We start from the raw sequence: 72,089 nt of genomic DNA, 5'->3' as shown, positions 1-72,089 counted from the left end.
GTTTGTAAAATGATGAGATTAGTAAGGAGAAAAGTTGCTAAGTGAATTAAATTAAAAGACATTTTAGCTATCCTCAAGGCACATCACTGGGTCCAGAAAACAAAGCAACACAGAAAAGGAACACTGATTTCAATCAGCAGCTGATCGCTTGAGCACTCAGAGCCAAAGCCCTGTAGTTTTAAGGTTGGGAACTGCCCTAACTACACATCATTTGAAAGGTGGAATCTAATTTTGGCGGGGTTTGGATATAACATTCACCTAATGTTCTTACCACTCCTGTCTCTAAGGGTTTCCTAATCATATCATTGTCCACTACCCTCACTTCAAAGTATCTTTACTGCCTCTCCTTCTCCAGACTATTATTGTTGTGTTATCACAGTACTTGGGAACCCCAGATATGGGCCAGGACCCCATTGTGCCAGGCATTGTACCAAAGCAGAACAAAAAGATGGCCCTAGTCCCTGCTCCAAAGAGCTGGCTTGGGAACAACACCCCTGATTTAAAGAGTCAATAGGACTTTATGGAGCTTCTCAACAAGCATTGAGCCAGATCCTCATCTGCTGTAAATGGGCATACCTTCATTGACTTCAGTGCAATTCACTCTTTACACACATCCCCTTTAGGGACAACTATATTTCTCTGTATTTATTTCTCACTCAGTATCTGTTAAGATTTGCATGCAAAAGAGAACGTAATTCTGCATTGCTCTGCCTATTGCATAGACACTCCCCCTAGCGCAAAGTGGATGTAAAAGTGTTACCATTCTGGGTTGTTCTGGTGTCAATGGCTGGACAAGGGTCAGGGCAGTGGTGAATTGAGCTCAGAAACTTGAATCAATAAAAGTTTCCCTGCTTCAGATGCATATATCCCAGCTGAAGTTATCACAATCTATTTACTACAGTAAATACTATAGTTAATTGCTATGGTGATTATGATGTCACAAGTGTAGGATCATGACATTATAAGGAGAATAAGCAGCTGGGGCAGATGAAACACTTATAAGAGAAAGAATCCTGTTTTCATGCAAAGGCTGAACAAAAATTAAAAAGGGAAGAAATGCAAGACAAATACATGCTGAGTTGGCAGAATTGTTTCTGTTTCTCACAGTTTTTTCCACCAGGAGTCAACAAGTCTTTAAAGAAGAACTTTCGCATTTTAATATATAAATACAGCTATCTACGTTAATATGTCTTGAGGCTTTAAATGTCCTGTCCGCTTCTGAAAATCTGGGCCTATGCATTGGGGGCCTAACATTTGAGGCACCTAAAATTAGGACCTGCTTTTGAAAATTTGATCTCTAATCTCTCCATGGCTCCTATGATACATGGGGAGTAGCTCCCTTTGATGGACACCCAGCCAGCCAGTTAGCTGTAAAATCCCTCTTTGTCTGTTCTTGTACCCGTAAAGGGTTAACAAGCCCACTGGTAAAAGAAAAGGAGTGGACACCTGATCAAAAGAGCCAATGGGAAGGGAGAACTTTTTAAAATTGGGAAAGAAACTTTCCCTTTGTCTGTTGTTCTCTGGGCTGCAGGGACTGAGCAGCAATGCTGTAAGCATCTTAAGCCAGGTATAATTATAGATTACCCATTCACACCTTGAACCTACTTTACAGGTAAAGCAAGCAGAGAACAGACCGAGAGGGATTTTACAGCTAACTGGCTGGCTGGGTGTCCATCAAAAGGAACTCCTCCCCCCCCCCCCCCGCTTCATGTATCACAGCTCCATTTCCACATCTGTAAAATGGCCACAACCTCTAGCTGCCTGGCCGTTGGGTGTCAGATTTATCACACTGGTTGGGTTGCCCACAGTTCCTTATTACAATGGATGTCTCTCTCTCTCTTTTTTTTCATCTCTGTACAACAATATTGGGAGTTGCTGAGGGATGCAAAAAGCAGCAAGAAATACCTTTGGTGAATGTAGGTGGGTGCTGCTTATTATTCTTAATAATGACTTTGAAATACAATGTTGGCAGCCCTACATGTGGGTAGAGAGCTTTGAAATTCTCAAGCACTACATAACAGCTGGTTTTCATGGTAAACAGCTCTATGGCACCACCTGCTGACACGAGCACTGCAGACTGTACAATGGTCTATTCATGATTTTGGCTGTGTTCGGTTACGTTTTAAAATGAGATTATATTTAGAATTATTCCTGTCTCTTCACATCATGGAAGAGAGGGATTGCATGCGCTGTCACAGGGCTTAGCGGGCGGCTTGCGGACCAACTGTTTATTGCAGCACACCTGCCTGAACAGAACCTGGATGGATCCATTGATATGCTCAGCTCATGGTAATGTTCAGATGAGCAATTGTTACAAAAATTTCAAGCAGCTTAGAACAGTCCTTTTATGGGTGTATTTACTTAAGAGCAGAGTTCTAAAAGAGGAACAGAGACAGATAACCAAAGGCCCTGTCCATGCCCTTGGGAACAGGCAGGATGGGGCTGCTGCAGCTGTGCTAGATCACAGGCCCACGGGACAATATTTACCAGCCCAGACATGCACTTCTATCCTGGAGGGCTCATTTATTAACATGGGCTTATCATGATTGTTTGACAACAAGATAGTTCATCCTCTTCCTGACCTTGCATTAATAGAACAGGCTGACCCCACTCATGATGAACAAGCTCTTCCCTTACATCCAGAGAGGCCAGGTACACCTGGAAAATGAGATCCTTCAGGGTAGCAGAACATAGCTGGCATATCTGGGAAACAAGAATGGCTGGACTTACCCAGGCAAGTCTGGGAAAGGCCCCGGATGATACATCTGGATAAAGGTACTTGTTAGCTTTGGGAAGGCTTTGTAACTGTGTGCTGAGGGGTGTATGGCTATTCTCCTTTTACCTGGTCTGGCAGTAAAGAGGGTTACAGTCTCTGGGATATAATCTCAAGTGTGAATGATATACCAGGTGCAGTCCTGTCCATTTAAAGGCCCTCCTCGTACTGGAACTCCATGTTGTTTAGTGGCACACACCCATCCTCAAGGCAGGAAATCTCTTACAGGGAAAGAGGGCTCTTATATGGCCAGAAATGTACCACTGCTAACTTTCAGTGTGGCCTGACCTACCCATGCACTTTCTTGTGGAATGTCAGTCAAATGAATCACTTTGTTTGAAAACTGCTGCTGTGCTTTCCAGCATCCACCAAAGGGTTAAGCCCCTTCCCCAAGCATTACAAACCATACCAAGAAAAGGGGTGTGGAAGGAGAAGTGTGACTAGCAGTTTGTGGGTGTGGGGGGAGTAATTTGAATTGAACGGCGCAGGAGATGCACGGGGAGAAGTGCAACATCTATGCATGGGTAGCGGTGATGAACTATGTCAAATAAAACAGGAGTACTTGCGGCACCTTAGAGACTAACAAATTTATTAGAGCATCAGCTTTTGTGGGCTACAGCCCACTTCATCGGATGCATTGAATGGAACATATAGTAAGAAGATATATACACACAGACACACATATACAGACTCAAGTCAAATAAAGCTGTGATTAACTTGAACTGAAGAAGGGTGACATGCAGCCTCTTGAATGGATGTAGATTTTATTTTTGCCATGTCTCATGAGAGAGAGAGAGAGAGAGAGAGAGCCCCACTGGTGAGAGCCAGCAGCCCAGTGCAGGAACCATCTGCCTGCTGGTACCTGCTCTCACTTGCCTGTGTGTAGGAGCTCTCCGGAGGACCCAGTGCTGGAAAGGCTGTCTGCTGGATAGATTTTCTGCATATCAGAAGAATAATGGTATTGCCTACATTCCTCTTTCTCTGTCGTAGGAACATAGGAATAGGACCGTTGATCTGATCATTGCTCCATCTCCTCCACTGACGGATACTGAGGGTAACCAGTACCAGTCACTGCAGAGGAAACTCTAAACTTTCCATAATGGACAGTTCTGCATTAACAAATCTAAGGACTTGTCTGTTGGACATGGAGTTGTTCCTGATTAAGCTCTGTTCGGACACTTTCATTCTGGAACAGTGACCCTGTGACATTGCTAGATGTAGCTGCAAGGCAAGAATTCTGGGAAGCCACAATGGCCCAAATAAGATAGACTGCAGAAAGCACAAGCTGGAGGGCGTCCCATCCTTTGCCTCTTCTTGTGTGGCTAACATCACTATCCTTCTGCTAATGGACAACCAGATTAAAAATGTGCATAATGATTCTGTAGCAGATCGCTGAATCACCGGTGTGGTGCCTCCTGCTGGTCTCCTGGGAAGTACCTTAATTACAGTCTCAGAGCAACCTCTGCTGTCCAGTGTCTCACCTGCCTCAGGCCCCTGTGTCCCTCCCAGACCCCAGCGCCCCTTTCCTCAGGGTTCTGCCCCCAGCAATACTCCCCCACTCTGGGTTTCCCCTCCCAGGGGTACCACAACCCACTACATCCACCTTGCCTCAGTGGCTACTGCCAGTGATCATCTAGCCCCTTTCTCAAGGGGCAGACTGCAGTCTGTAATGGTTACTTCTCACTGGCAAAGGGGTTGGACCAGCTGCCTCAGCCTATTCCCGGGCTACACCTCTGCAGCCTCAGTACCTCTTTAGGCCTTAAATAAGTTGCCAGGCTAGAGCTCCCCAGCTCCTCTTGCCTTTCCCCAGCACTGCTCTGCATCAGGTACCCTCTATTTCCAGGCAGCTAGGCCCTTCTCCCTCCAAGGCTGGAGAGAGACTCTGACCCAGCTCCTCCCCTAGCCCTTATTATCAGGGCTGCTGTGGCCTGATTGAGTGTGGCCCCAGCTGCGGCCGCTTCCCCAGTCAGCCTACCTTTTCTCCCAGGAACAGGGTAACTGCCCCGCTACAGATTCCTTCTCTCATCTCCCCAACCTGGTCAAACTAAATCTGAGAGTGGACTGTCTACCCCCAAGGCTGAGCATCTCATCTGTCCCATGTTGTATAGCCATCCAGCCGGGAGCCTTCATTGGATTGCAGTGTCTGAAACAGCTGGATCTGTCTGAGAACAGTTTAGCACCCATTCCACTTCTACCCCCAACCCTGCAGTATCTGAACTTGTTACGCAACAGTATTCTCAGGCTGGAACCCAAGGTGTTTACTAATCTGCTTAGCCTCAGAATGCTCAGCATGGATGAATTGCTACTACAAAAATCCCTATGGCACATCGGTGGCTGTTCCTGAAGGAGTCCTGTCCCACCTGGGATAACCTGACCCTGCTCTCTCTCACCTATAACAACCTGACCAGCGTGCCACAGAACACAGAAGAACATAAATTGTTGGGCAAAAGTCAACATTGTTTCTGTAAAGGGAAATCATGTTTTACTAATCTATTAGAGTTCATTGAAGGGGACAACGAACATGTGGACAAGGGGGATCCAGTGGACATAGTGTACTTAGATTTCCAGAAGGTCTTTGACAAGGTCCCTCACCAAAGGCTCTTATGTAAATTAAGTTGTCATGGGATAAGAGGGAAGATCCTTTCATGGATTGAGAACTGGTTAAAAGACAGGGAACAAAGGGTAGGAATAAATGGTAAATTTTCAGAATGGAGAGGGGTAATTAGTGGTGTTCCCGAAGGGTCAGTCCTAGGATCAATCCTATTTAACTTATTCATAAATGATCTGGAGAAAGGGGTAAACAGTGAGGTGGCAAAGTTTGCAGACGATACTAAACTTAAGATAGTTAAGACCAAAGCAGACTGTGAAGAACTTCAAAAAGATCTCACAAAACTAAGTGATTGGGCAACAAAATGGCAAATGAAATTTAATGTGGGTAAATGTAAAGTAATGCACATTGGAAAAAATAACCCCAACTATACATACAATACGGTGGGGGCTAATTTAGCTACAACTAATCAGGAGAAAGATCTTGAAGTCATCATGGATTGTTCTCTGAAGACGTCCATGCAATGTGCAGCGGCAGTTAAAAAAGCAAACGGGATGTTAGGAATCATTAAAAAAGGGATAGAGAATAAGATGGAGAATATCTTATTGCCCTTATATAAATCCATGGTACGCCCACATCTTGAATACTACGTACAGATGTGGGCTCCTCATCTCAAAAAAGATATACTGGCATTAGAAAAGGTTCAGAGAAGGGCAACTAAAATGATTAGGGGTTTGGAATGGGCCCATATGAGGAGAGATTAAAGAGGCTAGGACTTTTCAGCTTGGAAAAGAGGAGACTAAGGGGGGATATGATAGAGGTATATAAAGTCATGAGTGGTGTGGAGAAAGTGAATAAGGAAAAGTTATTTACTTGTTCCCATAACATAAGAACTAGAGGCCACCAAATGAAATTAATGGGCAACAGGTTTAAAACAAATAAAAGGAAGTTCTTCTTCACACAGAGCACAGTCAACCTGTGGAACTCCTTGCCTGAGGAGGTTGTGAAGGTTAGGACTATAACAGGGTTTAAAAGAGAACTAGATAAATTCATGGAGGTTAAATCCATTAATGGCTATTAGCCTGGATGGGTAAGGAATGGTGTCCCTAGCCTCTGTTTGTCAGAGGGTGGAGATGGATGGCAGGCGAGAGACCACTTGATCATCACCTGTTAGGTTCACTCCCTCTAGCATTGGCCACTGTTGGTAGACAGGATACTGGGGTGGATGGACCTTTGGTCTGACCCAGTATGTCCATTCTTATGTTCTCATCTACAAAGCCCTGGAGATATGTTGTGGTCTGCAGCCGGGTACAGGCTACAGTAATGGGGAGTCTGGCTCTATTCCCAGTTCTGAGGGAGATTGTGGTTCTAGAGCATGGTAGGTGTATTTTGTTTGTTATCATTTGTACTGCAGTTGCACCTAGCAGCCCTAGTCATGGAGCAGCACCCCACCATGCCAGACGCTGTACAAACCTAGAATGAAAAGACTTCAGAAAACATACAATTTAAGGGTATGTCTACACTGCAATCATCAAGCAAATCTAACTTCAGTGTGGGCTAGTCCCACAAATATTTACTCAGATGAGTTTGTACAGCCCGTGCTGAGGTGTATACTGCTGCAGCTTTTCACTGCTACTAAATTAAAGATAGCTCAGGTATGTCTATTCCAACTGCAATCATTGCAGTGTAGACATACCTCAAGACAAGAAATGTAGTCACATGTGTAGTAGAAACGTGGAAATGAACTAAAAATATAAATAAATTAAAGTTACTTAACGATACTATATAAGATTTCAATACTGCTATGAAATGTTTTCTGCAGGCTTTCTGTTCACATTGAAAGTAAATGGGTTGAAAAATGTTTTTTGGGAGTAGAGCAAAAGTTGCAATTTTTTTATTTTGATGGCAGGTCTGATACAACTAGAACAATACAACCAGAGCTGGGAGGGAAAGAGTTTTTCTGTTCCACAATTATTATTTTTTTGAGATTTTGAAATATTTTCCTGTCTCAAATCAGGATGAAAAACTGAAATCTCAATTTCCATCATCATAAACAACAACAACAACAACAACAACAAAAAAAGGGTGGGGATGAGGATGGGTAGGTGATTCAGGTCAATCAAAATGGTTCATTGTGATCATTTCAAAAATTGACTTTGACCAGTTAATTTGTTTTACTCTTATTAGCTTAATTTTTTTCAAAAGTTGTTTCAAACTGGAATTTTCTGTTTAGAAAATGTCCCATTTCAACAATTTTGAAATCTTGTTTTTTTCCCTCAAAATGTTGAGTTAAGAAATTTCAGTGCTGACCCTTTCCCATGAAGCATTCTGGTTTTGCCAAATTAGCATTTTTCAACAACACACAAAAAAAATTATATTTTCCTGACCAGCTTTAAATAGAGCACAAAGTCATTTTGAGATGTTTAAAAGACGATGTTCGCTTGTTTGTGAGACCAGATAAATACTTAGAACCAGGCTTGGCAGAATTAGTGTCAGAGTTTAAGATCAGAAGGGATCACCGGATCATCCAGTCTGACCTCCCCTGTATACTACATACCATCAACACCTGCACACTAAATCCAATAACTGACATTGGATCAAACTATTACAATGCATAGGAGGCTAGACCATTATGTGCAGATTTTTGTCTGTCTCTGTCATTTTAATGGATAATATTGAGGTTTATTTTTCAGAATTTTATTTTAATCAATTTAAATTTTCACATTTGCAGGACATTGCGCGGGGGAGGGGTGTTAGACAATAAACATTTAAGGAGAGTAGAAGTTGAGATTACAAAATGTAAAGCTTTATAACCATTAAAACACACATTGCCCACATCACATATCAAAACATACACAGTAAATATTTTTAAATCAATTTGTAATAAGTTCCCAAGCAGCATTTTTCATACTTTGCTTACTGGAAAATCTTGATTATTGATGGAAATATTTTGTCAGTTTATGTGTGTAAGATTAAATCGGCATTTACTGACATTCACCTTGACGAGTCTTTAACCAACAGAATCTCCAATCAATCCCTCTGTCCAAAACTCTCCTCAGAAAAAAAAAAAAGGAGGACCTGTGGCACCTTAGTGACTAACAAATTTATTTGAGCATAGGCTTTCATGAGCTACAGCTCACTTCATCGGATGCATTCAGTGGAAAATACAGTGGGAAGATTTATATACATAGAGGACATGAAACAATGGTTGTACCCGTACACACTGTAACAAGAGTGATCACTTAAGGTGAGATATTACCAGCAGGAGAGCCGGGGGGGGGGGGGGTTTGGAGTGATAATCAAGGTGGGCCATTTCCAGCAGTTGACAAGAACGTCTGAGGAACAGTGTGTGTGTGTGTGGGGGGGGGGATAAACATGGGGAAATAGTTTTACTTTGTGTAATGACCCATCCACTCCCAGTCTCTATTCAAGCCTAAGTTAATTGTATCCAGTTTGCAAATTAATTCCAGTTCAGCAGTCTCTAGTTGGAGTCTGTTTTTGAAGTTTTTTTGTTGAAGAATTGCAACTTTTAGGTCTGTAATCGAGTGACCAGAGAGATTGAAGTGTTCTCCGAATGGTTTTTGAATGTTATAATTCTTGATGTCTGATTTGTGTCCATTTATTCTTTTACGTAGAGACTGTCCAGTTTGACCAATGTACATGGCAGAGGGGCATTGCAGGCACATGATGGCATATATCACATTGGTAGATGCGCAGGTGAATGAGCCTCTGGTAGTGTGGCTGATGTGATTAGGCCCTATGATGGTGTCCCCTGAATAAATATGTGGACGCAGTTGGCAACAGGCTTTGTTGCAAGGATGGGTTCCTGGGTTATTGGCTCTGTTGTGTGGTGTGTGGTTGCTGGTGAGTATTTGCTTCAGATTGGGGGGCTGTCTGTAAGCAAGGACTGGCCTGTCTCCCAAGATCTGTGAGAGTGAGGGGTCGTCCTTCAGGATAGGTTGTAGATCCTTGATGATGCTTAGGAGAGGTTTTAGTTGGGGGCTGAAGATAATGGCTTTCTCCTCAGAAAGAAACTCTAGACAAGCTTTCACGAGGACTGCAATGGACAGCAGCAAAATTTTCAGCAGCTGGGGCAGAAATTGAGGACCAGGTCCTATGTAGATTTACAGCAGCAGAACTCTAGGAAATCAACTTGGCATGAAGTCTGCAAAAGCACCAATGCACGAGACCCATTTCTCACCGAATTCTGGGGGCTTCACACAATCGGACTATACCAATACTTGCATCATTTCCTTTACTGGCCATCTATAAAAATTAACCTTCTTCCCCAAGAGCTCACTCATGAAAGGGGGCATAATATAACAAGCATAAGGGATTGCCATTTGACAAACAATAGATTTCCCCGCCTGAAACACACAGACAAAGCCTATAGAGAACAAATAGTGAAATCAGGGATAAGCAGCAAACGTTCTATATAATAGAACGTGCCAAATAGTTAATAGGGTAATGCTCATTACTTTATTGTTTTGTACTAAGCTTATTTTTCACGGTCGAAGAATTCACACAAATCTATGTAGTGGTGTGGGGACTGAGCATGGGAAATGAATGGATTGGTCCTTGGTGATTGATAGGGTTTTTCTCTAAGTGTCCCCCCCCCCCCGCTGTGTACAAGAAGAGCTAACGTGTCAGCCTACCATACCTAGTCCAGGTTTTCTCCTTGAAGGCTGCACAGTTCTAAGTGGAGATGGAGGCTGAGCATGGGATTGGGCTCGAGGCCAGCTGCTCAGTCCCTTTTTGCTCAAACTGATCCTATTACTTCTCATTATCCCCCCTCAAACTCCCATATATAATTCCCTTCCTTCTTTGACATTTCCTTCCTTTCCCTCCTGGGTCTCTACTCTGATTTCCTAACCAACTAGGTCTCCCATCTCTCAGGCTGCCTTCTTCCCAGCCCAAAGGAGGAGCAGGTGTCCAGTTTTCTGTGGGGTGGGTCCTGGTGTCTTCCTCCCAACTCTGGTGGCTGCTGCTCCTCCTTGCTGATGGCTGCCTGCAGACTCAGGCAGATATCTCTGCATCAGCTTTCACACTTCTCTTTGCAACCAGGAGGGCTAGAAACATAATTTTTCCCAATGGAAGCTGAGATTTTGATGTCACCACAGGACTGGCATATGAGACTTGAGGCCTGCAGCCCTTGTACCGAAGCCTCAATCTTTACATTACCAGCCCGCCACATTCAAATCCGAGTCAGGCCGCCAAAAGTAATGAGATGGGCTTGAAAATCATGAGATTTTGAACATCTAATAAATGGTGAGGAGCTTTTTATTCATCTCCTGGGTCTTGAGCCTTCAGTGGGTCACGTCTGCCAGCTTTTTTCTGCAACCAAAGGGCTACCAACTTACTTTGAAATGAAAGCAGACTCTCACATAATTGCATGACTTCATGACCTGGGGCTTTGAGGAAAAAATAAAGCAAACCCCAAGAGCATGAGACTCCCAAGAACATCACAAGCGCTGCCAGCACTGTAATCTAGCCTTGCCCACCTCTCTCCCTGCGTCTGGACCAGAGTTTCTCTCATCTCTCCTCCTGGGGGAGTTGTTCCCTTTGGACCGCCTTTCTCACTGCTTGTGGAAAAGCTTTCTAGTGCTTTCCCCGTCCTCCTCCATAGCACTCCCACTCAGCCTTCCGTCATCCTAATGGCCCCTCACAGCCCTTCCCCCTCCAGCACCATAACCCCCACAATCTTTCCCCCTCACAGCTCTTCAGCCCCTGCCCACGCCCCACTGACCTTCACCCTCCCTTTCCCTCTCCCTCTTCCAGACCTTCAGCTCCTCCCTACACCCCACCACCCTTCACCTTCCCTCCAGACACCCCTACACTCCACCACCATTCACCCTCTTTTTCCCTCTCCCCCTCACAGCCGCTCCAGCAGCTCACAGCCCTTCCATCCCTTTGAGGCTTGGGTGGGGGGCCTCTTTCTGACCCTGCAAGCTTGAGTTTCAGGGGCAAACTATCCCTCTGAGGACTAGAGTCTCTGTGGGATCCCTAATCTTGCAGAGGTGGGAGGTGGATGCTTTGTTGGAGATTTCATGGGGAGGAATCTGTGCTCTAGTGAGAATTGGCCGTGGCAGCGGTTGTAATGCAGCCCTGTCCTTTTAGGTGGTGCACAGGTGGGGATAAGTGCACGGGGACTGCAAAGGCCTGCACTGAGGTGAGCAGCCCCTGGGGACAGATTCCTTTGTGTATCCCTAATGGTATGAGGAGAGCAAACTTCCTCCTCACTCGCCAGCACCTGCCAGTGTGCCCCATTGACTACAGCCCAGCACCACTGGGATCAGCTAAGGGTCTGCCCACCCCCCACCCCATGGGAGAGCACTGTCCTCTTCTTCGAGGGAAGATGTACCTACCAATATAAAGGGGTCTTACTGCACTATAGCTTATTCCTCTTTAGATCAATAGAGGTAGGTCAATAGACAAGGCCGTAGAGTAATATCAGCAGAAAAGAGCACAAGTAAAGTCCCTGAGACAGTGCCCAAGGTTTGTAACATCAGCTGTCTTGATCTCACTCTGCGGGGAGTGTGCTGCCTGCCTCCCAAAACATCCTGGGGTGGGTGCTCTTCCCCAGGAGGTGGTCAAGTCACAGAGAGGATCCACCTGGGCAGGCCTGTCGAGAGAAATTTGGGGCCCCAGTACATGTTCGTTCCCACCCCCCCATTTCACTTTATTTACATAGACTTTGAGGGCTCACCCCCACACAGAGCTTGGGACCCTGATACAATTGTCTCCTTTCCCCTCCCTCTCTTCAGCTCTGCCCTGGCTGGAATTTGGGGGAGGGATGGAGCTTCTCCTGTCATCGTCAGACAGTCACTCGCGAAGAAATAGCAAAACGAACCTGGTGTGTTCCCCCAGCAAGCAAGGAACCTATTCTCTGAATGGCCCAGTGAAATACGGACACAGCTGCGAGAACCCTGTGTCCTGGCCCTTTAAATCTGCAGCAGGAAGTCAGGCAAGAGAAGGGCTGGGAAAGGTTCTAGGCAGAAGTTTTGCATTGAAGGAGAGCCAGATAAGGTAGCTTCCCTTATTGTAACAAAGTTCTTTGTTCAGTATGAGAAGAAAGCCATGCCCTTTTTGATGGCTTTCCACTGTCACCTGCCTAGAGCCCTCAGCTGTCCCTGTTTACTGGGACAGTGCTGGTTTGGAGGGACTGTTCTCCCTGGAGGAGCTGGGAGACTGAGGAAGGAGGAGCACTGATGGGCCAGCAGCAGCACTGATACCAGCTGCAACCAGGTAGGGGAACAGCATGTTTTGAGGGTGATGGGGACTCATTTGGAGGAGAGGGCAGCATGATTTTGGGAGAACAGGGGCATTGAAATAGTGAGTGGGCTGCATAGGAAAAAACTGATTCAACTCCCTTGGACACACTGGCACCCTGTCCAATGGTCCTGGCTTTTCACCTGAGAAATATGGTCCCAACAGCTATAAGGGATGTTATAAAAATGCAAGAGACTTTTATTTATATAAAAGTAGTGCAGCTGGAAATCAAGAGAGGAAAATGGCCACCAGATGGCTCCCTCACCTAGGAATAGGAAGGGACAGCACCAAAAAGAGAACTATTCTGCTGCCTAGTGAGTCCTTAAACTGATTTACAGTCAAAATAAGCACCTGCGGTGACTGCAGTTTTAGAAATCAGCAGTATTCCTTTACTGCAGGTGTGGCGCTCTAGCTGGCTGCCCTCTTATGAATTGCATCTTGCTATGTTTAATCGGTGAGCTTTAAAATGTCAAAGAGAATAAGTGTCTGCAGAGCTAAATGATGACCAAGGCTATTGTGAGTTTCAAATTTTAAAGATGAGTGTTTTTATTGAGTTACCCAAGACAACTTAATGAACCTGAAAAGTTTCTTAATGTGTGAAAAACACCAATTTCCTACTTGCTGTGGTAAATATAAAAAGCGGCAGAGTATTTGATTGAACGATCTTTGGGACGGCAACATGCAGGAGCAAGTTCATCCCAAAGAGTTGATTTTTTTTAAATCTGGAAGTTACAATAGCCTGAAAACAGGAGGAATAGAAATGGCACCTCTGCTAATAGGAGGCTTTGTTTTAAAACCGATTTGTGTGACAGTGTCACCTAGAGGCCATAACCACTATCAGGGTCCCATTGTACTGGGCCTTGGGCAGACACTGCCCTGAAGAGCTTACCATTGTAGTAGACAAGACAGACAAAGGAAGTGTTGGTATCCTCATTTTACAGATGGGAAGCAGAGGCATAGAAGGATTAAGTGACTTGTCTGAGATCACACGAGACATATATGTCAGAACCTGGGATTGAACCCACTCTATTAACCACAAGACCATCCTTCCTTTCGTGTAGTAAAATGTTGTTTTCTTTAAACATGAGATCATGTCCTATTTGCAATTTAATTTTAAAAGTCTTGTTGCCATTCCATCATCTAAAAAGCATGATTACGGCTCCCACTCCACACTGGGATCAAATACAGGTTTGGGGTTTTTTTAATACTGGTGGCTATATGGGACTTTTTGGAAATGTTGGTTCTCTGACTGACTCCCCTGCAAGCCATGTTTTATACACCCTCTGGGTCAGTGGGACACTAGAATCAGCCCCTCAATATTGTATACTAGACTTAAGCTCATAATGCTTAGCACAGTTCATCCACAGCTGGCAAAGCACTTTGCAAGTAACGGGCAGTCACTGCCCCAAGGTGCTGGTGCTCGGTATCACTCGTTACTTTAAATGACTTACCCAAGGCCATGCTGAGTCACTGGTGAAAGTGGGGATCTAACCCGTTTCTCCTGCCTCTCACTCATGCTCTCTCCATTGGACTACACTGCCTGCCTTGGGTGGGCCACGTAATCTGCCCACCCTCCTCTCAAAAACATCTGTACAACACCATGTAGGTCAAATCCTTTTACACACATGCAACCCCATTGATTTCATTAGAGTTCCAATGCTGTAACTAGAGGCAGAATACAACCTATTGAGTTCAGGGGGAGTTCTGTGGGACCTGCTGAGGACAGAATACAGCCCTGCCCTCTATGGCTGCAGTAAATATGTATGGGGCCAAATCTTGCTTGTCCGACTTACATAAAACTCTCCTAGTCTTCAGTAGGTGTGTATGGAGCTCGAGGAATGCAGGCTCAGGACAAGAGGTTTGCAGCTCTATCTCACACATGCCTCAAGTGAAGGGTGAGGCACCAGGCCCAATTTTTTTTTCTGCCTTCTGAGAAGGTTGGGTGCTCCTGCTATTTGTGGGTAAGTGGAGGAGTCTGGAAGGAGGCCCAGATCAGCTGGAGATTTCTAGAAGTCTCTTATTCCAGCTGCCATTGCAGCCTCCTCTCTCCTTCTGCAAAGCATTAACCAGATGCAGAGGAGAAGCTGAGAGCCTGCAACACCACTTGAAGACAGTGCCAAGCACAATGGAATTGTTGAAGTTCATCTCTTGCTGGTTATCATAAGACCTGGGCTCATGTGGTCAATGTGTAACTAGGGTATCGCCTCCTTCCCTCTAGGTTGCTCATCTAATTACATTATTTTAACTCCTGTTCATGTTGCTGGCCTCTGTGGCTCAGAAGTTAAAATAACTGGTGAAAAGGATAGAGAACATTTATCAGACTGCACATAAAAACCTTGCAGCCTCCAACCCTTACATGGAGAACCGGCCCTTGGATTGTTGTTTTGAAATACTGATGGCTTTGCACAGTGCAAACAGCCGGACTCCACTTCAGTGATGAAGGTGCTGCTGGTGAGCTGAACGTGTATGACTGGAGGTGGGGATAGGTGGAATTACCCCAAAGACTCTTCAGTCTCTGAAGGTTCATCGTATATAGAGGGGTGTGATCATGGGGGCGGGACATTGTTCCACAGGCTCATTCTGAGTTGTGAAGGCTGGCTCCGGATGGATAAGACTGAATCTGACCCACTGTCTCATGTTGCGGAAAACACATTGTCCTGTAGTGACGTTACACCAGCCAGGAAAGTGCTTTGGCATGGTTATATTGCTGAATAGCCTCATTAACACCAGAGCTGGTCGGTTCACTTGTGGAACAATGGAGTGCCATTACGCAGGACAACAGCAAACAAGGGGAAGAACCCAGAGAGGAAGGGGAGACACAGCTGAGTTCTCAGAATATTTTTCTGTTTTATTTTTGTCTTACTCAGTCCTGTATTTCGCTTTGGCCCTTTGGGCACCACATCCCATGGCGTTGCCCCTCTGTCCTGTTGGGCACCAAGTCCAGCACATTCCTTTGCGGCAGATGGTGCTAGTCTCCTCTACGCAGCCTACACAGCCAGGGCATATTTTTCTTTTCATAAATATTTCCTTTAAGTGGAAGGGAAGGAATAATTTTAGTCTCAACCCAGAGCAATAGGAAGGGTTAACTAATCACATGGGTACCCCCACCCCCAATCAGGACGGGAGGAGCCAGAAAAAGGAAATGTTGTTAACCTCGTTTTGGAGATGGGGAACAGAGAGATTAAGTGACTCAGCCAAGGTAACACAATAAAGTCTGTGGCAGAGTTGGAAATAGACTCTAGATCCCCTGTGCTTTAGCCACAAGACTTACTCTCTCAATGGCACTTTGATCCCATTGCATGTCAGCTTTAAAGACCAGCTGAGCTGACATTTAATGGACTATAAACAAATCCCAGCTGACTCTGTTTAGGAAGTCTCTGCTTCATGCAGTTTCTGCTCTGCTCTCTGGTCACATGACGGCCTTTCAATGGTTGCTCAATGGCACTTCCTTCCTCCCAGAAAAGACAAGCAATTGGCCAAGCTTAAAGTGATATTTTGTCTTCCTGTTGAAGTGAGGAAGTGGAACACTGGATTGTGTTAAGTTAATCAATAGCAAAGATGCAGATCATTAACAGTCACCTCACCAGGCCCTTGCATAATAATGCATAAAGGAAAACACATGCATCCGGCACTGATTTTCAATCTCAGGCTGTTGGGTAATTCTGATAGGCACCTTCTTGCTATTCTGAATACAGCTGCATTGCTTTTCTTTTACTGAAGGGAATCATTACCTAGACGTAACCTAATTACTTCATGTGTGCTTGCTTCGAATTCCTATTGCCTTAAAAATATAGAAGCAATATATAAAGGTCTTGATTCTCCAGTCACTTGCACTAGTGTGACTATGGAATAAAGCCACTGGAGGCAGTAGACTCACCGATTTAAAACTGGTGTGGTCACAGTCGGGGCCACGCTGCAGCTCTTGGGTAGCTAAAGGGACCCAATCCTGATATTAACAGCATGGAGATTTTAACATTGAGCCATAAGAGTGATGCAACAGAGGATAAAATCAGAAATGGTGCACGGTGCCTTGGACACCTGCTCTCAAAGCTGCGGATAGGGTTTTTTTTCCACTGAATACCAGCTCTGTGTGTTGTGTGTATGCTTCAGGTTGAGGTCTGATGACTGACACACCACTAACTTCCATGAACTTGACACACATTCAGACAGTTTCATCTCTTGTTCTTTTCTCTGGAACCTCCTGTGTTGTTTGTTGTTATTTGTAGCCCTCAGGAGCCCCTGTCACGGACCAGGACCCAGTGAGATAGGTGCTGTACAAGCACACCAGCTGCCTAACCATTTGTCTGTGTTTTACTCTGGCCTTGTGTATGTTTGGGGTTGGAGCCAACCCACTTTATGAAGCTAGCACTCCGTCAGGCCGCTCATGTTGTCTAGCACAGGTTGGTCTTGCCCGTGTCGATGGGACACATCTCCTGTTGTTATAACCCATGTCACCAAACCATACAGCAGCTTGGGTATTACAGTAACATGTTTCTGTAACCTGATTAACTCGTGTGTGTGTCATCTATACACACAAGACTTGACTGTGGTAGAACACACTCTGGGGACTGTTGGGTTATATCATGCTCTCCCACCAGGTTAAAATCACTGGGAAGACAGGCCTGAATAAGATCAGTGGCGCCACCCATTTTGTGTGGGAGGCCTGAGCACGAAGCCTGGCTTGTTTAGATTGTGTGGTTCCAGACGGTTACCAAGCTGTGTACACAATAGAAGGTAATGACGCATGAAGACAGACATTGTTAAAAATATCTGTAAGCGCTCTCCACTTTCCCTATGCTACACTGTATGTAAAGGCAACCTCTGAAATAGCAACAGAGCATACTGCAGTTCTCAACACTGGCTATTCTAAGTTAATTCTACCGACTTGTTGTGAACCATGGGCTGGGCAGTGAATATGTCACCTCATTTTCTTTCACACTTGGCCATTTGAGTGAGGAAGGGGGCAGGGGGAGAAGGGAAATGCATCTGTTAACCCCTGTGTCTCAGCCAAATTCCTCCTGCAACTTTGATCAGGTAGGCCAGGGGTGGCCAACCTGTGGCTGCGGAGCCACATGCGGCTCTTCAGAAGTTAATATGCGGCTCCTTGTATAGGCACCGACTTCGGGGCTGGAGCTACAGGTGCCAACTTTCCAATGTGCCAGGGGGTGCTCACTGCCCAACCCCTGGCTCTGCCACAGGCCCTGCCTCCACTCCACCCCTTCACATCCCTTCCCCTCAGCCTTCCATGCCCTTGCTCTTCCCCCTCTCCCTCCCCCTCTGAGCTGAGTCCTGCAGGCCACGAAACAGCTGATAGGGAGGTGCGGGGAGTGAGGGGGAGGCGCTGAGCAGCGGGGCTGCCAGAGAGCACTGGGAGCGGGTGGGGGGGGGAGCTGATGGGGGGCTCCTGACTTATTACTGTGGCTCTTTGGCAATATACATTGGTAAATTCTGGCTCCTTCTCAGGCTCAAGCTGGCCACCCCTGAGGTAGGATATTCTCTTTTGGGTGTTGCCAGAGGCTGTTGCATAGCATTGTGGTGTGCTATGAAACCATCTGTTTACTGTATTCTACATAGGATTCTCTCACTAGTGGTCTCATTAATGTTTTCACTTTTTCAGCAATATAACTGCCATCTACAGGAGGACAAGCTAAATGGCTACCTTTAATCAACAACTTAAATGTAGTGGACAAATTCCACATGGCTCAAAGTACATGTCAGTCACTGGATGCATTCTTGGAATGATGTACTGAGGTAAACAACTTCAACTTTCCAAACTTACTTGGAATTCTAACAGTAACTTTTTTATTCATACTAAAAGTTGTAATTTGTGAGGTGCTTGACGTGCTTTCAGACATTAATTGAAAACTGTCTCCCATGTCTTACATACAACACTCCTGTTAATACACCCCAGAATATTACATTTTTCCCAACTTCATCACATAGTGGACTTGTATTCAGTTTGTGATCCCCTGTAACACCCAGATCCCTTTCTGCAGTTCTGTTATCTCAGCAGTTATTTCCATTTTGTAGTTGTGCATTTAATGTCTTTTTCTTCTTAAGTGAAGTACTTTGCACTTCTGTCTTTATTGAATTTATCTTGTTGATTTCAGATCAATTCTCCAATTTGTCAAGGTTGTTTTGAATTCTAATCCTGTCCTCCAAAGTGCTTGTAACTGCTCCCTGTTTGGTGTTATCCACAGATTTTATAAGCACATTCTCCACTTGAGTATCCAAGTCATTAATGAAAATATTGAATAGTACTGGACCCAGGACTGACCCCCTGTGGGACCGCACTAGATCCGTCCTCCACAGTTTTGACAGCAAACCATTGATAGTTACTCTTTAAGCCAGTCTTTCAGCAAGTTTTGCACCCCCTTTACAGAAATTTCATTTAGACCACACTTCCCTAGTTTGCTTATGAGAATGTCATGTAGGACTATGTCAAAAGCCTTACTAAAATCGAGATATATCACATCTACTGCTTCCCCATTTGAGTCCCTGACGGTCTCTCATGCAGGGAGAAATATTTCTCCAGAGCTGACTACAAGAATAGGGAACATAAACACATTGAGTCTCTCCTGGATGAGTGACTGCATGTAGCATATGCCTACATGAGAGATGGCTTGGATCGAGTCCCGAAATAATGTGACTCATGCAAAGTCTGCGACATAATGACATTTAGACGTGGCAGATCCTCAGCCAGGTCTCAGGGAATCCAGCATAGAGTCAGTTGCTATGCACAGCTTCTCTCAGAGGTGCAATGAAGGAAGAACCTTCTCCTTTTCTGCCCTAACCCAAGAGGAATCCAACACACCTCTTCTAAGACCAGTTTATAAACAGGATTATTGAACCGGAAAACTCATCATATTCATTGCATAGGAGACATGCCTTCAAAAATAACCTTCCCCTAAGTTAAGAAAAAATACCAACTCCTGGGCTCATGTCTCCCCTTTTGGCTACATCTGTGTACAGAATGTTGTCACTGGAACAGATATCAGCTTGTTGCCTTTAGAAGACATGGGTGGCTGAGTTTGCTGGCAATTATTACAAATGCCTGTAATCAAATATGCTTTTACTCAGGAAAAAGTGGGAGGAAAATTGGAACTAAATCTTTCTATGCATGAGAAAGTTGCACCTGTTTAACTTAAATTTGTTTAGGAACCAGTATAGCTAGACCAGTGTAACCCCCGATGTGGCCTTCTTTTTTTAAGTGTATTTTAAATGTGTTCCCAGTCATAGACTTTAAGGTCAGAAGGGACCATTATGATCATCTAGTCTGACCTCCTGCATAACGCAGGCCACAGAATCTCACCCAACAACTCCTCGACTTAAGCTGAACCACAAAAAACCACTCCTACTGAAGCATCAGAGGGGTAGCCATGTTAGTCTGGATCTGTAAAAACGGCAAAGAGTCCTGTGGCACCTTATAGACTAACAGACGTATTGGAGCATAAGCTTTCGTGGGTGAATACTCACTTCGTCGGATGCTGAAATAATTGTCCAGGACAGTAGAATTGCACTGTTTGAGGTTTAAATTCACACCTTAGGTCATACCAGTACAACCTTTCCATGTAGACAACGCCTCAGTTATAGCAAAATGCCAACCTACTCTCTACATCACCTGCTTTTGGTTAATCCCAAAACAAAAGCTTAAATTGATATTGTTGGGACCCAGTAAGAATCTGCTCAGCTAGACAGTGGAATGTCAGCACTCTGTGGCATCTACATCACCTATACTCTTGTCCTGGAACAAAATTACCCCCTCTGGCACAACTTGTCATCTTGCTTTTCAAATCCTAACCAAACTGTCAGACCATCAGCCAAACTATGGCTAGTAGACATCCCTCTTCCAGTCCACCTTAGAATATCAGCCTCGGCAGTGATAACCGCTTCAAGAGAAAGTTATTGAAACAGCCCAAATAATTCTTCATGAAGAACATGGCTCAATGCCTAGCGAGACAAATACCCTCTCCAGAATCAAGAATTGGGATGGGTTCTTTTCTCCTGTGGCTTTCTGCAGTATGGCTGCATCACTGTTCACCTACACATCCGTATCTCTGCTCAGCCACTTTCCTCCTTTGTGCCCTCTATGGCTAATCTTCCTCCCTCTCCTTCCCTCTTACTACTGACAGGTTTCAGAGTAGCAGCCGTGTTAGTCTGTATTCGCAAAAAGAAAAGGAGTACTTGTGGCACCTTAGAGACTAACAAATTTATTAGAGCATAAGCTTTCGTGAGCTACAGCTCACTTCATCCGATGCATTTGGTGGAAAAAACAGAGGAGAGATTTATATACACACACAGAGAACATGAAACAATGGGTTTATCATACACTCTGTAAGGAGAGTGATCACTTAAGATAAGCCATCACCAGCAGCGCGGGGGGGGGGGAAGGAGGAAAACCTTTCATGGTGACAAGCAAGGTAGGCTAATTCCAGCAGTTAACAAGAATATCGGAGGAACAGTGGGGGGTGGGGTGGGGGGGAGAAATACCATGGGGAAATAGTTTTACTTTGTGTAATGACTCATCCATTCCCAGTCTCTATTCAAGCCTAAGTTAATTGTATCCAGTTTGCAAATTAATTCCAATTCAGCAGTCTCTCCTTGGAGTCTGTTTTTGAAGCTTTTTTGTTGAAGGATAGCCACTCTTAGGTCTGTAATTGAGTGACCAGAGAGATTGAAGTGTTCTCCAACTGGTTTTTGAATGTTATAATTCTTGACGTCTGATTTGTGTCCATTCATTCTTTTACGTAGAGACTGTCCAGTTTGGCCAATGTACATGGCAGAGGGGCATTGCTGGCACATGATGGCATATATCACATTGGTAGATGTGCAGGTGAACGAGCCTCTGATAGTGTGGCTGATGTGATTAGGCCCTATGATGGTATCCCCTGAATAGATATGTGGACAGAGTTGGCAACGGGCTTTATTGCAAGGATAGGTTCCTGGGTTAGTGGTTCTGTTGTGTGGTGTGTGGTTGCTGGTGAGTATTTGCTTCAGATTGGGGGGCTGTCTATAAGCAAGGACTGGCCTGTCTCCCAAGATCTGTGAGAGTGATGGGTCGTCCTTCAGGATAGGTTGTAGATCCTTGATGATGCGTTGGAGAGGTTTTAGTTGGGGGCTGAAGGTGATGGCTAGTGGCTTTCTGTTATTTTCTTTGTTGGGCCTGTCCTGTAGTAGGTGACTTCCGGGTACTCTTCTGGCTCTTGTTTCATGTTCTCTGTGTGTGTGTATATAAATCTCTCTGTTTTTTCCACCAAATGCATCCGATGAAGTGAGCTGTAGCTCACGAAAGCTTATGCTCTAATAAATTTGTTAGTCTCTAAGGTGCCACAAATACTCCTTTTCCTCTTACTACTGTTACTTAACTTTGTGGTATCCTTTTAAGCAACCTATTGGTGCTACCTAGGGTCAATAATGTAGCACACACTCACCTTGCATTGCTAATTCTTTTTTTGCTTACATAAAGCATATCCTTTTTCCAGTGGGAGGTAGAATATGTTTTGTTTTTTTTTCCACATGCATTCAGCTTTTATTCCTGCACCTGTATTCATTTCGTTTCTTAAAGTTTAACTACTTAAGAGAGACAGAGTGGGTTGTTTGTTGCATAGACATTGCCAACATTTTGTTTAGATTTTCATATATACTCTCCCTGAGATCTGGCCCTTCCTGGGTCCTTTTAGTCTGGTAATCTAATATCTTTCCAATTAGTTCCCCCATTTATCTGTAAACCAAACTAATGAATTATATAACCTGGTTCATGCAACCTTGTTTTCCAAGCTTTGTTTGCACAGGAACAATGACATTTATATTTCTTTATTCTCCTCTTCATCTCAAAGAAAAGTTGATCCTTCCTATTCTTCAGCATGCTATTTGCAGTTCTTCACATTCACAAGCCATGAAATTTTTTTGCAGATTTCATCTCTATTATGGCGTGTCTGTCTCAGATTTATCTCCTGCATTTACAAGCACCAAGTCTATCAGCATAAAAATGGTTGTTACCGTCTTTGACATATACGTTCATCAATGAAAATCATTGTCTGTCAAGTTTGGATTTACTTATTTCTATTTAAATATTGTCCATTTTAAACCCATTTTGTTATCAATTGACTGAGAATAGTCATCTATAGGGTGTCAGCTATTAAGGTTACATGGTACATTTTTTCATATTGTGTTTTCTGTTATTTGCTTGTATACTGTAATGGAATGTAATTACAAGTAACAGCAAAACTCTGGACTCTCTTATTAGCTTATGTAAGCCCAGGGGCCTGAAACCCTAGTGAGTAGGGAACTCCCTATTGACACCTGTTGGTGACCACGGAGAAGAGCAGCCCAGAGCTGTGCAAGAACTCCTAATAGACAGGGACTCCACAGGAGAGGGGTCTGTCTGCCAGAATCTTTTGGTGAGCAGGGAAAATGGCTAAATGGGCAGGCCTCATTTGCATTTCAATTATGTGACAGTTTGGGGCATTTTGGTTAAAGTACAGTTAAGTTTTTCAGTTATGGGGCAATACAATGCTATTATCCTTGCTGGGCAATGAAAGAACAACAGAACTGAGCCAACTTTGCCTGGAGTGAGGGTTAAACCTGACCAAGATTGCAGTCAGGCATAACTGGGTAAGGGAGGCTCGGCAAGGCTAATGAGGAGAAAAGGGCTTTAATGAAAGGACCTTTGGGATTTTATGTACTGTTGATTTTTTTGCTCTGAAGATTTGGTACAAAGCTGAAGCAACTTTGAGGTGGCAGATGGCCCAGAGGCAGTACTGAGACAGGTGTTTTGGCCTGAAGTGGCATAGAGTAGCTACTGAGCTGGGGGACTACAGGATGGGCCCCCTACTCAACAATCAAAGCTGAACTTACTTCAGCTGGGTCAGGTGGAAGAGCTGCTGAGACAGCCCTTATGGGCTGGAGATGGACTTGCTGGATTTTTCCCCCCCAGGACTCTGCCAACCCTGGACAACAAACCAGGAATGGGGAGCCAGAGGGTGGGGAGGAAAGTGGCTAGAATGCATTAGCCATTCACAACTGTGAGAGGACTGAAGGTTAAGATTATTGCCAAGAAACCTCAGAGAGTGGGGAGTCTTATCTAATATTTGCTGTTCATTTGGTAATTGTGTGCTTCCTCAAGTTTGTCTGATCCTCTTGCCTGATTGCCTCCTTTAAATAATGTTTTCTTGTTTTAAACCTCTGGAGCTAGTGGGTGAGTGGGGAATATTGTCTAGCAAGGGTGCCCAGAGGAGGTTTCTAGGTTGTGGGCTGTGACGTATTGGGGCTTTTCCCTTGTTATGGTGTGTGTGAGCCTATGTGTCTTACTGTTTTGCATGAATGCGGTGTGTGCCTCAGTTTCCCTGGCTATTGCACCAATGTCTAGGTGGTGGGACTAAGGGTGTGTGACTTTTGCAGGGGAGCAGCTCTAGCTGCCTGCGCACATACTATGGCTGCCCCTTTGTAACCCGAGACCCAGGAGGGGGATGCGATCAGTTGACTCTTGGCCCGGGGAAGTGAGACAAAGGCCGGAGGAGGAGCAATGGGCAGGGCAGGGGCCAGGCAGCTGGAAGCGAGTCTGTCTCATCTGGCTTAGGGCACAAGGAGAGGGCCACAGATCTGGCTCTGGGCTCCCCTGCCCCCACGATGGGCTTGGCTGCGTCACTGATTTCTGTGCTAACAAGTTCTGTCTTGCGCTGTGTTCCTGTCAACTAATAAACCTTCTGTTTTATTGGCTGGCTGAGAGTCACATCTGACTACAGAGTTCAGCTGCCGGGCCCTCTGGCTTCCCCAGGAGCCTCGCACAGGTGGACTCACTGCAGGAGGTGCATGATGTGGAAGGGATTCTGAATGCTCTGAGGTCAGACCCAGGAAGGTTTGAAGCTGTGTAAGAGTCTTGCCCTGGAGACGCATGCTCAGAGAGACGATGCATGCTACCCTAGAGTCCAGGCTGGCTTTGTATGGTGTAGTTCCAGAGCATTGCGCTGGTGACAGGGGCTCAAGCTGCTACTATTTAGGTTTTCTGAAGAAATCCCTAGATTAATAAACATGGCCCTTTTTGCTGCTGACAACACCCGATAGAAGGGTTACACTTCTTCACACTAAGAAGTGTTGGGCCAATTCAGTATATGACTGAATGAAATGAAAGTTCACTGTCCTGCCAGAAACAGTGTTGGTTCCACAGAAACTGATGTTCTTCTTTCCTATGGAGACCTGACTCAATGACTCACACTGATGTTGAAGGGGCACTGTGTTACTGGCCACACTGTATTTTGGATGTTGTATAATGTAAAATTGATTGGTGGAATATTACTTTATTAAAAAAGCAGACACTGTACAAGCTACATTGATTAGTGAATCCCAGTTCCATTAAGTAATTTGTTTTACCATTCGTTTCCATGATAGTAGGCCATGACTGTACTCTGAAATTTCTATGTGGCACGGATATTTATTTCACATTCAGTTTTAGAGTGAGGGACATTATTCCCTATCCCAGGAAAAGGAAGACAGGTGCGTTTTCTAGACCGTTCACCTAAAGAATTAAATCTAGCTTCCATGGGTATTTGTTTGCATGGTGTGATTTTTCTTTTGTCCAGAATTACAAGACAACTTAAACTTCCATTCATGACACAGTATATTAATATTATTATGGCTCAAGGGAAGGGCACAGTATATTATTGTAAATCTGTTTATGCCATAGTTCATAAAGTCTTTACAGTGAGTCATATTAGATAACAGCCAAGGCATTTGTTTTCAGAGGTGGATACAGCAACATTCTAATGACAGTGATATCTATTAATATGTGGTAGGTAAGTGAGCTTTTTATTATACTATTGATGTGCTGCATTCTGTTTAGAGAACACAAATTGCGTGCTTTAATTACAAGTTTTTCTTCATTTAGGTGGAGACCTTTGTAATTGCATGCATCACTGCTTCTAAGTAAATGGGACAAACTAGGTAGGTGTACTTCTCCCTTATCAGTCAAAACTGCTGAGTCAGGTGTGTGCATGCCCCATAGAGTGGCTACCTACCACATGCTTTGTTCCCTCCCCAACCAGGCTGGGCTTGCTGACTATATCACTTCAAACCCTGTATTATATGTAGTGATATCAAGCAATCCCAAACTTGTGTTCATAAAATGCTTGATACTGTTATTTACTGGAAAACTTGACTACTTTTTTGTACAAATTTCTATGAGGAGATAATTGTGTAGGTGTGAGAAGGAAAAAAAGCACTGTGTAATTTCTTCAGGGAAGTGATCAAGCGGACAATATGCAAGCTATTCCCCCCGCCCCCATTGATTCATAGACAGAGGGAAGGTACTGCTGGGAAGAGAGTGTAAGTGTTCCACATTTATTACTGTACAGGGGTGTTTTACTTTCAATATGAGGTGCACCTCAGGAAGTGACATGGCACAGGATTAAGAGTTAAAAAACAAAACCCCTGCATAGACTGGCAGAAGTTCTTGTAAAGAAAGAGCACTACACTCTTAAATCTGTTTCAGTACCCTGAACTCAAAGACCTACACCGTGTCAGGTCTGCATCCACACTAATTCTCATTACAACTTTCCCTTTCACCTAATGGCAAGAAAAAAAAAATATCTTAGTATCATTAAACATCTTTCACTAAAATTGCCACAATGGCAAAAGATAGTATGTAGTTTCTGATTTACCAAAAGATCAAGGTGGAATTGAGATTGTTTTTGTTTCACTTCATGTTTCTGATCACTAATCCTACAGTCTTATTTGTAAAGGCTAGTACAACAGCAATGAGTTTAAAAAGGACAGAGGCAGGACAAAGTTCAAAACAGTATTTTCAGAGCTGTGTTTAGACTATTGATTAAAATGTTATAATTTAATATGCAATTTAAAAAGGCTATTTGGATATTTGAGAGGACTAGACTCGACATCAACAGGGTTAACAGGTTACTCTCAAGCACTAGCAGATACTAGTTTGCTCATGCCACTGAAGTAGGATCTTTCCCTTTCACTCATCACTTCAAAATGCAAAGGCCTTCTACAGAAATTGCATTCCACTGAAGAGTGCGGTTTCAACTCTAGACCAACATTCTTCCATGTAGCCATCAGTTTCTCTGTTAGACAAAAAGACATTTAAGAATATTCCAATTTTAATAAGCTTTCAGTACCTATAGCTCTTTCCAAATACTGAATACTGCAAATGATGAATTGCAATGTTTAGAGGTGAAGTGAAAGTAAAAATAACCCAAACAAAGCAACCTACTTGAAATGCCTGACAACTTTTGCTTAGTGAAGAAAGGTGTTGAGGGAGCTCTCAAATACTGACACTAGTTCACCTTTAAAGTTATAAAAGGTATCTATCTGTCCATCCACAGCCCATTACTCTTATTCCATAATAAAATGGAACTTTCTTCAGAGAATCAAAAAGCACTTAAAGCCTTTTAACATGCCCACAAGGTAGGTGTTACCCCATGTTATAGTTTACTAACCTGAAATCATGGAAGATTTTCCCAGGGCCAGCATAGTCTGTCTACACAGACCACAGAAACAAGCCTCCCAGCCCAGGTCAACAGACTTGGGTTTGTGCTCTAAAAATAGTTGTATAAACAGCACTTTGAAGTTGTGGCTCAGGCTTTGAAGCCCCCCTCCCCCCCCAAATCTATGGAACCCAGGCTCCAGCCCAAGCTGCACCTTCAAAGTGCTGTCTATGCATCTAGTTTTAGAGTACTAGCGTGAGCTGTGCTAACTTGGTCAACTGGGCTGGGAGGCTCACTTCTGCAGACTTCCCAGCTCTGTCCAGACTCACTAGGTTGAAAATCCAGGAGTCCCAAATCTTATTTTCTAGCTATTAACTGGTACAAAATAATCAAGACTGAAATGGTGAGATACCAGACTGCTTTGCTGAAACGAATCTTGATTTAAATGTACAGATGACCTGGTGATTTCTTATGGAAACTGCAAAATCATGGATTAGCACTATTAAACTAGCACCCGCTATAAGATAATACCTCTATATTTAAAAAAAACAAAATTCCCCAAACGTTAAACTAGAATGTGTATAAACCATAAGATGGCTGAAGACTGGTTTAGTACTGCTCTGGGCTTCTGTACTGCAGCATTTTGTAGCTTTCAGATAGTTGGCTACCACCACTCATGTTCAAAGGCAAAATCAATGGGAAAATATTGATAGCACTTTCTAACATTTCATTCGTAGCAACAGTTCACCTTCTTCCAAGGTGAGCTTTCCCAGCTGGGCCTAGCAAAGTGTAGATGGTTTTCTTTAAATTAGCAATAGATCAGGGATCACATTGTAAATCTTCAGAATGAAGATTGTATAAAATGCTTGTGTGTTAACTCTGTCAGTCCATTCACTCACCAAGGAAATAATTCATCATCTGAGGTGTGTGATGAGGAGTAGGGGCAATACGCAGCAGCTCTTCTCCACGTGGAACTGTGGGGTAGTTTATTGCCTGGACATAGATGCTGTGCTGACTCATGAGTTTGTCACAGATCTCAGTATTTTTAGCAGCATCTGCAACCTAGATTTACAAAATGGTCAAGTTCAAGGTAACTGGAACAGTGCATGTGTAATCAGAAAAAAAACAAAACCTTTAGGTCTGAAAAATTAGTTAAAGCCACAATCTGTAGAAGATTCCAGTTTAAGTATTGACTACTCACAAAAATCAATGTAATCATTTTGTCCTCCTTGTGCTTATTAGAACAGAACATGGTATAGAAGGGAATTTAAAGACTTCCTCCCACTATTCTTACCAGAGTACTTCCAATGAATAATTCCTTTAGTATGCATTTTTGTACACCTGAAGATATTTAAATTTAGAATGTAAAAAAAAAAAGTTACGGTATTGTAATTAAGTGTGAATGGCATTAGCATTTGCCAATTCAATTTGTTGGCTAAACACCCTGCTGCAAAATTAAAAAAAACAAAAACCCACCAACCCCCCAAAACAGCAGGTTTTAGTCATTTAAGGAAAAACTTCAGCTTCAGCCTACATCATACTACATAAACCTAAAATAAGCTATGCACTTTAGCATGCTGTGTAATAATGCAAGTCAGATTCAGTTGCAGGTATTTTCTGTGATACAAACAAGTTTATTCTTGAGGAACAACTTAAAAAGAAAAAAAATGCCATAACTGTTAGTTAGTTACCCGGATTGGAATGATGTGACTGGGACAGTGTACTACAGGGAGTCCAGCATCCATCAGCATTTGTCTCATGAGTTTAACATTGCGTTGGTGCTGGCGTCGAAGAACTTGCCCTTCTGCACTCTTTAAAGTTCTGACCGATTCAAGTGCACCAGCTAACAGCATGGGTGGCAGGGATGTTGTGAAAATGAAGCCAGCAGCATAGGAACGTACAGTGTCTATCAGAGAACTTGTACTGGAAATATACCCGCCTACACAACCAAATGCTTTGCCTGAAAATAAGAAACAGTCAAGATTTACTCTATTCTTTAGAAAAGGTAACTGCAAGCTAGGATCTGACAGATGTACTTACACTTTTTCTTGGAATCAGAGATCATTCTGATAAACGTTTGAGAACTAGAACTCCAAATCCTGACTTTCCTATCAGCAATGCAATTAAGTCTTTCCAATAATTAGCACACAATAAGGGTCTTCAATTTTATTCTAGTACTTACAAATTAGTACAAAACAAGGTTAATCTACTCCACCCCACCCCAGGAAAAATCCCACACTGTTGTTATGAAGAAACATTGTGATCGCTACAAGACACAAAAACGCAACCCACTAATAGCACCTACTAGTGATTCCTGGGACAAGACTCTTGCACTGTATTTTAATGCCAGTGAAGAAAACTGTAAATCTACCCAAAAAATGAACAAATGCACTATATATTGGAGTACATAAAATATATTCCAATGAGTTTAAACACTCAGGACCATTATTTGTACTCCACTACCTCTGCTTTTTTCCTCCAGCAGGTTTATGTGGGTAATCTATTCCTAAAATAATTAAATAACCCTCACTCCTGTCTTCTAGTTGCATCTTATTTGTGCGCTTCATGCAATCTACTGGGCATATATAGTAATCACCATTTCAAAAGGATACTACCCAAGAGTTAAAGGCCAAAACAAAGCCAAATTAAACTGAAGCCTATTGCACTATTTTTCTGTTTATATCATACTGATGTTTGAGATTGCATATAAAATTCTTAAACCAAACCACCAGCACATGTTTTTCTAAGGTGGAGTTTCAATTCTTGCTCTATATTTTAAGTACATACTGGAAACTGTGAAAATCCGTTTAAACTATTTGAACTCTGTTAGAAAACAGTCTGCATTGCATCCAAAAGAATTTTACTGGTTCTTTCAGTTCTCGCCAAATCTCCTTACATAACTCCCATCTCAGGTTTCTGGATTAGGAACATTCCACCTTACACAAAAGAGAGAGTTAAGATCTAAATGTATAGAGTACTGCACCACAATTAACTTTCTCACACATGAATTCTCTGTTTGAGGAGTAGTTTCTATGCCACTAGGGTCATTTTGCTAAACTTACCATTTCAGATGGCATTTTTGCATCAGCCTAAGTGACTTAGCCCAAGTGCCTTTGAAAGTTAATGGAAGTGGTGTGCCTAAGTCTGTCAGGCTGTTTTAAAAATCCTGTGCTTCAATTTCTAGGAACAAGTCAGTTTACTGACATTATTTGAGTTGATTTTATTCCTTCATCTTGTCTGCAGCATGAACTTCCGCTGCCATTTACACACTTTTGTAAGAAGATACACATACCAAGTGTTCCAGAGATTATGTCCATTTTATGCATGACTCCATCCCGATCGCCTATGCCACCACCCCGAGCTCCATACAGCCCAACAGCATGTACTTCATCTACAAAAGTGATTGCCCCATGCTCATGAGCTACATCACACAATTCTTCCAATGGACACACTGCACCTGAGATCAAAACAGTAATCACAATTAATTGCAAGTTCTTGCTTTTGATGATAAATACATATTTCATAGCTTAAACAAACAAAAAGACAACGTATGTGTTTCAATAAGGCACCTATTTAACAAAGGATACAAGCTTTTTAAAGAGACTCACCATCCATTGAATGAACAGTTTCAAATGCAACAATTCTGGGAGTCGATGGATCTGATTTTTTCAGTAGTTCTTGGAGATGATTGACATCATTATGGCGAAATATGTGCTTAGGCACTCTGCTGTTCCGAATTCCTTGAATCATGGAGGCATGGTTTCCTGCATCTGAGTAAATCTCACAGCCTGAAGAGACAACCAAAGGTTACTAGTAGTTATGACTGTACAGATACCTAAAAATTATATAAATGGGATTGTCCTGGTAAACTTATGTTCTAGCCCCAGAAGAGAGGGGTTGCTATAGAAATTTGTTAAAAATTTTATGTATTGCAAAGTTTGATTTAAGACAGAATACCCACTAAAAATAGCTATTTTTGCTTTAGAGCACTTCTAACATTAGGACACATTTTTGGGAATTCACAACTTTAGTTGCCCTGAGTCAGTTATACAAATTTAAACACCCAATCCCAAAGAAATATATTTTAAATTTAATTTTATATTTGGAAGTTACAGAAGTCTTAACTGTAGACATTTCTCCAGCAACAGCAGATACAGGATTGGAAAGAGTCAGTCGGTTTACCAGCGCTAGCCATACCCTGACCATAGCAGGGGAAAAAAAAACTATCCACCTGCAGCTACATGGGGTGGGGAAAAAAGTAGGTCTCTCCAGAAGTGAAGCCGGCCTCTGGAAACAGCAGGGAGTTACAGCAACTGGACAGGAAGATATCCAACTAGAGTCATTTGCTGCCACCCATCCCTCCTATACTCCTCAGCCCCTGCAACATCAGCAGGTTGCCTTTACAATTTCAACTTCAGATATTTGCTAGTTGATTCTGTCTTCAACACATGTCCTTCTCCCTCAGTCCCCCCCCACTGCCAGTCTCCCTTCTCCTCTCCATTCTTCCCTACCCTTTGAAGTTCCTCACTTTAATATTAAAGAGAATAAATGGAACAGATATATGTACCCTCCCCACCACCTTGGACACTCTGGTCATAGGTTGTACCCCCACTTTGTGTCTGATACAGGTGCAGCCCGATGAACTTATTATATGGCATCTAGAACAATGCCCCAAATCCTGATCAAGGTGTTTAGGTGCCACCACAACAGAAGTTAGCAAAGACTGATTTTTTCCAAAAGTGATATTTAGTGACCAAAAAAAAAAAAAAAAAAAAGTCAATCTCAGTATCTGAAAGTTATCAATGAAATTTCAGGGTATTTTGTTTGCAGGGAATGTAGTATTACATTGCATAGTATCCAATACATCAGATCTCACCTGGTAACATTTTAGCTAACGTGAAGAGAGTGGAATCATTAGCTACAAAGCATGATGAGAACAGCAATGCTGCATCTTTTCCATGAAGATCAGCCAACTCTTGCTCCAAATCAACATGAAATTTACTAGTTCCAGAAATATTTCTGGTGCCTCCTGCTCCAGCACCATGTTGTTTCAACGTATCCCTTTAAAAAATGTTCAAAAGGGAAGCAGCATTAATCAATACTATTTGATTCTCAGCTGCATGTGAACAATTCAGGAAAAGGGACATTATCTTCTATAACAAACCACCATTCATTAATAACTTACATAAAAAGCAGTAGTGGTTAAAGAGAAATGGATACAAGAGGTGCAACTGTATTTATTTACAGTTTGAATAAGGATCTTGGAGGCCAAAACTAAGTTTTGCAAGGAACTTCATCAGCTCAAAGCTAATGCAAGTTACTAGCTGTGCCCCTTACAATTTTTGTAAGATTCTACTGCCTTATGCTGAGCTATCTGTATTTAATAAGTACAGAGACATGTTAAGATAGTTACAGTATGTGGTCCAGCAGTTTTCCATAAGCCCCCACGTATAATCAAATACGGAAAGGAGGAATATTAGGGGTTCACCAGTTAAAGTGTTGCAGCACTAGAGCCAACTGTATTTTAAATAGTTTTATGACACTTAGTAGTCAAACAAGTGAGAAGGGAGGATATCCGTGTGCTAAAAAGCAATACCCTTTACACAGCAGAAGGAATTTAATCATTAACTCAAAGCTATGACAAGCTAAATTTTTTTTCCAAAGGAATGTATGTTCTAGGGAAGGTAGTTTTTTTATAGTTTCCTGTAGATCACTGCATACCTTGTGGTTACCAAATATTTTACTTTTAAATTTAAGTTATAGAACTACTTACATAACAGCTCCACTCACTCGAGGGTGGCGACTCATCCCTAGGTAATCATTGCTGCACCATACAGACACCTCTTTTTTGCTGATAAGGGAATCAGAGTAGTCATCTGCCATGGGAAAGACCTGTGCTCTTCGGTTTACAGTTTTGAATACACGGTACGTGTGATCCTTTTTTTTCTCATCAATTTTTTTCTCAAAGAACTGGTCATACTGGAAAGTAGAAACAGCTAGAAGAAGAGAGAGGCTATTAAATACAAGAAAAAATTAACACTTTTGAATGTCAAAAGATCTGTCTGCAGCTGGATCCTGCAAAAATGGGTTTAGCAGACTAATAGCAGATTCAAATTAATTTTGGTAGTCAAATAATAAGAATGATCCTTACATTTTGGCAAGTTATCCTGAAGCAGATGAGACACTCTTTCTGGTTTTTGCTTTAACATAATATCCTGGAACTTCTTCAGCAAGCCATTCTGCTCTTCTCCCGAAGTTTTGATATTCATCATAGTGGGATTCACTGGTGTTTTAGTAAACTCTGTACATTTGAGATGTTGAAAAGAAATCCAGTGATCATTAAAGTCAGTTTCACACCATCTTATATCAAAAATAAGAAAGATTGAATGCCATGAAAAGTTACAAATCCAATATCTTAAATTGTTTAAAATAATAATAAAGAAAATCTTAGTTGAGACACTAAAGCAGAGCAATAAGACTCAGAAGCTGAAGAGAAGGCAGTGTATACTTTCCTCAGACCTTGTGAAATCAAATCTTGTCTTGAAATCCAACAAAAATTGAGGTCCAATTGAGAAGATTCAATAATTGCCTGGGACCAATTCAGTTGACATAAGAAGTTGTTACATAGGCTACCAGAGCCAAACACATGCTTTAGTTTCTAAACGCTTTAGTAAGCGTTTCTCTATTATTCCAAGCTTCTGTTCTATTGATATGGATCATTGTTACTAGGACTTGCAGCAGACTGGAAAAGCTGGAGTGAACAGGTAAGGAACAAACTGACTTCTTCCAGAGGAAACAGCAAGACTTGTTATTATTGGTGAAAGAAAAGCCTTCCTTTAACAGAGTTTTGACAAAACTACTTTAATCTGAAAGCAACTTTGTTCTCCTTATGGCAGGGACAGTCTTATTTGTATAGTGACATGTGCAATGGGACACCAATTTCTGATCAGAGCTGTTAGGCACTACTACAATCAAAATACAAAGAGAAGACAGTCCAGGGTGGAAGGGAGGTGGTTTCTATTAAATTACTTCTTGTCTCTAGTGAGCTGCTTCGCGCTTTCCAACCTGTAGCGGCTTAATTCTTTGAACATGTTCATGTAGGCAGCAATGCTAATGTGTTCTACATATACGCAAGACTTTTTGGTGAAGACATTGAATTTTTATAAGCAATATCAAGAGCTATTTCTTAGAGCTAACTCAGAGTGCTGTAGCTTGACATACATTTGTTTTGCAACTAGAACATAATTCTCACTAAAGCCAGCTGCAAAAGACATCTGTAGACATAGAGATTTTGTATAAAAGATTACACAACAAAGTGAATAATATAAACAGCACTGCATGAGCACAATTACAATCCCTATATTCTGCAATAAAATCCTTTTGTTGCAGTGTCTCATGACCCTCACTCGGGCCTATATAAGGTAGCAATTATGTCAGACATGGGTTTTATCTCGAAGACTAGTGCTAGCAAGCAAAGTGTTACAAAAGACTAGATTTCACGGTCTATTGCAGCATAGGCAAAAACATACCTTTCCTTACAGCCTGCATTTCCTGCACATCTTCTTGGAGTTCTAGGCTGGCTTTGCAGAAAACATTACTGTTCGTAGGGTTCATCTGAGCTGCCAGGAAAGGGCATTTAGTGGCAGAGCTCTGACTAGTAACAGCAGGTGGATGGCTAATAGGCAGCTGGGATCCACTGGTATTCTCCTTGGACACATCTTTGGAATTTTTGGCCTCTTGGATAGGAGAAACAAAACACGGGTTAAAAAACCAGAAACTGGGGTGATTCGATTGCACAAGAACAAAACTTCTGACATCTATTATACTAAACCACAAACAATTCAGAATTGCTCAACTGAGCCATGTGTACTTGCGTTATCACACAATATGAAGTTTCAGTATATGATTCACGTTTAAACCCAAATTTTCTTGGAGTGCAATACTATTGCCTCTTCCCCAAATGAGGAGTCAGTGTCCTTTGTGGATGAGTTTAATTTCAATTTAAGTTGTTTTCAGCTGACAGTTTCCCAGTTGCCCCTTCTCCCCTACTATTTCCGATTACAAATTCTCTAGGGAATTTTCTCAGCAAGGGTCAATAAACAGCCACAAATCATAAGAGGTCTGAGAATGTCACTGACCTGGATTTGCACCAATTACATAGTTATGATCAGCAGAACTTCGCTCTCAGACATTACACTAGAGTTTGCAAAGTATGAACTTCAGTTTTAAAATAGTCCAATTACTTTCAAAGAAGGCATATACGTTAAGTTTTAAGCAACAAGTGTTTGAGAAGATTAAGCAAAATACTTTGAGAGTACACCAGTTCAGGCAGTTACAGTTTCCAGAAGTTTCCTTTTGGCTGGGCAGTTCCCAAAGTGTTTTAAAAAAAAAAAAAAAAAAAAAAAAAAAAAAGAGTTCTTCCTTGTCTACTTAAGCAGGAAGCATTTATTAAACAAGTCAAGGGTTGTTATTGTGAAAAACAAATTGAATAAAAATGACACTCCGGAAATCTTACAGAACAAGGGACCCTAGGGTCATTACCAGTGAATATTAACTTAGTGCAGGTACATGCAAGTTAAAAAGATGGCATGTTGTAGAATAATGCACGTAGGATGCAAGTTATCTGACGAGCAGATTATAGCCACCTAAAGTTGTCCTGTAATAATTTACTGTCTGCTTTGCAACAGCTCCAGGGACACAATTCATTTTCCTCATGTAGGCAACATTGCTTCTTCTATACTGCATACCTTTTCACCTTTGCTCCCAGAGCAAAAGGTGAGCGTTATAGCATTTCCTAGTTTTTTGGAAGGTGGCGTGTTCCTCAAACAGCCAGGTTTCCCCTCCCACAATTCGCCATCCAATTGTTCAGTGCGTGCTACACACTGAAACTGATTTCATTTACACTTCTATTGTATTACAATAAAGCCAAGATTCAGATGCGTTACCAAAGCCAAAGTTTAGAATTCAAAACTCAACTCTATTCTAAGTGCAACAAGCAAGGCACTGAATCTTACAGGATTAAGTAGTTTAGCTTCAAAGCAAAGTTTAATAAACCAGATAGATTAAAAATCAGAGCTCAATCTTTTAAAAAAAAAAAAAAAAAAACAAACAAAAAACAACTGAAGTGTTTGAACAAGAACATAAGCAACACTGAGTAAGGACATTTTGAGATGTTTACTGGTAAACATTTCTGTCTTTTTGAGGTGTTCATGCCAGTCGCTGAGAAAGCAAAATTAGGGGCAATTGAGAGGTTCTACTTTTTAACCTCTCATAACCTGAAAATGAGAAGAAAAGGATGGGATTTAATATTAAACATAAATACAGTTGTAAGTAGAATCTAAAGTGTTGAAGCTTAAAATTAGATGAAAATAAATAAGCTTCTGGGTATGATAGCTTGTACATCATTAACTAGCTATAAAAAAAAAACCCACAAAATTGACACTGACTGTCATTGGGTGAGGTTGTTTCTTCAGCTTGTTGGCAGTGAGCAACTGAAGTACCCAGGGCGCGGGAAGCAGGCTTGGTCCCCACTTCCATCATTTTAGGGCAGCTCTGAGCATAAAAGAGTAGGGACTTGCCAGCCTTCTGCAGAAAAGCCTGGGATACCCGTGACAGGAAGGGGCAGCGGCGAACAACAGTTTCCATTTTCAGGTTTTTTGATCCTGTAGCAAGATATAGAAATGGTAACAGTGTTAAATGCAAGTGTTAGATGATTTCTTACATATAAAACCATATTCCAGACTACTTCAGAGTTGAATAATACACAATACAATTAAGTTATCGCAGACGGAAGGCAGTACAGTGTGGCCTTTACTAATAATAATGGCATGAATTAAGCCAAGAACCACAGAGTATCAGAAATATCTTCACAAGGAGACATAGGCAAGTTGTCCAACTGTCTTCCAAAGTGGAAGGGAAGCCCTGGCTAATTTAAATGAACATCAGCAGCCTATTCACGGAACTGCCGGGTTTCTTACCCGACTGTAGGATTACTGTAATAAGACAGCATTTAAAATACCTCTTGCCCCGGCCCCGCTTTGCTTCCACTGCAAAACCAATACGGAAATGCGATTTTACAATCGCCCCGGGGGCAGCTGTACCCCGCAAGGCCGTGGCCCCGCCACCCCAGGCTGGAGGAAGCTAGGACCCGCACGGGCCGGGGAAGGGGGGGCGCACGGAGGAGGGGGCCTCGAGGCGGCTCCCCCCGAGTGCCGGGCCAGCGGAGAGCGGCCCCGGGGGAACCTCAACCCGCCTTGGCAAGCCACGCGCAGAGCGCGCGACGCGCCCAGAGGGGCCCCCGGCGCCCCCGCCCTCTCCCCGGGGGGCGCAGCGTCCCCGGCCCCGGGACCAGCTGCGGCCGGCGGGCGGGCCCCGCGGGGCCCCCGCCGAGCGCCCCCTCATGGCGTGGCGGTCCCCCCGTGGGATGAGGCGCGGTCTAGGCAGGGGCCCGGCTCCTCCTAGCAGACCCGGCCCGGCTGAATAGCGGGCGAATCAGGCCCGCGCTCCTCACCCACTGCCGTGCCGTGCCCCGCCGTGCCTCGGCTCCGACACTCCTCCGCGATCTTCTCGAGCCGCAGCTCTATATAATCAGCCCGAGCACCGCGCATGCGCACGGCCGAACGCTGCCCCGCAGTGCCCCCTCCCGACACACGGCAGAGGCGCATGCGCACCGCCTTCACCCGTTCCCTTCCCGCGCTATGGCGCATGCGTGATGCCCTAGGGGCCCTCCCACCCGTATACGCCGCGGGGAGGAGGGAGCAGGCGGCGCAGCGTTGGCTGCTGGGGGGGGCCGAGGGGCTTGGGAAGGGGAGGGCTGGAGGTGCGATGCGGTTAGGCGCTGCCTCGGGGGGAGCGGAAGAGGCCAAGGCCCTGCTGGGCGGGGAAAAGGGGACCTCTCAGCTGGCTGCTCCCGGGCAGCGGCTTGAGCCGGGAGTCGGGGCTTTGGGACGGGACAAGGCTGAGGGAGAAAGGTGGCTGCAGATGGATCTGCCCCAGGCAGGGAGCAACAGCCTCCCGCTTCAAGCTAGTATGGGGAGAATGGAGGGGCACTGTCCCCTCCCCACCATGGGGACAGCTGGAGGCAGCGCTAGCCCTGCTGAGAGGCAGGGCCATAGCTAGGGAGGCTGCAGGGTAGTTTCCTGCCATTTACATGCACTTCATTACTTCAGCTTTGGGATGCAGTGTTTCCATGTTACAAGTGGTGGGATAATACGTGACCTAAAATTGAACAGGGGTCTGGGAATCACCTCCCGTGTTCTAGTTCTGGCTCTGCTCCTGGGGCCCTGGGCAAGTTTCCGAAAGATATTTGAACGCGGGGGCTTGATTTATTTATGTAAAATGGAGCTAGTGGTGAGTTAGCTTTGTGTGTACAGCAGCGGGTGCAATTGACAGGCTCCTCAGCACTCCCACAATGCAAATAGTAAATAAAGGGCATTGAACTTCTAGAGTGAAAGGTGCTATGGACAGATACTTTTGTGGGATAAAAAATATCACATCAACCCTATGTAGGTCTAAGACTTGATAGCAAGACACAAATGGAATATGGCATCTGTCCATACTGTCTCCCTCCAATAAAATTTGCTACGAGACAATAGATAGGCGACTCCTCCACTCCTCAAAACCCAGCTCATAGATACAGGTTTCAGAGTAGCAGCTCTATGAGTCTATTTGCAAAAAGAAAAAGGAGTACTTGGAGCGCCTTAGAGACTAACAAATTTATTTGAGCATAAGCTTTTGTGAGCTTATGCATCCGATGAAGTGAGCTGTAGCTCACGAAAGCTTATGCTCAAATAAATATGTTAGTCTCTAAGGTGCCACAAGTCCTTTTCTTTTTGCTCAGATACAGGAAGATTGGATAGCCACCCCTTCTTTTAAGGGCCCTTACTCTTGCTTATATACTGTTGCTTCACATGTCCTTCTGTCAGCCCCTGTCTAAGCCATTGCCAGGCTTATTACATGTAGGATTTTTTTTAAATTAAATTAAAATGACTTAAAAACACTAGAACCATACCAACTATTGTTTACTTCTGCTATAAGACACTCCTCCCAATCCCTAGCTAAGAGACAGCATCATTGTGAATTATGTTCAAGGAAGTAAGTAGTATTCAGCATTAACAACAGGATCTTTACTGTTTACCTCATTCAAGCTACAGCTAATATAAACAGAATATAAACAGTTTGTTTTGTTCAAACATGGACACTTTGTTAAACTCTGTTGCTAACACTAGAAAACAGGCAGCTCTGCACCATTGTCTAGGAGGGAGGACAGAGCAAGAAAGGGGGAATTGATAGATACCCAGGAAAAAAAAACAAACAACAGCAGTAAGTTAATTGACCAGTGCAGCATTATCTTTTAATTTACAGTCCATCAGTTATCCTGAAGATTTAGTAGATTTTTCACTCATGGATCATCGGTGCAATCTACTTTTTTATATATCACATTTGGTGATTTACTTGGCACTAGCATTTAGGTTATTAAAAGCACTCCACAAGCTTTCAGTAATTTTTTTGGACTCGTGTGAAAATGATCATTGATACTGGTGGGATAATGACCATGCAGTTTTGCTTCTGTTATTAAACAGTACAAATATTTGCCTTGATGATTTCATGGAAGATAAATGTTACTTTGACTAATACTGTATTGTCTTTTTTTTTTTGCGGTGGGGGGTGTGTGTGCGTCAAGAATTAAGATGTGCAAACCAGATTTCCAGAAGTAGTCAGCACATCATTTTAAAAGCATGAACATTTCATTTAGGTGTCTAAAAGACAACTACATACAAGGAAATGTTTGTTTTGGCATGTGAATTGGAATTCAAAGGCCCAATTGTGCCTTGCTCCCCATTTGAGTAACTGGAGTTGAGGGCACTCAACTTCTTGCAAGATTTGGCCCCAAGTCAGCAGGGGAAAATCCCAGGCCAGGGCCAACCAGGGTACCGCAGGAATCCAGAACACACTACTGCTGAACATACCTTTTTTTAAGCATACAGTGTAAAAATAGTTCAGAAGAAAGTTGCCTTTTAAAAAAGGTCAATAGGAGCACTGCCCATTTTTTCAAGACAGGTTTGTCTAATATTTCTGGAAACAAAAACTTGAATAGCCAGTTTGCAACTTCTCCAGTCAGATACACCTATTAGTAAGTAAAGGTGTATACCCTGCTTCTTAATGAGGTAGGTGTAAAGGGATTTTTGTACTTCCAAAGAAGCGATTTCAATAGCTTCTTTAACACGGTTAAACTGAAAACCATTGCCTGCCTCCTGCTTTAATAGAGCATGACAGTATATAAACCACTAGCTCCATAGGAACATGGGTAAAACTTAAACCCAAGCCCAGTGCTACAAATAGGATTCATTCCCCTGCCCATATAACTGGTTTTGTCCTTAGTGGTTTTCTGCCCTATTGGGACATATGGAAAATTGTGAAGTAAAAGCAATTTTGCTTTTTCTCTACACCCATTGAACCAGAAGGAGACACAGAATAATGATATTTGAATGTATAGCTCTCTCATTAGCAGATCTCAAGTGGGCCATTCCCATTTTAGAGATGCAGAGTGGTTAAGCGACTTGTCCACTGTCATGCAGTCAATGTCAAAAATAAAGTGCCAAACCCATATCTCCCAATTCCCATCCATGTTCTTATTCCATTAGACTGCAAAATGCAGAGTGACTTAAAAATGCATAACGTATTTGTACAGCCCCTAGAACAGTGTTAAGTGCTTGAAGGAGAAAAGAGACATTCCCTGCCATTGAGAATTTATAGTTGGAGGCCCAGATTCTGCAAATTTTCCCATATGAGCAAACTCTGTGTCTATGTGGAGCCCCATGAAGGTCAAGGGGGTTCTGTGTGGGCACAAGAATCTGCTTGCATTGAGTAATTTTCATGATCTCTGCCTAAATATTAAACACATTAATCACACGATTAAACAAATTAATAGAATACCATTTATTTAAATATTTGTGGATGTTTTCTACATTTTCAAATATATTGATTTCAATTACAATACAAAATACAAAGTGTACAGTGCTCACTTTATATTTATTATTGATTACAAGTATTTGCACTGTAAAAAACAAAAGAAAGTATTTTTCAATTCACCTAATACAAGTACTGTAGTGCAATCACTTTATGATGAAAGTTGAACTTAAAAGTGTAGAATTATGTACAAAAAAAACTGCATTCAAAAATAAAACAATGTAAAATTTTAGAGGCTGCAAGTCCACTCAGTCCTACTTCTTATTCAGCCAATTGCTCAGACAAACAAGTTTGTTTATATTTGCAGGAGATAATGCTGCCTACTTCTTGTTTACATTGTCACCTGCAAGTGAGAACAGGCATTTGCATGGCACTGTTGTAACTGGCATTGCAAGATATTTATGTGCCAGATGCACATCCAGTGAAGTGATGAATGCATCCGATGAAGTGAGCTGTAGCTCACGAAAGCTTATGCTCAAATAAATTTGTTAGTCTCTAAGGTGCCACAAGTACTCCTTTTCTAGATGCACTAAAGATTCACATGTCCCTTTATGCTTCAACCACCATTCCTGGGGACATGGGTCCATGATAATGACTGGTTCTACTCGATAATCTAAAGCAATATGGACCGATGCATGTTCACTTTCATTATCTGAGTCAGATGATTGTTTTTCTTTTTTGGTGGTTTGGGTTCTGTAGTTTCCACATCAGAGTGTTGCTCTTTTAAGACTTCTGTTTAAGATATCTGACACATCAATACCTTGCAATGCAGTCTACAAAAGCACCAAGTAAATACCTGTTCTCACTTTCAGGTGAGATTGTAAATAAGAAGAGGGCAGCCTTATCTCCTGTAAATGTAAACAAACTTGTTTGTCTTAGTGATTGGCTGAAAAAGAAGTAGGACTGAGTGGACTTGTAAGTGCTGAAGTTTTACATTGTTTTGTTTTTAAGTCCAGTTATGTAAGAAAAAATAAATAAATCTACATTTGTAAGTTGCATTTTCACAACAGAGATTGCACTACAGTACTTGTATGAGGTGAACTGAAAAATACTAATTTTTCATTTATCATTTTTATAGTGCAAATATTTATAATAAAGAAATATACACTTTGATTTCAGTTACAACACAGAATACAATATATCTGCAAATATAGAAAAACACCCAAAATATTTTATAAATTTCAATTGGTATTCTATTGTTTAACAAAAAAAAAAAAACCCCAAAAAAACAAAAAGAAAAGGAGTACTTGTGGCACCTTAGAGACTAACAAATTTATTTGAGCATAAGCTTTCATGAGCTACAGCTCAGTTCATTGTTTAACAGTGTGATTAAAACTGCGATTAATCGCGATTATTTTTGAGTTAATCATGCGAGTTAACTGCAATTAATTGACAGCCCTAGTAAAGATGCAATGAGTAACGGCAACCAAGAATGGGGTATGAAAGATGAGGAAGAAAAGGTTAGATTACAGAAGAAAGGCCTTGCAGTCAGAACCACCAAGAACTATACAACACACAGTAAACTTGTGGAACTCCTTGCTAGAGGATGTTGTAAAGGCCAAGACTAACAGGGTTCAAAAAAAGAACTAGATAAGTTCATGGACAATAGTTCAATGGCTATTAGCCAGGATGGCTAGGGATTGTGTCCCTAGCCTCTGTTTGTCAGAAGCTGGGAATGGGCGAAAGGGAATGGATCACTTGATGATTTCCTGTTCTGTTCATTCCCTCTGGGGCACCTGGCATTGGCCACTGTCAGAGACAGGATACTAGACTAGCTGGACCTTTGGTCTGACCCCCTATGGCTGTTATGTTCTTAGTGGCACATAAACCCATGTATACATGTATATAAGAAGAAGCAACAGCAAATTTTAATCTCAGTCGATTCAGAACACAAAGAAAATGATGGCTTTTATAATAGGTCCAGAAACAAACAAACCATGCTAATCCGGTCTATTTGTGGAAAAAACAACCACCCGTAACTATATCAGGACTATTCAGATGAATTTTCTATGCTATTTCTAAAATAAATGGGTTCCACAGTTGCATGATACTTTACAAGAAAGTTAGAGATGATATAAGAAGTGTTGATTTTGATCATGGTTTGCAGTTAATTTGTATTTAAAGTTTGCTTGGAGGGGGATATGTATCCTAGAGTTTTACTGGTAGATGGAGACAAGGAGTAACAGAATCATTACATTCATGCCAAATATGTTTTCCTCTTATCCAGGTTACAGCAGCCCCAGAATGGAAGACAGTTGCTTTTGTTTTGTACGAGTTGGCAACACTCAGATTATTGAAGCTAATATATTGTGTTTTCATTTCTGATAAATCTTGTTCAATCTGTAAAGCAGGAGAAATATACAAGGTGGAGAGCAAGGTCAGAAGATAATATTGCAAAAGACATTACATTTTGGACTTGGATCTTCAAATTCATTTGAGTTTGAGTTCTGGGAGTATAATTGACTTTCTGGTGGTCAAAAAACTGTTCTGATAGTTTGTGATGCTGGCAATTTTGACAAGTGTATGTAATAGTGTAAGTTACATTGAAGAGTGGTCTGATGGACATTTTCACGATCCAGGACACGGATGATAATATTTTAAACATCTGAATTGTAGCTGAGTTGGCAGGATGAAAGTCAGTTAATTGGAGTAAGCATCCTTTTTTCATATATTTTTGCTGTGCGGTGAGGAAGGATTTGCACATATGGTATGTAGTAGAAATATTCAAATCCAAAATTCTACCCAGTAACGATGTTACCTATGACACATCAGCTTAACTATTCAGACCACTAAAAATAGATCACAATGATCCACTAAGTACCAACCTTTTAAAAACAAACTTGGTGGACACCTATTACCTTATAGGCCACATGAAATGGAACATATCCCTCTATGTGGATTAACCCAGTAGAATGACAAAATCTGGAAAGCCAGTCTTTTCCCAAGAAGGGCACATCCCTTTACAGAACACAATGGAACTTTCATCAAAAGCAGTAAGCCATACCTAATCCATCATTAAAATAAATATACATCATGCCACCAAAGAGTGAGCACTTTGCTCCCCATCCCCCAGTGGAGAAATGAACAAATACCCATTGACAGCACCAGATTACAAAGATAGCTTTAACACTGTCAAAAGAACACTGTTCTCACCAGAAATCTTCCATTTTATATCGTTGGTTTGCTCTTTATTAGACTGAAGCAGTACAGTTTCACAGCAGGAGTACACAAAACACCCTTGCAATCAGCATACTAGGCTGAAATATTACTGGATATTTAGGATTCTGCCCAGTAAATAGTATTCACTGCTGTGAAAGATCCCTGCTCCTTGAATATCACAATAGTTACCTATATAGTAAGTGGGGTCTGTGCTAGCTGAAATTAGCTGTATTAGGCAGAAATATTGGGTGAGAATAGTGGCACAAATCAGTGAATCTCAATTAATTTCAGTGAAACTATGCCAGTTTACACCAGCTGAGGTTCTAGCCCAATATTTCTAAGCTGGCAAAAACTAAGTTACTACTCCTTGACTTCATCTGTCAGTAAACTTCTAGGATCCCATATTCTCCTCTGACCAAACTCAGATACAAATTGACTGAAAATCTTGTTAAAGCTCAGCACCACTTCTTAGGCAATCTCTAACTTTCTTATAAAGCCTCGTGCAACCATGGGCCCACTCCAGTGTGAGAAATACCAGAATATTCAGATGAAATGCCCTCATTACTAGTCCTAAAGGACTAAAGCTACCCAGCAGGTGTTATGCCATATGTACATTATTGGCCACCAGTATTAGGGAAGTTCTCTATATTAGGATAGCACTCAATGCACTAGGTATTGCCAGCCTATATCATAAGCTCTGAAGAGCTTACACCAAGGGAGAGTGAAGTGTAAATCTGGCAAAGTTCTCTGTATACAAATATCAACTGCTAACATTGGCTCTGGTAATTTCTTCTAGGCATCACAGCATAGATGGGTTGCAAAGATGGATTTAAAGGAAAAGGCTACAGTGGCTGTGTGTAGTGGGGATTCCAAGCATAAGAGGTGGCTGAGAAGGTGGCATGGAGGGGTTTGTGTGGGCTCTAGGTTGGCACTGGCAGAGGGCAGGAGAGGTGATCCAGTAAGAGAAGAGTTGATAAGTAAGGAGGTGACAGAATTGTGTAGAGCCTTGAACATGACCTGATGAAAAATGGGAAGCCTGTGGAGGGATTCAAAGGGAAGAAGTCAGTGCAATAAACCAGGATAACAATCTTGCAGCTACATTGTGTATGGGCAGGTGATCAGGGATATCAGTGGTGCTGTTCTGTACTTTAGTTTGCTTTTACATACAGTGTCTGACTGGCTGGAAGAGAAGAGACAATGGGAAAGTTCTGCTATTACCAAGATACCTCTATGGAAAGAGAAGGAACTCAGCCAGTTTTTTCCACTAGCACTCTTAGCTGCTGTCATTGAAAGACAAGCCTGTATGTAACCGATACAAAACGCATTACCCTCCTTCTCTTCCCCACAGTCCCCCACTCCTCCATCACCCCATTATGTCATGAGGGAAACTAGATATATGAAGCTGGGACTCAGTGTTTCCTGCGGTGCTACCCTTTCTAGGTATGATGTTTCCCAGGACTTCTACTGCATCAATGATTGTTTCATGCCATGCATAGTGCCTCCTCTCAGGTACTGAGGGGAAACGTGGTGGGTAGCAGGAACCTGGCTTGCCATAGCATCACCACTAGGGCAGTAAGGCCAGGAGAGGTCAGCACAGTAGTAGGAAGGAAACCTTAAAAGGAAAATCTAGTCCTCTTTTAAGCAGTTGAGGAAGTGGAATGGGTCTGTCAGGATTTGGCAAGGATCCTGTACTGACTTAGGAGCAAAGCGGCCAAGGTGTTAGGAACTATAAGAAAAGGGGGAGTTGATGTTTGCAGTGGGTCCAGAACGGAATGGGAAGGGCTGAGTATCGGTTTAGGGCCTAGAGAGTTTTTGACTTATTGGGTATATCTACACAGCAAAGAAAAACCCATGGCTGGCCCATGCCAGCTGACTTGGGGCCACAGGACTGTTCATTGCTGGGTAGACTTCTGGGCTCAGGCTGAAGCCTGAGCTCTGGGACCCTCCCACTTCACAGAGTCCTAGAGCCCAGGCTCCAGCCTGAGCCTGGACACATACACAGCAATGAAATAGCCCTACAGCCCAATCCCTGGGTGTCCAAGTCAGCTGGCACGGGCCAGCCACGGGCATCTAGTTGCTGTGTAGACATTCCCATAAAAATCTAAATGGCCTGGGACTGATCTAAGAGATCCTTACTGACACAGTTAGGGCAACTGGGGGTATCTGAGGTGTGTCCCTAGCAGCCTAAGAGATAGGGGGGTTTCTGGCAGGGTGTTCTCTTCTATTTCATGCCTTTGAAGCATGCTTCTCCCCCTTGCTCTGTAATAACCTAATAATCTTCAGGGCCCACTGCAAGGTCCATCTTTTCACCCAGGCCCACAAGGAGATGGATATGGTTAAAGAGCACGTTGGGGACAGAATAGTGATGGAGGAGAAGCGAGAAAGAAAAGGAGAGAGAAAGAAAGGACTTGATCACACCTCCCTGTTAGAGCTTGTATACCTCTGGCTCAAACAGAAATTCTGCCTTTGCATAGGTACAACATTCAGATCAATTTGGGTCATATAGATTCTGTCTCCATTGTGAGCATGACAGAACTCTAATCCTTATAATAGTCGCAAAAAGAAAAGGAGTACTTGTGGCACCTTAGAGACTAACAAATTTATTAGAGCACAAGCTTTCGTGAGTTACAACTCACTTCATCGGATGCATCCGATGAAGTGAGTTGTAACTCACGAAAGCTTATGCTCTAATAAATTTGTTAGTCTCTAAGGTGCCACAAGTACTCCTTTTCTTTTTGTGAATACAGACTAACACGGCTGCTACTCTGAAACCCCTCATAATATTGAAAGTCATGCCATTGATACAGAAGAATGGAGATGTGAGGGCAACAAATTTGCACCTCTTTCAGCACTAATGAGTTAGGCTTGCAGACTGAAAGAGACAATAATGCATCCAGCACATTGGAGAAGATCTTTACAACCAAACAGGCCAAAAAACTTAATTAGGATTCTGCAGAATATAGTCAAAGCCACACAGAGATGTAAATGCTGTAATACCATATAGATTTCTGTGAAGGTAGGACTCCCTTTCCCTGATCAATAGCCTTTGAGCGACATTGCATAATAAGCTTTTTTATACTTTTAAGTGGGGGGGAGGGGTGGAGGGAGGAAGAGACAGTCAAGCTTGGATTTCTAGGTACAAGAAGAAACAGACAGCTGTGCAGTTACCATGATAAGGTACCCAACCCAGAGCAGATAGAAGGACACAGCTGAGAGGCAACCTGACAGAAATTATTTTGTTCTTACCTTCTGTTTGTCAGTTGAACTCTCTTGTTTTTCCAGGTTCTCTAGTTTCCATCCCTCTGCACTTGGCTTCTCTCACTCCCTGGGTGTCTTGAAGAGAGAAGTATGGTCTTAAAAACAGATTATCCTCAAAATGAAATGTTTTTCCTGTAACAACTGCGAAGTACAATGTCTTGCCTCAGTTCTGGGCTCTGTGTGGGGATATCCTATATTGAGAAAGGTCTACAAAGCACTCATCTGCCATCCAACACACAACTCTGATCAGCAGTTAGCTCAACAGCCCCCTTTCAAACATTGCTTTTTAAGGGCCAGGCCTATCCAGCGGGTAGGCCTTTTGAAGAGCTAGAGCAGCACAGGTGTGGCTGGAGGCAGTACTAATGAACATTACCTGTAAGTTTCAGAGTAGCAGCCGTGTTAGTCTGTATTCGCAAAAAGAAAAGGAGTACCGGTGGCACCTTAGAGACTAACAAATTTATTAGATCATAAGCTTTCGTGAGCTACAGCTCACTTCCCTGAGGCAGGGGAAGGGTGGTTACTGGGGAGCGGTAACTCTGCAAGCAGTTTGGTGAGAATGATGGTGATCTATTCAAGTATTGCCTTTTTATCTAGGCAGCTGCCAAAATATTTTAAAGGTCTTTGCAGGTTCTATGTAGAGGATTGAATAGCTCAAGGGATTAGGGTATAAACCCTTTCACTTTGGAGCTGCTTATCCAAATCTGTCCCTCTCTGCAAGTAGTTTAGGAGTATTAGTATTATGAAGTATCTGCAACACTTCTATTTTGCTGTCTATTGATGTGATACTTTATAGAATGTGCTCCCTGTCCTGAAAATCTTACAATCTATAAGTCACTAATGTGAAGGAGAAGGGAGGATGGTTTTGCTGGAGATAGCTGTTCCCATCTGGGATAGAAGCAGGTGATCCTGCTATGGAAGGATTTAGAGGAGTAGGTGAGTGCTTACTGTTATCTGATGACTGTTTGGTGAACTCATTTTGGGGGGGAGGGTCTCTTGATTCAGGGCCTACTGGACAGGAGTTCCCGCTACAAAAAACACTGTTATAACAGCTCTGATCAGCAGTCTCAGAGGCCAAGAGTTGATTGCATATGAGGACTGAACGACTGTTCACCTCTAGAAGTGGCCCAGCCATGGTGGATTTGAGGCATTTTAGTGTGGCAGCACAGAGGAAACATATGCAATCTCTGGTGTGATCCGCATTTTACCTAATCTGTGGGTGAAGGTTTTTCATAGGAGTGGGTGGGTGAGATTCTGTGGCCTGCGCTGTGCAGGAGGTCAGACTAGATGATCAGAATGGTCCCTTCTGACCTTAGTATCTATGAATCTATGAAGAAACCCAGGGTGTCCAGGGCTGGTGGTATTTGAAAGTCTGTTTGTGTGTAGTTAACCAAGAAGGTCTGTGGAGAAGTGGCATGTAAATATTATATCTTGGCTAAGTACCTGTAAGAGGCAGGGTGCTAAATCAGGATCAAGGGGTGAAAGTGCTAGTGATTCTTTCAACTGTTAATGTGCGTACTGGCAGATTGTGTATTCCAAAATTTGTTTATATCTCATTGAGGTGTGGGGTGGATTATGCCCAGGTCAAGTTGTGACTGTGCATAACTGGAGCCCAGCGTACTGGTTAAAACATCCATTATTGGATCCATAGCTCCAAAATGTCTAGTCTGTCTGCTAGGTCTGACTCCTATGTGCCAGCAGCTCAGCTGGATTCAGCACTTCCTTTTCATCCCAGAAAGGGGCACTGCATTGAGTTCAGAGGCTGGGCTACTTCTCAAAAGAGGTTGTGGGCTCAGAGGAATGAGTGTTGTGTTTCTTTGCGCAACTTCCAAGTTGCATCACACTTGCAATATTTTTTTCCCAGCGTGGGAACCTCTGATTTCTTTTTCTCCAGATCTGGAACTCAGAATCCTTGACAAATTCAGCAGCTTCTCTTTCCCCAGTGGAGGCTCCTCAGGGACAGAGTTACCTTCTCTGTTTTCAAGTCAGATATGATATGATCTTGACTCCCTACTTGAAATGAAATTGGAGGCCTTGGGGTACTTTTAGCTGTCCATTTCCGTACGTCAGCTCACTAGTCTTCACTGCCCTATCTGAATTGGGCAGACCAGTTCTAGCATAAATCTACATTCAGCTTCTATAGTAGGATGGTGGGCTTTCCTCTGAAGGCCTCAAAAAGAAACTTTGCAGTACTGGAGCTTGGTTAAATCTGTACTGATCCAATTACTGTTGAAGTCAATGGAATGCCTCCCAATAAAGTTGCTGGATCTAGCCCAGAGAAAATATGTCCACTCTAGTTCTGGTAACCTAAATCCAGAAGAGAAGGAGACTGAGAAGCTGTGGTTTTCTTATCACATAAGTTTTATTAGGGACTTATTCCAGCTGTCCACATACACAATGTATGAGGTTTATAAGATTGGTCACGGAAATCGGCCTAAAAGGAAAAGACATGCTCTTAAAGTGCATGCCCATACCCATGCACTAATCCAGGGTCACTAGGGGAAGCCAGCCAATGCTCCAAAAGTTAATTAAAGGGTTGTGAAAGTTTTAATGTCATGCTCTTGTCTCAAATCAGGAAGGAAGAGGAAACATCTGGTAGAAAAACCCAACTCCTCTGTCTAATTAAAAGACTTTATTTATCTAATAGAGGATACATGGACACACATGTTCCTTTGGAATACTGCACCTCCCCTGCACTACGGGAAATGTGTGAAAATTGTTCCAGCAGATCTGTCTGAAGGGGACAAGCTATTCCACTTTGTATAAAATAATGGAGTAGTCTGTGGGCCAGAGAGAATGAGAATAACTCCAGAGACTGGTGGTTGGGACAGTCACCTGGCAGAGGAGAGAGTGCAATTCAAGTCCCTGGGGCATCCACGTTGGGCAGAGGAAGGAATTGAACCTGGGCCTCCCACATCCTGGGCAAGTGCCTACTGTGATGTTATTGATACAAGTTGGGACTGTATAGATCATTGTTGCAACCAAAGTCCTGTAGTGGCACCAAATCTTGTATAAAGGGGGTCAAATGAGGTGTCTAAGACAAGATTATGGTTTGCTGGTTATGATTATGCTGTCTATGTGTGTATCATTTTTATAGTTAAAGTTATGAATATTGGTTCTATACTGTCTGTATTTCAAACTTGTGCTATGCTTCTGGGGAACACTCCAGGCAAGTTGATGTCAGCTCTGCCTAGCCTGCTTGATGGCCCATTAAGCACCATCAGCTATACAATTGACCCATTGAGAGAAGGCAGACTCACCTTAAGACTCAGCAAGCAGGGACATGCCTATGGACAGAACTCTGAGGTTTTTCCATGTCATGTGATGGACAGCTTGTCTTTGGAACAAAGAAAGATAGACCAGATGGCAAGAGAATATAAAAAGCTGCTGCAGCTCCTCCATCTTGTCTTCAATCCTGCTTCATGCCTCTGGAGGGACTTTGCTACAAATGGAAGCTCTAAACAAAGGAATGATGACCTATCCAAGCTGTGGATGTACTCCAGAAACTTGATTTGAACCTGCAGTTTATTCTATCACTGCTGCAAGCCTGAACCAAGAACATTGCCATTACTGTATGTAATTGATTCCATTTAACCAGTTCTAGCTCTCATCTATATCTTTTTCCTTTTATGAATAAACCTTTAGATTTTAGATTCTAAAGAATTGGCAACAGTGTGATTTGTGGGCAAGATCTGATTTGTATATTGACCTGGGTCTGGGGCTTGGTCCTTTGGGATCGAGAGAACTTTTTTCTTTTACTGGGGTATTGGTTTTCATAACCATCTGTCCCCATAACGAGTGGCACTGGTGGTGATACTGGGAAACTGGATCATCTAAGGGAATTGCTTGTGTGACTTGTGGTTAGCCAGTGGGGTAAAACCACAGTCCTCTCTGTCTGTCTGGTTTGGTTTGCCTTAGAGGTGGAAAAACCCCAGCCTTGAGCTGTGACTGCCCTGTTTTAAGCAGTTTCTCCTGAATTAGCATTCTCAATTGGGTCCTGCCAGAACCAGCATCGTTACACCTACCCACGGTTAAAAGCTAGACCCATGAGAAGTTTTTTCCAGAGTGTAATTACTCTCACTGTTAAAAAACTTGCACCTTATTTCCAGTCTGAAATTTGTGTAACTTCAACTTCCAACCACTGGAGTGTGATAGGATAGGATTGCTGCCAATTTATTGCTGGAATGAATTCACCACCTGAGGGGCTCTCCATAGCAAAGGCTTGGGCTGCTGTTGACTTGGGGCGTGAGGTGCCCCCTTTCATGCCAGCCGTGAATTTAGCCTTAGTGAAGGCGAAACTACTTCCTCCAAGAGATCATTGTATTGTGAAATGCAGCCTTGAGAAAGCATCATCAAAGACATGCCAGCCCAAAACCAATTAACTCTCCTACCTTCACTTAATGGTAATGACCTACTAGTGAGACTGTACTCATTCATTAACAACAACTACTTGCCCTAGGTGATTGGGCGAGCAGAAATGTGCAAGGCTGGCCTAACTTCTCCCTTGCTTCACTCTAAAACCTGTAGAAACTTGAAATAATTCACATTAGTTTTGCTATCTTTGGAGACTGAAAGGTGCACAGACCATCATTGTCAGCCCATCTCTTCACCCTTTCTGGAATACTAGAAATGAGCATGAACCAACATCCTGGATTCAAACACCACTTGGTGTTGAAATCCAGACTTCACTTCAGGAATTGAGCTCTGCTCTTTAAAAATATTTTTAAATGCTCTTTTTAGTGTATTTGGCAAATGCTGTGCTCTCCTGAGGATTGTGGTTGTATTTTAATTGCTTGAGCAAAGGAAACAGTCGCTTGATAAATAAAACATAATCATCATTATCGCAGCCCATGTGCCTGACACAAGGAGAATCAACAGGGTCTTAAGCAGCTCCAAAACACGGAGCAGTCACATGGAGAAAGATGCAAAGCGTGACCCAGTTTCCAGGCAGGGCAGATTACAGATTCGACTTTCAAACTGTGTATCCTGGCGCCATCCACTTCCTTAAACCCCCAGACAGACACTTGCACCCAGACTCCTAGGACAGAATCATGTTTTCTTCTTACTTCAGAGTCCATCTTTCTCCCAAGAGAGGCAACCTAGCCCAACCCAACAGGCAGTTGGTGGATGCATTGCTGCCTACCTCAGGCCATCCAGGTCCCCTCAGATTCTGTGGCCTACATCTCAAGAATCCTGCTTTATTCAGGGTCTGTTTATGGACTCAATGTTACTTCAGCTATCTGATAACACATGGCAGATTTGACTCTTCAGCCCATGCCTTTATTAAGGATCACAGGCATGACCTAATTAAAATGCTTCCTAAGCCTTCATTATTTTTTCTGCTCCTCTTCTTTGCTGTGGGGATATCTCCATGTCGCCTTTCCAAGCTCCTCTGCTCTGGTTACTGTACATATCCTTCTGGGATTGTGTCTTTTTTTTGCAAAAAGAAAAGGAGTACTTGTGGCACCTTAGAGATTAACAAATTTATTAGAGCATAAGCTTTCGTGAGCTACAGCTCCTTTTTTTGTTGTTGTTGAGCCCAGATTGCTCGTGTTACATCCATTTCTTTAATAGATTCCTGCTTTACCGTTTGAGAATTTAGCCAGCTGCTTCCTGCTCACAGCACACCTGTGTGGATTAATACACTGACCTAAATCTTGCCCTATGTTACACAAGAGTGCAGCCCCAACTGAAGTCGCTGGGGCATAGCCCTGTTGCAGGGGCAGACTGGCCCTCTATTTTGGAGGTTTTTTGGTATTGATTGAACCTCCATCCTGTCATTCCCAAACTACCTGGTCCAGCATTATCCTCTTTAATGCAGCAAGCCTCAGGCTCAGATCCCTAAAGCTGTCACCGAGCTTGAAACCAAGGGGAGTGAGGTGCCTAAATACCTTTTGAGGCTCTGCACCTTAATCTCTCCTATAGTTACTTCTCTCTGATATCTTCACAGGTCTTAATCAGTGACTGTAAAAGATGGGCGTTCATGGCCTTCACTTGTCTTTCTTCCCCAGCCTTGGATCATGTGTGTTGAAGATGCTTTAGAACAGTGTGGGCACTCTGCAGGCTGCACACAGCTCATCAGGGTAATCCGCTGGCGGGCCGCCAGACAGTTTGTTTACATTTGCATGGCCGCCCACAGCTCCCAATGGCTGCTGGCCAATGGGAGCTGCGGGAAGTGGCGGCCAGCGTGTCCTGTGGCTCACTCCGCTTCCTGCAGCTCCCATTGACTGGAAATGGTGAACCACAGCCACTGGGAGCTGCGGGTGGCCATGTTATCAGATTACCCTGATGGGCTGCAGGTTGCTCACCACTGCTTTAGAAACTAAACTTTCTTCTTCTGGTGATCTTGCCTCAGTGGTTCTGGCAGAGCTTTCCCCCCGATCCCCCAACCCCAGGTGGATTGGCATGTAGTGCCTAAGAAGCCCAGTCATAGGGCAGGACCCCATTGTGTTAGGTGCTTTACAAACAGCCCCAAAAAGTTTACGGTCTAAGCAGGTGTCATCACCATCCATATCCCACTGTCTCCTCAGACAGTTGCCTCCATTCTCCCACTTTTCTCTTCCTGTCTTTCTTTTAATGTTTTCTAATGTATTTTTTAATTGATTTCTTGTTTTGTGTCTCTTCCCCTCCAGCCCAACTGCTTCCCCTCCCCAGCAGTTCACGTGCTGCTCAGGGTAGCAGCTCCCACTGATGGCTCAGGCAGGTCAGACAACGTGTGTTGTCCTGGCACATGCTGGAAGAGGAGCTTGAGGAAGTGGGTTTGTGCCTGAGCCTGCAGCCCTGTTCTCATGAGCTGCTCCTGCACTAGGATGACCAGATGTCCTGATTTTATAGGGACAGTCTCGATATTCGGAGCTTTTTCTTATATAGACGCCAATTACCCACTACCTCCTGTCCCAGTTTTTCACACTTTCTGTCTGGTCACCCTATCCTGCACCCAGCAGTATTGTCCAGGGGTAAGTGAGGTGGACCTAGGCTCTTGAAGAAATCCCTGCCCCTTTCCTACGCTACTCTGTCCTTGCTGCTCCCCCTAAACAAGTCAGGTGCCCTGGTAAGGGCCCCCTTGTTCTCCAGCAGGACAACAAGTTACTCCTATTGATCTCAGAGTTACACAGAGGCTGCTGAGAATGAACAGGACCCCTGGGAACAGTGTTTTGTTTGTTCTCAGAAGCATGTGTTGTGAAGGGATTGCAGTAGCTTTTCCCCTCAGTCTCGGAAAAATGTCCCCTATGCCCCAGTGACCCATTTATTATTTAGGTCAGAAACAGCACAAGAAAAACAGCTTCTGGATCAGAAACATGTAACAGGCTGTTCTTCTGGGACCCTCCAACTCCCTCTGGAAAAGCCAAGACATTTATCTTGGGAGTGGGAGGCTGACCCACATCTGTTCCTTTCCATCCCCTCCACCAAAGCAAACCATTCAGTTAGGATGGCAAATATTAGCAGGTAGGGATGCTACACACACACACACACACACACACACACACAAAGGCAATCAGAAACTTTAAGAACACACTTAACTCTTTGAAGTAGGAACTGGGTTTTTCTAGCATGGAACAACAGTGGGCAGGGGCAGGGCCATCCTTAGGATTTATGGGACCCTATGCAGTATTATTAAATTGGTGCCCCTATGCCTGACTTGCTCTTAGCAACACAAACATAAGCTTACTGTATTGGAAAACTTGACACGTGCACTTTATTAAAAACAGTTTAAACAATTAAGCACACTGCTGATGGACTATACTTGCACTAAAGAAGCAGCACTATAGAAAAAATTCTGATTTATTGACAGAATGATGCAAATAATATAATTTTTTTAATTTATCAACATTTTATTGGAAATTACTATGAAGAGGTATTGAAACAAGGATTTTTGTTTTAATTAAAAGAAATCTTTCTGGCTTTTTTGGCTGCAAAATCCGTAATAATGTCATCTTATGACAAACAATAAATTTGATGTCTTATTTGATTGCAAGAATAGCAAGACCAGTCAAGCGTTCCTGACTCATTGTAGAGCAGAGATAGTTTTTAATGAGCTTTAGTTTTGAGAAACTCCATTGTACTGATGCTACTGTTAGAGGAATTGTCAGTAGAATACGAGTGGCAATGTACACATTAGGATATATGTCAACAAATTTGCTAGTATGAATAAACTGTACAGTTTCCATCACTGACCTTACATGTGGCAACATTGATGACAATGTACTCAATTCTTCATACAGTTCAAGTCCATTTAAATCAAAACTATCACCGTGCTTCAGGAGGCTCTCTAGGTTCATAGATTCATAGATATTAAGGTCAGAAGGGACCATTATGATCATCTAGTCTGACCTCCTGCACAATGCAGGCCACAGAATCTCACCGACCCACTCCTGCAATAAACCTCTCACCTACGTCTGAGCTATTGAAGTCCTCAAATCATGGTTTAAAGACTTCAAGGAACAGAGAATCCCCCAGCAAGTGACCCGTGCCCCATGCTACAGAGGAAGGCGAAAAACCTCCAGGGCCTCTGCCAATCTGACCTGGAGGAAAATTCCTTCCCGATCCCAAATATGGCAGTCAGCTGAACCCTGAGCACATGGGCAAGATTCACCAGCCAGATACCCGGGAAAGAATTCTCTGTAGTAACTCAGATTCCACCCCATCTAACATCCCATCACAGGCTATTGGGCCTATTTACCATGAATATTTAAAGATTAATTAATGGCCAAAATTATATTATCCCATCATACCATCTCCTCAATTAACTTATCGAGTTTAATCTTAAAGCCAGAAAGGAGAGTCACGGAACCCTGCCCTGCAGCACTCCAATTTGAGTTAATGGGCGATGCCTATACCACATTGACCGCAACCCCCAGACGCAAGAAACCCGGAATCAGCTGGTGGTGCCCCAGTGCCACCAACGAGCCATTCTGCAACTTGACCATGACGTCCACGCTATGCAATGCTTGGCCACGAGTAGGGCACTACCAAATTCATGGCTGTGAAAAATGCATCACAGACCGTGAGATCTGGTCTTTTGTGTACTTTTACCTATACTATAGGGTGAAAGTATACAAAAGTACACAGTGTTTCTCAAACTGGGGATCCCGACCCAAAAGGGACTGCAAAGCTATTGTAGGGGGTATTGCAGTATTGTCACCCCTAACTCCGCACTGCCCTCGGAGCTGGGGCGTCCTGACAGCTGCTCTCCGGCCACCCAGCTCCGAAGGCAGCGCAGAAGCAAGGGCGACAACACTGCAATACCCTCTTGGGTCGGGACCTGCAGCCTGAGAAATGCTCACTTAAGGGCTATATTTTGCTGTTTTTAAATATATATTCATCCTTTGTTACAACACAATAAAAATTAAGATTTAAATATTTGAAACCATTACATTCAAGATTTTTAAAATTCTAGGACCATGAAATTTACAAAAACAGACCATGAATTTGGTAGGGCCGGAGGTATGCTGCCGAAGTTTCCCCCAAAAGTCCTCCAACATTGGGACCAATTCATCCCACCCCTACTACTGGCCATCTGGAAGGTCCCACAATCATCAATGCAGGTCCCCCCTTTGAACTGTTGTATGCCTGGCAGCCGCAGATGTCGGAGAGCTCGGAACAGGAATTGTCCCCATCACAGGGCCTCCTGCAATGTCTTGCAGCCATGAGAGCAGCTGGTGAGAGTAGTGGGTCTTAGCAAGAGAAATATCTCCCCAGCACGCAGAAGGCCCAAGAGCAGACCTACAAGGGAGCCCAGGAGAGAATCTTCCAGCCCGGTGAGAGGGTCATCCTCCTGCTCCCCTCAGATGAATCAAAACTGCTAACTTCACAGGGCCCTTGCCACCAGGCTATCTGCCGGGTGGGGCTGGTCACCTATGAGATCTGGCAACCAGACAGGAAAGAGAAACATCAAGTCTACGATATAAATCTCCTAAAGCCATGGCAGAATCGAGAGGGGCTGCTGTCCCAAAGTCAGACTTAAGACCCCTGGTCCCCATCCTGACTGACACCGGAGAGCCACAGATTAATCCACCTCCTCCAGCAGTAGCTTGGTGGATGGAAAAATTCTTCCATTGTCCTAGCATTGTCTACATGGGGACTTAGGCCAGCTTAACAACCCGACTGACAGAGTTAAACTGATCTAGTTTTCTAGTGTAGACCGGGCCTTTGGTGCATAGCTGGGGCTTAATTCTCCAGCTGAACCTCACATGTTGATTTCAATCGATGATCTAGACCTTTACCAGAATAAAGAACAAGGGCCCAATCATGCAGTCCTTGCTCAGGCAAAACTTCCATTTGAAGCCAATGAAGAGTTTTGTTTGATTAAGGACTGTTGGGAGGGGCCTCCCGAGACAATGAAAAAGGAAGCTTAACCAATTATTGCTATTATTTATTAGTGTCTAGACTCCCCAAATGATAGCAGGACCCCTTGGTGAATGGCACTAATAGATCTTGCACTTTGTCATTAGCTGCTCTTGTTTTCCTATTTCGTTGAATTTAGTTATGTCATACAAAATACTTCTTAAGGTATTAAACCTTTCATCAATGGCAGATATTGCTTTATCCATCACAACATTAAAAAATTCAACCTCTGATTTCTTTTCTGGATCTTCTATGGGCTCATCTGCTCCTTCATATTCCACTTGCCGTTTTTTTCCTCAAAACTTTTGTCACATTTGGACATGGAAATTTTGGTTCTGTAAACTTTTTTGCTGTAACCTGTGCTTCTTTGAATCCAGTTTCTCTATCTTTCACTAAAAAGTCTTGTGTGTTGTTTAGTAAAGTAAGTGTTGCATCAAGCTGCATCGTTGGACTCTGCATTATTTTGTTTACACTTGAGATTTTAACAAGAATGTCATACCAGATTACGACAGATGTTAGAAACTTGAAGCTGGATATTTCAGAGGCCAATGACGGTGCTTCTCTTTTAGCTTTTGGATCTCTGGCTTCTTCTGAAATAGCAACCAGTGCTTCATAAACTTCCTCAGATTAATATTTCAACATTTTTACATTTTCTACTCTGCTTTCCCAGCATGTCTCAGATAGAGGCTTAATGGTAATACCACTGACATGTGCTTTGAATATTTGCCATCATTGAGTGGAAACTGAAAAGAGCATGTAAATGCATTGCAGCAAACCCAAAAAAGAAATAGCTTCTACAGAAGACTTGGCCATATAACACAAAATCAAATTAAGGTTGTGGAATGCACATGGAACAAAAAAGGCTCATGGATTTTCTGCCAGCCATCTAGCTTGCACACCAGAAATGCGTCCTCTCATATTGGTACCATTATTGTAGCCTTGTCCTCTAATATTCATTACGGACAGTTCTGTTCGTTTTAGTTCATCAAGGAGAGCTTGAAGAAGTCCAAAACCTATAGTGTCGTCTACTTCTAAAAATATGATAAATGATTCCTTAACAGGAATCTGTGCTGAATCACTAATCTCAACAAATCTCACTACTAACAACATCTGTTCTTGATCACTTATGTCTGGAGTGCAATCTAGAATTATGACAAAATATTTTGCCAAAGAAAACAATGAAACAATTTTGTCTCTCACTTTACCACTCATTAGAATAATCAGTTCATTTTGAATTCTTGGTCCCAAATAATGATCATGTATTTCATTTTCAGTTACTCTTCAGAGATGTTCATTCATCACTGTGTCAAATTTTCCCAGCAGTTGTACAAGGCCGAAAAAATTGCCATTTTTGGGCTGGTATAATTTGACATTGCTTCCTCTAAAAGCAAGATTGTTTGTCAATAGATATTCAACAATAGATAACAGACGTTCAAGAACATGATGCCAATGCTGCTTCTCTGACTCCACCAATCTTTGATTTTGGGCATCAAGAGTTGTCTGATTTTTTTAACCCTATGTGACAAAGTTCCTCCTCTGCCTAAGTGGGTCCTGCGCTTATCGGCAGATTTGCTCGCCTCAGAGTTTGTATTCTCACAGGGCCTTTCTCAAGTATAGTGGTGTGTAATTTGTTGTTTAAAGATTGGAGCCATGCGCCAATGTCATCTATATGCCATGCTAGTACAGTTTCAACTGTTGTAATTTCTTGTTTTGTGTCTGCATCTGTTTCAAATGATTGTTCCATGTTTTGTTGAGTTTCTCAAACTTCATCTGTATAAAAATTTTCTTCAGCAATTACTTGATGATCTTGATCAACTTCATTGTTTTCATGATGTACAAACTTAAGTATAGAACTCTTCTGTGCTTTTATAGATAATTCTATTTCATGTTTTCGTTTTTTTTTTGTGACCTCGAAAATTGTTTTTGATACGACATTATAACTTATAAGTGTGTTTTTTTTAAAAGAAATAACTGTTTAAATTATTGTCAGATTATCAGAAATATTATTTAAAATAACTAATCTAGGATAGCTGTGAGTCTGTGACCTTGAGCTAGTGTAGAGACACCTCACAAGGCACTCCACCCTGACTGAGACACAATAGAGTTGGAAACCCATGTCATTTTTACAAAGTCACCTTTTAGTTTTAAATGTATAGTGGGTGTCAGTCTTAATGTCAGTTATAACTCTATATCAACCTTACACTGTAAATAGATCAATGGCATTATCCAGTTTAATAAGCTGGGTTTCCAAGCAGTGGGAAAATAGGACCCTAGTTTTATTCCTAGGTAAAGCACAAAGTAACCAAAATGAAGCCAGCACAGAATCATCTCATCTAGATTAAGGTAGGACAGAAATGTTACAGAAGTCCTATCCACTTAAATTAGTGCAACATGGACAGAGACAAGCTAATTTCTTTTGAAACCTAACGTGCCCTTGTTACAGAAGGACCCTCTCCAGGTTTTGTCACTCATCCTTTCTGATAAACAATGCCAATTATGACGCTGAACTTCCATCACCTGTTCATTTTACATAGACAACTGAGTAATCAGATTATGATAACTTCTGATCACTTGCAATCTTGATTGGATGTGAACTGATTAACATGCTTCCCTTACAGTAATTTTTGCAGATGATATTCTTATTGTAATGCCAGCACCCATTACAGCCATTACAATGACTGTCCAATGGTGAACAAAGTCTTTCTAGAGGTAGGGTTGGGGTTCTTTCCTTCTTCTCTAGAGCTGTGCATGAACCATTCATAAAATTCCACAAAGTCTCCAAAACTTCAACATCAGCATCCTTTTTCACAGACTTTTTTCCCTTTTTCACCAATATCTACTTCTCTGCTCCTTGGAAACCCAGCTTATTAAACTGGATAATACCATTTACAGAGGGGACTCTCAACCTTTCCAGACTACTGTACCCCTTTAAGGAGTCTGATTTGTCTTGTATACCCCCAAGTTACCTGAGGGGGGGATATTGAGGGCGGGGGAGGGGAAAGTGGGGGTTCCTGAGGGGGAATATTGAAGGATGCGCGGGGCAGGCAGGGGCTCCACTGAAGGTGGTCCCCAGCCGGCATCGCTGACCTCAGTGTGTTGAGGGGGCACAGCCAGCGGATCCGCAGAAGAAACTCCCCCCCCATTGCTGACACACACTGAGCTTCGTATGCAGTAGATGCTGCGGCAGCCCGGGGCGGAGAGGAGAAGGGATGAGGCAGCAAAGGGTACTGAGTCACCCAGCCCACCTCACGGTGGCGGAGAGTCACAGTTCCCCGCAGAGACCCCTGTACCCTCTCCCTCACACAGAATGTGCTGTGCTGGCGAATTCGGTCCTGTGAATACAGCTCCTGCCTAAGGAGACTGCAGCGTGCGCTCGGTGTGCGAGAGCTGGCCCACTCTTATCTGCCGTCCCACTGGTGTCCAAAATTTTTGGGTGCCCTAAGCAGCTGCGTATGCTGCATATACCTAAGGATGGCCCTGGACTAGGGACGCCAGACCTACTAGCATTAAAGGGTTAATTAATCTGTCTCAAATAGAGTGGTGCACTTGGATTCATTTATTATGAGGCTGTCTCCTCCAGTCCCCTCTCCATCACACTGCTTGTTGGTGTATGTACAATGTATTATTTGGATTATGGAATCACCTATGTGTTCCCCTGAGATCAGATCCTCTTTGTGCTGGGTGCTGTACGTATACATGAGGCAGCCTCTGCCATGAAGAACTTAAAATGTGAATAGGGAAGACAGAGGTGCAGGAGGTTAAATGGTGCAGGAGGTCAGTAGCAGAGCTGAGCACTTGAACTCAGGTCTCCTAAGATCCAGTCCTGTGCATTAACCACAATACCAGCCTTCCTCTCCATGGAAGCATCTATAGTTGATGATATACATTTGGAAACTGCAGCTTCTATTACATTGAATTGCTTTCTCCTGTGACTTTAAATCACAGGCAATTCAACTAGCAACCTCAGTTTAAAAAACAAACAACCCCCTTCCACTTCCTGTCCCAAATTCTGGGACAGACAGCTGTGGGCAGCAGGAGAGAGCTGATCTTGACAATCAAGAAGAGAGAGACTAGATTGGAAGTGCTCTTTCTTAGAGCAGAAGTTCTCAAACCTTTTCACAGCACAGCCCACAGCTGAGCAGAGTGTCTTGGGGACACTTGTGATCACATGTTCCTCCTCCCTTCCCATGTGCAGTCGCAGAACACTCCTGGGGCCCCTGCAGTAATTGCTCACATGGAACAGGAATATGAAGAAAGTATTGAGTGTATTTGCAGCCATCTTTTCATGTGATTTAGCAGCTAGGCAGGGCCATGTGATCTGTCAGACGCATGTGATCTGCCAGTTCCTAGCACATGGAGACCCCAACCTGGCTGACACCTCGAGGGGCTACTGCAGCATAGCTAAATAATGAGATGATCAAATCAATCCTGACTATTTATCGTGTTGCGGTTAGAGGGGGCTTCTATTAAAACCTGTCATATAAAGATGTGCATATTGAATGAGGGCAGGTACTAAATATACATAACACTTGGCAATATTGTGATGCTGTCACAGACAGACAGCTAGCTGCGCCAAAGGACAGTTGTTTAGACCCAGCTTGGATTCGCTAGCAGTATTAAACACCTCAGCAGGGGTGAATACAGAGGAGACTGGAGACAATTCTTGTATTTTTATATAGCATTGGCTCTACAAATACATCAAACACAACAGGCAAGGCTATCCTAGTGGGCATAATAAATGACTGCACTGCCCACCTCACAGATATTATGCAACATGCAGCTGTAATGACAGGGAAGCTCACCTTGCTGAGATCCAATCTAGTCAGTAAATAGCACCTGTAGCCCTTCAGTCTACCAAAGGCACATTAAGCAGCCATCCTGCACCTGCTGGGCAGGTAGCCAAATCATTCCTGGGCGAATATTTTTCTTGTATAGATGTCAGAGAGAAGTTCCAGTACTACAGTTCTTGTTTGAACCTTCTCTGCTCTCCTGGCTACAAGATATTGACGTAGCAGATGTAAATCCTGCACATAAATGCTCCCAGATAATCAAAGGTGAGGTGCAAAAGTTACAGTATGAAAGGTGATTAAACTGTGGAACTTCTTGCCACAGGAAGTAATTGAGGCCAAGAACATACTATTCAAAAAAGGATTTGTTACTTATATAGATAACTGGATATTCTAGTTATCAGAATTTAATGGCAACACATTCTGGAAGGGATATTTAACCTTGTTCTTCAGGGCTTATGCCAATGGCTAACTATTAGAGATTAGGATGAGGAGTGAGTGTGTGTGTGTATGTGTATTATTCCACATTTGCTACTGCAGGGTTTTTACACCTTCCTTTGAAGCATCTGGTTCTGGCCACTGTCAAGGTATGTCTGTGTAATAGCCAGGATGTGTGACTGCAGCATATGTAGACACACCCAAGCTAGTGTTGATTTAGCTAGCTCAAGTACCAATAGCAGTGAAGGCATGGCTCCATGAGGGGAAGATTGGGCTGACACCACTCCCCCAGGACCCTGCGTATATACTCAAGCAGCTAGTCAGCTTTGATTTAGCTAAATCAAAGCTGGCTCGGGTATGCCTATATGTGCTGCAATCACACCTCCTGAATGCACTGTAGACATCCCCTCAGAGCCAGGGAACTGGACTGGATATTAACTCAGGTCTATTCCAATCTGCCAATTCCTATGTTACTATGTAAGGCAACAATATGACTAGGATACATATAGAACAGAAGATAGGGGCAGGGCCGGATTAAGGTGTTGACACTACAGGCACATACCCAATCCCCCACCTCCTGGAGTTATGTGATCCTGTCAGAATCTCAGCTTTCATTTTTAAAAATTGTGTTTCTAGTCCTTGTGTCTGGGAAGTTGTAGTTACAGTGTTGCCAACTCTAACAATTTTATTGCAAGTCTCTTGGTATTTGGGTGTTTTCCATGAAGTCTCAGCTCCTGGAGTCATGTGATTAGATGATGCTCTCATATTTCATGTAAAAATAATTTCTAGCCATTGTGGTTGTAGAGAAAAGCTTGAAAATGTGACCCGGGTGCAACCTAAAAGCTCACAAACCAAAGAGCAAAGAAAAAGAGCTTGAAATGTATTAATCATTTATAAACAATAACTATAATAATTGTTTCTGAACACTGGGGATTGGCAATACTGAAAATATAACCACATGGAGTGGATGCAGACCTGCATGTTTGAGTATGCAGAGACAGCCTGCAACAATAACTCTGAGAGGGATGAACTGACCCATCCATCTCTAAATCCTACCATTCTGGAGGGCCTGCCCACCACCAGCCCAACCGAAGATGCTGTGTACGGCAGGAGAAAAAGAAGAGTGCAGTGGACCTGATGGGGCATGGCCTGCTGCTTTGTGCCCGCTCATCCACCTTCTCAAGCAAATACACGCTGACTGCTACCTTCACTGCTCTGATAGTGGAGGAGTCCCTCAATCTTGAGGGGAGCAGGAGCCACACAACAAATTCTTACTTGGTTGGCTTCTTCCTCATCACACACTCTGGTTCTCTCATTCTTTCCCTTCCTCTCCAGAGTGAAAGAGCGAGAGTGACTGATGGAAAGGAAGCAATTATGAATGTGGGGTTGGGAATGAGGGAGAAAGGAGAAGAAATGAAGGAAAGAGTACATGGAGGCAGGTAAGAGTGTCGTTGAAGGTAAATGCAGGTAAACAGGGTTTACCCAATTGTCCTCTAAGAAATGAAGCATTCCTACTCTCTTGTGATCAGAAAATCCTGGCTACCCAACCACCAGCACTGGGGTATGTGTTATCTACTGGCTGGTTACGCTCAGCAACACCTCAGTTGCAGAAATCGTGGCCTGTAAAACCTACCGTATCGCTGCCTGGCCTGGTATGCCAAAAAGATGAGTTTTCCCACTTCTTATTTTACCACTGTGGCACAAGAGTGAGGGAAAGGTTCTCCTGGAGTTAAACTTGAGTTCAGACAGTCATTCATTCCACACACAGGAAACACCCCAAAGGAGGGAACACTGGTCACCCCTCCCCAATCCCTTGGAATGTGGGTTCCTCCATATGTGTGGACCCTCATTACCAACACCCCAGCAGGAGTCTTGTGTGGGGTGTGGGCCCTCATGGCCACCACCCAATTCTGGCTTTGCTGGCATCCCCCCACAGTTCTCTACTAGGGTGGGTGGCATCTGAGACCTATCTCATGGACAGATCCCAGCTCATGTTTAAACAGGGGGCAGAGAGGGAGGCCCCGTCTATGCCAAAAGGGGCAGGGCCAGATTGCATTGTGCTATGGATGCTCTGTGATTCTCATCTCAGTAAGCTCTCTGGCTCCTCTTACCCCTCTCCATATTTGGATGCTGTCTGGTTCACCCAGTCCCTGAGCATGTGGGGCCTGTTTCTGCCCCTACTGACTCTAATACTTTGGAGTCAGGCTACTATTGGGTCCCCTGAGGCTTCCCCTGCAAGGAGTTTTAAGGGCTCAGCACTTGTTGAAGTCTAATGCTGAGCACCCTCCATCCCCATTCATTTCACTGGGAGGGGAAGGCTGCTGAGCTGCTCACAGGAGATGCTCAGCCTCGCTCCAGATTGGGCACTTAGGCCATGTCTACATTACAAAACTATTTGGTCTAACTTACCTCAACATATAGCCACTGCAGTTATTCGATTGCTTGTGCATGCACACCTGTGGCTCCTTATGTCGACGCTGTGTGTCCTCCCCAGGCGTGCTTGTATCCATTGTATTGCCAGCATGGGGCATTATGAGCTGGCTCCTGAAAGCCAATAACAGACACTACGTTGCTTATGTCAACTACGCAGATGCTGCGTCTACCTAATTACATCGACAGTGACTCTCTGCCGCTTGGGGGGGTGGTTACTAAATCGCTGTAGAGAGGCAGTTACGCCAGCAGGAGCCAAATTTAAGTGAAGACACTTCCACAGCTTCGTTGATACAAGGCAGCTTATGTTGACCTAACGCTGTAGTGTAGAGGAGGCCTTGGATGATGATCCTATAAAGAGCTTGGTGTGGGTGGAGCAAATGGCACTCTGTGTAGGCCCAGGTGTCTCTCTATACAATGCTCTCTGCAAGATAAGGTCATATGATGCTCAATATATGATGAAAAGCTAACGTTAAGATAAAAGGCTTGAAAGAGTTGTTAAACCCAGTTTCCCCCAAACCACAAAGTAACATTAGGTTTCAGACTAGCAGCCATGTTAGTCTGTATTCGCAAAAAGAAAAGGACTACTTGTGGTACCTTAGAGACTAATACATTTATTTGAGCATAAGCTTTTGTGAGCTAGAGCTCACTTCATCGGATGCATTCAGTGGAAAATACAGTGGGGAGATTTATATACACGGAGAACATGAAACAATGGTGCTACCATACACACTGTAAGGAGAGTGATAATTTAAGATGAGCTATTACCAGCAGAAGAGTGGTGGGGGGGGGAAGGGAAGAGGAAGAAAACCTTTTGTAGTGATAATCAAGGTGGGCCATTTCCAGCAGTTGACAAGAATGTCTGAGGAACAGTGGGGGGCAGGGGTGGGGGAAATAACATGGGGAAATTGTTTTAGTTTGTATTATGACCCATCCACTCCCAGTCTCTATTCAAGCCTAAGTTAATTGTATCCTGTTTGCAAATTAATTCCAATTCAGCAGTCTCTCGTTGGAGTCTGTTTTTGAAGTGTTTTTGTTGAAGGATAGCCACTCTTAGGTCTATAATCGAGAGACCAGAGAGACTGAAGTGTTCTCTGACTGGTGTTTGAATGTTATAATTCTTGATGTCTGATTTGTGTCCATTTATTCTTTTACATAGAGACTGTCCGGTTTGGCCAATGTACATGGGAGAGGTGCACATGATCGCATGTATCACATTGGTAGATGCGCAGGTGAACGAGCCTCTGAAAGTGTGGCTGATGTGATTAGGCCCTATGATGGTGTCCCCTGAATAGATACGTGGACAAAGTTGGCAACGGGCTTTGTTGCAAGGATAGTTTCCTGGGTTAGTGGTTCTGTTGTGTGGTTGTGGTTGCTGGTGAGTATTCGCTTCAGGTTGGGGGGCTGTCTGTAAGCAAGGACTGGCCTGTCTCCCAAGATCTGTGAGAGTGATGGGTCGTCCTTCAGGATAGGTTGTAGATCCTTGATGATGCGTTGGAGAGGATTTAGTTGGGGGCTGAAGGTGATGGCTAGTGGCCTTCTGTTAGTTTCTTTGTTGGGCCTGTTCTGTAGTAGGTGACTTCTGGGTACTCTTCTGGCTCTGTCAATCTGTTTCTTCACTTCAGCAGGTGGGTATTGTAGTTATAAGAATGCTTGATAGAGATCTTGTAGGTATTTGTCTCTGTCTGAGGGGTTGGAACAAATGTGGTTGTATCGTAGAGCTTGGCTGTAGATAATGGATCGTGTGGTGTGATCTGGGTGAAAGCTGGAGGCATGTAGGTAGGAATAGCAGTCAGTAGGTTTCCGATATAGGGTGGTGTTTATGTGGCCATTGCTTATTAGGACCGTAGTGTCCAGGAAGTGAATCTCTTGTGTGGACTGGTCCAGATCGAGGTTGATGGTGGGATGGAAATTGTTGAAATCATGGTGGAATTCCTCAAGGGCTTCTTTTCCATGGGTCCAGATGATGAAGATGTCATCAATGTAGCACAAGTAGAGTAGGGGCATTAGGGGATGAGGGCTGAGGAAGCGTTGTTCTAAGTCAGCCATAAAAATGTTGGCATACTATGGTCACTCGATTACAGACCTAAGAGTGGCTATTCTTCAACAAAAAAACTTAAAAACAGACTCCAAACAGAGACTGCTGAATTGGAATTAATTTGCAAACTGGATACAATTAACTTAGGCTTGAATAGAGACTGGGAGTGGATGGGTCATAATACAAGCTAAAACAATTTCCCCATGTTATTTCCCCCCTTCCCCCCTCCACTGTTCCTCAGACGTTCTTGTCAACTGCTGGAAATGGCCCACCTTGATTATCACTACAAAAGGTTTTCTTCCTCCTCCCCTCCCTCCCCCCCCCCGCTCTCCTGCTGGTAATAGCTCATCTTAAATTATCACTCTCCTTACAGTGTGTATGGTAACATTCATTGTTTCATGTTCTCTGTGTATATAAATCTGCCCACTGTATTTTCCACTGAATGCATCCGATGAAGTGAGCTGTAGCTCATGAAAGCTTATGCTCAAATAAATTTGTTAGTCTCTAAGGTACCACAAGTACTCCTTTTCTTTTTGCAAATACAGACTAACACGGCTGCTACTCTGAAAACTGTAACCAGAGTGCTCACTTAAGGTGAGCTATTACCAGCAAGAGAGCTGGGGGGGGAGGGGAGGGACCTTTTGTAGTGATAATCAAGGTGGGCCATTTCCAGCAGTTGACAAGAATGTCTGAGGAACAGTGGGGGGCAGGGGTGGGGGATAAACCTGGGGAAATAGTTTTACTTTGTGTAATGACCCATCCACTCCCAGTCTTATTCAAGCCTAAGTTAATTGTATCCAGTTCGCAAATTAATTCCAATTCAGCAGTCTCTCGTTGGAGTCTGTTTTTGAAGTTTTTTTGTTGAAATGTTGCCACTTTTAGGTCTGTAATCGAGTGACCAGAGAGATTGAAATGTTCTCCAACTGGTTTTTGAATGTTATAATTCTTGACGTCTGATTTGTGTCCATTTATTCTTTTATGTAGAGACTGTCCAGTTTGACCAGTGTACATAGCAGAGAGGCATTGCTGGCACATGATGGCATATATCACATTGGTAGATGTGCAGGTGAACGATCCTCTGATGGTGTGGCTGATGTGATTAGACTTGCCTTGAGTAACAGCTCTAGTACAATTAAGAGATCTACCAGTTCCTTTCCATTAGCCGACTATTCACTTAAATTAATACTTGCTTCTTATACCACTGGCATTAATAAGAGTCGCAACGAGGCTTCTTTTTTTAATCTTGCTGTGTTGAACGTGAAGTATTCAGGCATTTCCTCAATGAACCATTTCAGAAGCAAACCAAACTTGGAAATTCAACCGTAAAGTTGAATCCTTACTAAATTTTGTCCTGACTTGTTTGTTTTTGTTTGCAGAATTTTTCTAGCTAGACCACTGACTTTTGGTCATTTACTGTAATTAGAGAGGTTACTGAGGTTTATGTTTTGTGGAGACAGTGAAATTAATCAATCAATCAATCAAAGTGTATAGCGAAAAGGATGTACATTTTTACTGCTGTGGCTTTAAAAAATTACTAAAAGTAAGCAATTTAAATAAGATTGTTGTTAAAAATACTGTATAACTAAAAGTTCTGTGCTTAAAATCTACATCTACAAAATTCAGCCCAGTTCAGAAAAACTGCTATTGCTGAAATAAATAATGGTTGTCTCCTTTGTAAACTTTTTTCCAACTATTAATGTTAATTGTTCCTTTCCTCTGAGTTTTTCAGGCTGAAATATTGAGCACAATCAACTTTAATGTGGCTTTTAGATAACATTTATATTTAATTTCTTGCATTCAACATCTCTTTTGCAAACATGAGATCATTTTCTGCACTTCAGTTTCTTACACACATAGGATCTGATCACACAGACTCTTGACTTCAGTGGATGTAGGATTAGGTCCACATTGTCTATTATTACATGCTGCCTTTTTAATTTCCTCTCTTCTTCCCTGTCTTTGATCCCCCTTCTGTCATATAGTCCCCTTGTTCAATTTCAGCTCATTTACTTGCTAACCCTTTCATCTCAAGGTTATTTTCTTTGCTTCTATTTTATCTGCTGCATTTGTTCTCTTTCCATTCCTTGGACCACATTCTTTTTGTGAGCATTGCTTCGCAACTACGAGTGTTGTGAAGCAATGCTTACCTGCACTGGTCATCCCTGCAGTGCTACATTTGCCTAACATAGCCAGACCCTAAGATACACAAACAGCCCAAAATCCTTTTATATATTAATAGTAGTGTTGGGAGACTTGAATCAGTAGTGAGTCAAATTCAACAGGGCAGAATGCCAGCATTTGGCCTTTAGGCTACATAAGCACCTCTTAAGGCTTCAAAAAGGGGTTCCATGGACTCTAGGACTATAGATGGTCAACTGTTCCTTTCAACAGTTCTGTTTTACTGCAGATGCTGGTGAAATATTTGGGTACTAAAAGACTTTTAGTGGAATGTGGAGAGTACTTTACTAAGCACTTGGTCTGGGAGACAGATCTGTTATTAGATTATGTAATTTTGTGGAGCAGACTGTAAGAATCTTTGGTTTGCGGCCTTTTGCCAGTTTCTTGTGCAATCTGTCAAACACATGCACTTTCCCTGTACTGGCAACTGATACAATCAGTCTGCATGTGAAATATTGCTGAGCACATAACTGCCAAATATGTATGCACAATAACTGCGGGACCAGTAAATTACTCATTGTGGGCCTAAGGCAAAGCTTACAGAAGTTGATGGACATCTTTGCCTTGACAGTATATGTTACAATCACAGCTTTTAATTAACCATTGATTCCAGTGAACACTGCAAATTATTATAATCTATTGCTACAGACTATAGTGAGATTCTACAATGAAATATGTGTGAAATGAAATGAAATAACTGGTGCTTCTTTATACTGCAGACCTGCTCCCTGTGTGTATTCAGTCACTTCTGCTGACTTCAGAGACAAAAACAAATGTTTACTCCTTTTTAAATCGTAGTAGCACCGCACAGCCAAGAGTGAGCTGGATTCTGTTAAGATTTACACATCACCAATGGAGTTATTAACTAAAATGCACAGGGACAAATGTAAGGACACATTGATTGTGCAACTGTAACCCAAGGCAGAGTTGGGCCTTTATTGCGCTAGAAGCAATGATGAATGAGAAGAAAAGAACCCAGCTTGAGTTTCAGATCCCAGGTTGGCAGTGTGGTGCTGGCAATTAGGAAAAAAGCACCTTTTTACTAGTGAGCAGCATAAATTTGCTGTGGCATCAATGACCAAGAATAAACTATGCCATGTTTACTGTCATTTTTCATAGCTAAAACCATGCTTTGGACCTGACTCACATTGGTGTAAATCAGGAGTGACTTCACTGGAGTCAATGGAGTTACTTTGGGGTAAAAACAGTGGGAGTGAGAGCAGAATTGGAGCCTGTATGCTTTGAAGAAGAGAACCATGTCAGCCTTGGAGCCTGCTGGGCTTGCTGCCATAAAAATAATAAAACAACTGAATTGGGTTATTGACGTTTTAAGAATGTCTAACATGCTCCTTTTCCTGCTGGGAGCCCTTGCTTAAGGTAATTGAGGCTCTGGAGATATTTCCGTTTAGAAAGCAAACTTGACTTAGAAAGAACCAGTATGAAATTAACATGGCAGCTGACACTGTCTTACATGTTAATGCTTAAGGGATTTTTGAATCAAACAACAATCTAGATAGCTGTCATTGATCATGTTTAACTTTAATCCCACTGTGGGTGTTCCTCTTTTCCCTCTCCTTATCGAGCTCTTTCCTGATATTATTGTTACCTGAAACTTAGAGTTATTTAAAATGGTATTTTGACAGCGATTGACATGCAAAAATGGAATGATACACTTGGGTAAAATAGAACCGTGATTCACAGGCAGCTTCCTACATGCAGGCTTGACAAAATGTGCCCCCCAAAGGCATCAGGTGGAAATATAGGGTCTGGTTTTCCACTGCCTCATGCGTTGTGCAGGGTGGCCTATGAGGCACAGCACTGGACTGGGACGCGAGACCTCAATCTATTCCGAGCTCTACAGCTGACTGGCTGGGTGACCTTGGGCAAGTTACTTCCCCTCTCTGTGGCTCAGTGTCCCATCTGGAAAAGGGGAATGCTTCTGTAAAGCACTTTGAGATCTACTGGTGCAAAATGCTATGGAAGAGCTAGGTATCATTGGTTTCAGAGTAGCAGCCGTGTTAGTCTGTATTTGCAAAAAGAAAAGGAGTACTTGTGGCACCTTAGAGACTAACAAATTTATTAGAGCATAAGCTTTTGTGAGCTACAGCTCACTTCATCGGATGCATTTGGTCACGAAGCTTATGCTCTAATAAATTGTTAGTCTCTAAGGTGCCACAAATACTCCTTTCTTTCTAGCTATCATTATTAGTTGCACCATTCTGCACAAGTGTAAATCATCTGCTGGTATAAATAGGTGAAATTCCTTTGAAGCCACTGGAGGGCTGTCCACTTACAACGGCAGAGAATTTGGTCCAATGAGTGTAAACTGTGGCAAAATCAGGTGTAAATGACTAACTCAGGTACAAAGCAGTGGAAACAACGCTCTGTTTCAGGCATTCTCCTTTGTTTGCGAACAGGCAAAGATCTCCATTTTTTTTTTTAAACTGTGTCTCTTTGCCTCTTC

General features: G+C 43.0%; 1 protein-coding gene across 5 annotated transcripts; it reads right to left on the bottom strand.

The window, feature by feature from the left end:
- Positions 1 to 26,154: 26,154 nt before the first annotated feature.
- Positions 26,155 to 47,679, bottom strand: ALAS1 (5'-aminolevulinate synthase 1). 5 transcript variants are annotated; one of them, XM_038409713.2, is made up of 11 exons: positions 47,402 to 47,679; positions 36,607 to 36,690; positions 34,558 to 34,764; positions 33,180 to 33,329; positions 32,802 to 33,024; positions 31,905 to 32,089; positions 30,637 to 30,816; positions 30,321 to 30,485; positions 28,720 to 28,988; positions 27,928 to 28,090; positions 26,155 to 26,665 (listed from the first exon to the last, which is right to left on the bottom strand). In XM_038409713.2, the coding sequence occupies exons 2-11, from the start codon at positions 36,671 to 36,673 to the stop codon at positions 26,505 to 26,507; spliced, it is 1,770 nt and encodes a 589-aa protein (XP_038265641.1). In that variant the 5' UTR covers positions 36,674 to 36,690; positions 47,402 to 47,679; the 3' UTR covers positions 26,155 to 26,504. The 5 variants fall into 5 exon arrangements, with proteins under 5 accessions (XP_038265641.1, XP_038265638.1, XP_038265637.2 ...); XM_038409710.2 differs by having other exon boundaries at positions 36,475 to 36,690; positions 47,402 to 47,678; XM_038409709.2 differs by lacking the exon at positions 47,402 to 47,679 and adding an exon at positions 37,539 to 37,740 and having other exon boundaries at positions 36,475 to 36,690.
- Positions 47,680 to 72,089: the final 24,410 nt, after the last annotated feature.

The sequence above is a fragment of the Dermochelys coriacea genome, chromosome 7 (genome assembly GCF_009764565.3).
Source record: "Dermochelys coriacea isolate rDerCor1 chromosome 7, rDerCor1.pri.v4, whole genome shotgun sequence".
NCBI classification, from domain to species: Eukaryota; Metazoa; Chordata; order Testudines; family Dermochelyidae; genus Dermochelys; species Dermochelys coriacea.
This window is presented reverse-complemented; position numbering and strand designations above follow the sequence as displayed.

Excerpts from the sequence above, each read along its gene's own strand:
- ALAS1 (XM_038409709.2), bottom strand. The coding sequence starts at position 37,734 with ATGCGCCATAGCGCGGGAAGGGAACGGGTGAAGGCGGTGCGCATGCGC. Across the intron at positions 32,090-32,801 it reads CGAGTGAGTGGAGCTGTTAT|GGATACGTTGAAACAACATG; the intron begins GTAAGTAGTTCT and ends CATTTTTTAAAG. Across the intron at positions 26,666-27,927 it reads GATGATGAATTATTTCCTTG|AGAAACTGATGGCTACATGG; the intron begins GTGAGTGAATGG and ends TTTGTCTAACAG.